This window comes from Vanacampus margaritifer, chromosome 8 (genome assembly GCF_051991255.1).
Source record: "Vanacampus margaritifer isolate UIUO_Vmar chromosome 8, RoL_Vmar_1.0, whole genome shotgun sequence".
Classification (NCBI taxonomy): domain Eukaryota; kingdom Metazoa; phylum Chordata; class Actinopteri; order Syngnathiformes; family Syngnathidae; genus Vanacampus; species Vanacampus margaritifer.
This window is the reverse complement of record NC_135439.1, coordinates 24,570,517-24,642,605: the sequence shown is the minus strand read 5'-3', so window position 1 is coordinate 24,642,605 and position 72,089 is coordinate 24,570,517. Positions and strand designations below refer to the sequence as shown.

Below are 72,089 nucleotides of genomic sequence, written 5' to 3'. Positions count from 1 at the left end.
ACAGAATATTGTGTTCTATTGCTTTAAAACCATGGAACCTATCAAAAGAAAGATTAAAGTCTCTTCTTTCATCAGGAATAAGAAGTATATTTGTATCTGTTTCCGTTTTGCAATTAGCATTAGAATATAGAAAAATGTCATCATTATTTACAAATTTGTTGAAAACACTGTGAAAAGAGCTTGTTGTAACATGGCCCTGGTTGATCGCTTATACTATGCTGCCACCTGCTGACCATTTTTTGTAATAACTACTATTGCTTTAACTCTTTGACTGCCAAAAACGTTAAATAACGTTTAGTAAAATCCTATGGAGGAGTGCCAAAGACGTTAAAAGACGTTTGTTTCCAAACAGAGGTGAAACTAACCATTTTCTATTGTTGATTACTGAAAAACGGAATAAGGTAGAAACAAACTTTTTTTTCTGATGGAAGATGAGAGTCCAATCTTTCATTTGGTAATATGTGTGTTTCCATAGTCCAAACACATAATTTTCTGTGGACCTTGAAAGATCAGTCAAAATGCTTAAATCGGCTGGCACCCACGGCATCCCTTTTCTGAAATGTCTGGCAGTCAAAGAGTTAAATTAAGCGACCTCTTCAGGTCATCTGCATCAAAGTATTTTGTAGGCTCTAGCATAAAAAACATTTTAAAACAACAACGTATAAATACATTTTATTAAAAAACGTATTTATATGTTTTTGGGTTTGAATGGGTTAAATTAAACTGGACGATTTCCCATAGCGGGTGACATCATCAGGTGTGCTTTGGCACAGTGATTAAGCAAGGCTGTAGATGGCGGTATAAGGGCTCACTGAAGACGTCCAGGAAGGTGAAGGCAACCAATAGGTGTGCACTCCAGTTGAAGCAGGTGGTGAATGCGAATGCTCTTCCTCGCACAGAAGCGGGAAATATCTCACTGAGGAGGAGCCAGGTCACTGCAACAAACAAAGAACACTTTCTCTTTCCATGATTACAAGATACACTTGGGTACAGAAGTATATGGACAATCAAAGAGTATTTAGGATTTCGATATTTTGATCCTTGCGACTTTAGCTTTATTTTGAGAGGTTTCACAAAAATATGGCATCAACCATTTTGTAAACGCAGCCATTGTATGCACTGTGCCTCCATTTTAAGCTGCTCTTACTTACTAGACTATGGTTGTGGCAGTATAGTTTTTGTTTGATGAAATCAGAGGATGATTAAGCCATACAATACCATTGTCCTGAGACAAGAGAAACCAATGGTGGTCGGACTGCGCATAGTCCCTGTCTAGTGAAGATAATGGCGCATGACTTTGGAGAAGCTCAGAAGTGTTCCGTGAACATTAACAACCACTGTCTAAGCTGCATAGGTTTTGTTTCTTCTTTCCAGACATTAAGTTTTGAAGAACTGTCATTTTAGCTCTAACATATGTGGAGATACTATGCATAAAATGGCTGCAAGTCATGCATGATAAATGTCTTATTTTTGTTAAACTGCTGAAAGTCTACATTTTCTTTATCAAAACCATTCTAGTGGAATGAAAAAACTAAATCTTAAAAACTCTGTTATTGCTAAAATACTTCTAGACTAAACTATAAATGAATGCTACATTATATAGGCTGTATTTTATACAGTATATTTTCAGGCTATCAGCTTCGAAAGAACAATGGATTCATGTTGATAATAAGCATGTACCTTGCGATAGAACTGATTTCTTTGCTTTGACTTAAGTGCAAAAAAATTGATAACATAATGTACAAGCGCCGTATGGTGGCAGTTAACTCAACTTGTTTCATAACAAGCAGCGGTTTAGCATAGTAAACAGAACTTCCCCAAAAAAACGCTTCAAGCTATTTTAATGGCACTCCCAGTTAAAGTTTACTGTCTGTTAAGTTTAATGTCCCATTGGGAATGAATGGAGGTTAAATACAGTTTGGTTGAAAATGTTGAATTTTGGGGAAAAAGGAAACTTTTGGAATGAGAAAAATAATAGCCTGCGTGGCCTGAATTTTTGGAATATGGTAAAATTAGAATGCTTTGAATCAGATGAATTATGTGGAAGTAGAAGCATGTCAAAATAATGGATGAAAGAATAATAGGAACTAGACAAAGTGCAATTTCTGTAGAAATTGCGTGGGAATGCTGAAAGCTGAATGCTAATAGCTAAATGCTAAGATTTGAATGCATGCGGAATGCTTACGAAGTAAATTGAAAGATAAATTATGTGAAAACGATAAATTATTAATTGTAGTTGAATGATAAATTAATAAAAAGAAAACTTGAACTGCGGATCTGTCTAAGGTGGGATTTGAAGCATTGCTTCCTGCTTACCGGTCAATTTTTTTTTAAGTCTGTACCAATGAAAATGAATGGGGAAAAGTTAATATTTAATATTAAATTGTGCGAAAACTGTAAGTAATGTGGAATCAGCCAATGTACTGTTTTCCCAGGAAGGCGTGGATTTTTGAAGCTAGTGAACAGTGTAAATGTATTATGTGGGAGGTTTTGAATGGCAAAAAAGTGTGGAGAATAAAAAGTACCTGAAATAATAATAAAGGTTAGAAACAACAATGCTGTCAGCAATCCCACAATAACATATGAATACTTTCAGCATTCACAAAACAATGCATAGAGCAGGTATACACTGTCTATTCTCAATAAAGTCAAGATGAATATACAAACTTGGTCCAAATCCAATGGAGTATGCAGTGACAACTGCCATCATGCACATGAGAATGATCCAGTTGAAAACTTTTTCACGAATGCTGGGAGAAAATTCCATAGCAGGTTGAAGTGTTTTTTCCGTTTTGTGTCCGGCAACTAGTGCACTAGCAGCTTGGAGTTCCTGGTTCTCATTAGGAGTTGAATTAAGAGGTGTGTAATTTCCAATGGTAAAATGAAATTGACTCGTCTTGTTGCCAATAGAATCCTCTGAATGGCAAGGCGCCACCGCACCATTTAACGAATGTCCACTGAGTAGTCCAATGCATATCAGACAAGTGGCCATGACACAGCATCCGCTGATGAGCAAAGGCCTCCTGCCCACTTTGTCAGAATACACCATGGAGGTGAGCGTGGCCACCACTTTGACCATTCCAATGCCAACAGATGCAAGTACTGCAGAGTTGTCGGTCTGAAATCCTGCTGAGTGAAATATGGTGGAGGCATAAAAGAGAATGTTTGGCTGGCCTGTGAACTGCTGAAAAAGCACCAGTCCCACTCCAATGATGGTGCGAGTCCTCATGTTGTCTTTACGCTGGAACAGGTACATGATATTATACTGCACCTTCTTGTCTTCGTTGCTGCCATTAGAGCAAGCGTCATCTTCGGTTTCCATGGCAGCCATAAGGGCTGTTTCGGAATGGCTACATTGCACCTCAGTGTTTGACGGGAGAAACCATATAGAGGCCAGTTGAATCAAGGTTGGTACTACAGCTAATCCAAACATCCACTTCCAGCCACTTTGCAAATCAAACAAAATGTAGTTTATCGTATAAGATACAAGGATGCCTACAGTAATCCCAGCTTCGTACAGTGTTACCAAAAATCCCCTCCGCCCAGGGGTTACCATCTCCGACACGAGGATGCAGCAGGACATGGAGGATTGACACATGGCGAAGCCCACCGTGAACCTTCCAAACAAAAGGCTTTGGTAGGAGCTGATAAGCAGGATGAGACTTCCACTCAGCATTAGGACAATACTGAGCAGGATGGACTTTCTGCAGCCATAACGGTCGATCAAGCCTCCTCCCAACAAAGAGGCCAGCAGGGCCCCGATCAACAAGGAGCTGACCAGCGCCTCTTGCTGGATGCAGCTGAGTCCGAACTCGGCCTTGAGCTGCAGCAAAGCTCCAGAGATGATGCCAAGTTCGTAACCAAAAACCAGACCTCCCAGTGACGACACAACACTGGCCAGCTGGAGGGAAGAGCAACCTAAGATGATGGAGACATGCAGAAAGAACGTCAACATTCTCAAGGACACTCTTTTCATAATACATACATTTACACATAACAGTTGGCTGGTGAATTAGATTATGTAAATATTTAACTTATTTGCTCCCAAAAATCGTTTTCAGAAACGGGATGTCGCCAGTGCCAGCCGATTTAAGCATTTTGACTGATCTTTCAAGGTCCACAGAAAATGTTGTGTTTGGACTATGGAAACACACATACTACCAAAGAAGAAAGATTGAACTCTCATCTTTCATCAGAAAAAAAAAAAGTTTGTTTCTACCTTATTCTGTTCTTCAGTAATCAACAATAGAAAATGGTTACTTTCACCGAAATTCTCTCTTTTGAAACAAAAAACGGAGAAAAAGAGCTTTTTGTGAAACGATGTTTTTCTTTTTGTAACTTTCCCATGCGTGCAAGGAGACGCAGCAGGATTTGCACAACAGATTAGTTTCACTTGCGATGGCTCCTTTCGCGTGCAGACGTTACACTTTCTTGACGGCCTTTTTTTCCGGGGAATAGCAAGTAGCAGACTGTACCCACTCCTCCGATGAATATGCATTGGACTCGGGGCACTCTTCGTCGTCCGATTGAACGTCCGCCTGAGCGTGCTCGGTTGTGTGCCGCGTTTTCCGGTGTTAGCATCGCTAGCCGGTGAACCTTTATGACGTCGTCATAGCCGCCGCGTCAACGCTTGCAACTTCAGCGTCAACCTCGGAGTCACCATCATCATCATCGATGATGATCATCGTCGTCATCAATGTGCTCTTTAGCGTTGGTCGATGCTTTTCGTCTTTGAAAAAAACTGCTCGACCGTGAGCTGCTTGCAACCGGTCGCCATGTTTTCTTCCCTTCCCCAGCCATTGTCCCCTCTAGCCGGTGAGGCTTTATGACGTGATCATAGCCGCCGCGTCAACGCTTCCAACTTCGGCGTCAACCTCGGAGTCACCATCATCATCATCGTCGTCATCAATGTGCTCTTTAGCATTGGTCGATGCTTTTCGTCTTTGAAAAAAATGCTCAAGCGTGAGCTGCTTGCAACTGGTCGCCATTATGGCTTCCTCAGCCATTGTCCCCTCAACACTCTAGCTCCGCCTCACGTCTTCTACTGACGCCTACCCAATCTTGTCAAAAGAGAGTCATTGCTGCCATCTAGGGGCCAAAAATAGTCATTAGGCTAACTAGATCTGCTTGAAACTTTCACAGCAGCTGGCCAAGGCTTTCCTCCACCCGTTTCAAATATATATATATATATATATTGGATGACGTCTTTTAACGTCATTGGCGGCCCTCCGTAGGTTTTTACTTGACGTCTTTTAACGTCCATGGCAGTCAAAGAGTTAAATATTGGCATGGTCCCAAAAATGTATTTATATATATTTTTTAATGTTCTTTTATGCTAGAGCAGGGCTTTGATGCAGCCTCTGACCAGAAGAGGTCACTTAGAAAAACAGCCAGCAGGTGGGAGCAGGGTATAAGAGGTCAGCCAGCGCCATGTTGCAACAAGCTCTTTTCCGCAGTGTTTTGAACAAGTTTGTGAATAATGATAAAACTTAGCTATATTCTGATGCTAATTGCTGCAAAATGGAAACAGATACAAATATACTTTTTTTTTCCTGATGAAAGAAGAGACTCTAATCTTTTATTTTGCTCGGTATTTTAAAGCAATAGAACAGAATATTCTTTGGACCTGGCAAAATCAGTCAAAATCCAGACAAACAGCCAAGAGCGAGTTGAGAAAATGAGAAATGGGTAAATTGATACAATGGCTGTGAAGCAACAATATGTGAAAGCTTTTTGTTCAGTATTTTTCTACCATGTTGTTGGTTCAAAACAACAACAGAAAAATCCAAAAGGGTTAGGGTTAGATTCTGTTTGAAGCCGTTCCACAGAATGCTTGATCTCCTCTGTCTATTGACAGCTATGCAAATTCAAGAGACAGATATTAAAATGAAGCCAGCAACTGTCCCCACTTCATCCCATGTATAATACAGTGGTGACAAGTGAGGGCCCGCTAAGCCTTTCACACAATTAGCAGCGCTGACCTAAATTTACAAACTAAATTCTAATATTTCTTATACAAAATTTTATTAATTTATTCCCAACATTATGTTGTATTTACAAAATATTTTCCTTGCTTCACTACTTCCCGCACATCGCTAGCATTGGGCCAAAACTTTGTATCTCCAAAATGGTCACTTTTCAGGAGACTCCCAAAACGGCATCTTTTTGCAACTATTAATATTGCATCGTCAAAGAGAGCAACCCATTTTCAACACTTTAGATTGGTCAAAAATTTGTAAAAATGACACCCACGCATGTGGAATGACCAATAATATTTCTGAAAAACTATTTAATTTACCAAATTTCGACATATGAGGTTTCTGTCATGTTCTGGGGGGGGGGGGGGGGTTGTTTGTTATGGGTGCTCTTGTTATTAATATCTTGTGTTCCTGGTTTCTTCCCTCGTCTCGTTATGTCTAACCATGTCCACCAGTGTGTTTCTTCCCTTCCTCAGGTGTGTCTCATTAGTGTTGGTGTATGTAGTCTGTTTTTTCCAGTTAGGGTGGGTGCATTGTCTATGTTATGTGTGGAAGTTCGTGTGTCAAGTCATCGCCACAGCCAAGTCATCGCGGAACGAAAATAGGCAAAGGATTATTATTATTTTGGTGGAAGAGTCTTAAGCCGAGAATGCATCATTATCGCGCATGAAGGTAAAATATTTTTTATTCTAAATAATTTTTAGCCAATCAGCGCCAAAACCCAATAGGGAGTTTATTGGTCTAGCGGAGTACCTACCCTCAAGTAGGACTTCCGCTCGTCCCCATAAGTTCCTGTAAATGTGGCTCGGTTGGGAAGGCTCCTGCAGTGGAGACGCGCACATATGGGGCTGGCCCCGTAAATTTATCCTGCGGTGGAAACGGGCCTATTGTCACAGCCAAGTCGTCCACGTTACAGCCAAATCGACCTGGTCACAGCTAAGTCATCCTCGTCACAGCCAAGTTGTCCTCGTCACAGCCAAGTCGTCTTCGTCACAGCCAAGTCGTCCTCGTCACAACCAAGAAGCCATAGCCCCAGCAAGTCAAGTCAAGGCAAATCAAGTCCTGTCACATCATGCTTGTTCCAGTCATGGCGACCAGTCTACTCACATCCCGTCCATTCATGACGACCAGTCTACTCACATCCCGTCCAATCATGACGACCAGTCTACCCATGTCCCGTCCTGTCATGGCGACCAGTCCAGTCACGCCCTGTTCAGTCATGATGACCAGTCCAGTCACGCCCCGTATGGCAACCAGTCCAGTCATGGTTGTCTGCTCTCTTTTCTCCCTATGGTTAGTTAAAGTACCACGCATTGCACTTGATTCCTGTTCCACTGCCTTGTTCCACTTGGCTCAGATTATATTAAACATGACAAAATAACACTATTTAAAAACAAAACTTACTTAGCCATGGTAGAAGAGCCATGGTAGAAGTCACATAAATAATGTCCAAAAGCATATCGATGTGACAACAGGCAAGTGTGGCTATTGTTTACAAATAGGACTCAACTTAACTCTCCAGCGTAAACCCCCGTGATCTTGTGGACACTGACAGCTCATGCAACGCACGCAGTGTGAATTGTGGCCGTACGTAAAACGCACCGGGGCCGTTTCGCAGTCAGTGTGAATTGGGCATCATGACAGTTTCTGCCCAATGCCAGCAAATATGTAAATAATTGTTAAGATTTTTTTTTTGTGCAATCATTTTTCAGCATCTTTAATCTGCCCGAAGCCTTCAGACTCAGTAGTGCTGGCCGATGTAACTTGCATTCCAAATAGGATTGTTCTTTTTTTTAATCGATCCGATTTTAAATTTGCCTCTCAGAGCCTGCTAGCTGGTCCACAATAATGTCAGTGGGTTTTTTTCCCCCTCTGATTGGTTAGTCAGAAAAATCCAAGTCCCCACTGAAGGGCCAGGTGCCAAATGTCTGCCATTGCTTAACATGTGATCCACATGAAATATCTTAGCTTTGCATTGATTTGATGGTAATGCATAAAGAATTATCAATCAATTAGGAATTATGCAATTTAACTTTTAAATGAAAAGAGACATTGCTTACCCATTGCCAACCCGTTAAAAGTGCTGTACAGCCATATTGCTTAGGTTCTTCTTAGGCCCAAGGAGACGTTTGTTCTCTGTGAAACAAATGCAAAACATCAATCGACGTTCCACTAGAAGGAAATCTCCAGTACTTGCTCTCCTGGACTGGCACCCACAGGGAGACAGATTCCTGCTCATCTGAGCCTCTAGAGCCTGCAAGAGTGTGGGGGCAGCAAGGTCACCATGACAACCCCCTTGTTGATTGCTGTGATTTCATTACTGGCTCCACTTGAGATAAGCACAACAAAATGCAAGCACATCTACATTCACTTAGCTTGCTTGCATTTGAGTCAATACTAACACACAAATCAAATCTGTCCTTTGTTTACAATACCTGATAGTGTTCGACATGTGAAAATCACATGCTTTTGTGGTGATGCCTGGATAAGGCTGCAACGCCAATATTACACTACTTTGTTTTTCTCTTTCGTAGAATCAAAGGACAAATATTTTGATTGTCAGTAACTAATTCAAAACTGGGCACATTTTACAGTGCCGTGCCATTTGTGTAATACAAGCTGTTGAGACTTCTCATTTGCAAAACCCATTGAAAAGCAAAATGTGAAATACATTTTGCAATTTTTTGTACAGCTTCCTGCCAGAAAATAAAGAGATCCCAAATACAAAATACAAACAAACATGCAGTTGTTATGAAATTACAAAACATCTAACAGGTGTAATCAGGCTCCAATAGTCATCCCTTTCAATAGCGATAGCTACATTTTTAACCTGGATTTAAAAGCATTTTAAATGAGCCCCATGAAATATAGTAAACAAATCTAGTACAGTAATACGTCACATTATTATTATTATTATGATTATTATTATTATTATTTCAAATTAATCGATAGTCATTCAATAGCAAGCCCTATCTTTTTGGTTTATATATTAAATTAATTGATTTATGTATAAAAAAAAAAGAAAAGAAAGAAAGAAGCAAAGCTTGTATCATACAACTACGATAAAACTCATTGTAGCAGCATTATCCGTCTCACATGGAATTTATTGATTAATTTGTCAGGTCACGGTCAAAACCACATAATAGCTTTAAATTAAAGCTATTAAATTTGTGACGTGACGGGTTCTTCTACTCGCTAGAAGTGGATAGGCTCACTTTGTCAAAGGATAAACATTCTCAGCTAAAACATTTTTCCCATAAAACACACAAATCAAGCGCGCACGCGTGCGCACACGCACACACTGCAGCGACAAGTTAAACTTTAGGGTATGGTCCTTATCTTTTCCAAGTACTGTACATCGTGAGAGGAAAATAACTTACAAGAGTTTCCTCCTCGTGCTCCAGTAAAGTTTACGCTACGTGGCAGCAGGCGCGTGAAGTTGCAGCAAAAGGCGACAATGGCCGTTCGGGAAAATCAATAGCGTAACGTCACTCCTGTCACACTTCATGTGTGTGCATGTGTTCCAAATGTATTTAAATAGTTGTCTTGTTTTCCGACTCCCTTCACAAAGCGTTGGAGATGGATGTTGTTTGTCCTCACAGTGCGTTGTTAGTTCACTCCTGGAATTCGATATGCCTTCTTCTTCAACTCAGACTGACAAACGATCTGTTATTTTATTTAAAAGATACTTATGCCGTGTTTGGGCAGAGAGCGTTTCCTACACCCACGTATGGTATCATTTGCCATGGCGTTAACCCATAAAAACCCAGACTCGATTTTCATTGAAGGCAAACGACGAACACGTTTTGAAAAGTTTGTTTTAAAATACTGCCACCCAGTGGCAGCTGGTGGAGTATTCTACAGGGGCAGTGCTACCGTACGCGTACAGTATGCACCGTAACAACAACAACAATAATAATAAGGGGGGGGGGCTTCGCATAGTAGGCGGGGTACACCCTGAACTGGTTGCCAGCCAATCGCAGGGCACACAGAGACGAACAACCATCTACACTCACAGTCACAGTCACACCTATGGACAATTGGGAGTGTTCACTTAACCTGCCATGCATGTCTTTGGAATGTGGGAGGAAACCAGAGTAACTGCAGAAAACCCACGCAAGCACGGGGAGAACATGCAAACTCCACCCAGGAAGGCTGAAGCCTGGACTTGATCTCACGTCTTCTGCACTGGAAGGCGGTCGGCTAACCAGTCACCCACCGTGCCGCTCATTGTTATCAATAATAATAATATTATTAATAATAATATTATTGTTAATAATAATGTACACGATGCAATTTTGAGAGAAATTGTTTGTGAATGTTAATGGTTAAACTTGCTGAAACATGATGTGTGGAGTAATTTGAGATGACAATCATGACACTGAATGAATGAATGAATGAATGAATGAATGAATGAATGCAGATGGCAGGGACACACAGTTTATAGTGGCAGCCATCTTGAAGAAGGCGATCCGCAATGGTACCGCTCCTCACCTTCATTTATATATAGGTATAGAGCAGACATGGGCAAACCCCGGCCCGCGGGCCAAATACGGCCCGTTATGCGTTTCAATCCGGCCCGCCGAACTTATCCAATAGAGCTAGAAAAAAAATCTTTTTTTTTTTGTTCAGCTCAGTGGGCGAGTGGTTAGAGTGTCTGCCCTGAGACTGGGAGGTCGTGGGTTCAATTCCCGGCCGGGTCATACCAAAGACTATAAAAATGGGACTGATTGTCACTCTGCTTGACACTCAGCATTAAGGGTTGGAATTGGGAGGTTAGATCACCACATGATTCCTGAGCGCGGCGCTGTTGCTGCTCACCGCTCCCTCAGGGGATGGGTCAAATGCGGAGAACAAATTTCGCCCCACTTAGATGGGCGTGACAATCAGTGGATCTTATCTTATCTTATCTTATTGGATTTGGATTTGGGCATTTACAGCAGGAGACGGCACGGTTTTGTGTTGAACACAGCAATAATGTCCTGATAGTCCAGAGAATCGGTCAATTATTTTTTGAAAGAAAGCAGGGACAAAGAGTTCAGTCTATCAGTCAACATTGTGGCACTGTTGCGTGTTTTGATCCTTTTGACAGCTGAAGATAGTCTTTCTACATGTTGTCATGGGTGAGGTGAGGAGCGCGCATGCAGGAGACATTGTTGATATTTGTGAATACATCCCCGGGGCGTGCGTCGAGCACTTCTATGAGCGTTTCCTCGTTGGCCTTTGGCTTCTTTTTGAGCTGCTGCACAAACACCGTGTGCTATCCGTCCCCCACAGAGATAGAAAAGTGGTCAGAGACGGATTGGATGTACGCGCTTTGTCCTCAGCGTGTGACAGGCAGCAGCGGCTATCATGCAGCCGCATGTGTCACACGTACTGTGGGCCCGGGTTAAAAATGGGTGGGCCAATGGAAAAAAATTCTTTAACTTTACGCCTTGAATTGAAATCTATTAATAATAGATGCAGTCACCAGGTTTGACAGATCACAGTGTATGTGCTATTATAATCTATTTACATTTCTCCTCCCACTTTGCCAAATAGTGTGTAAATGCCGCATCTTGCATATTCATTGAGGCAAACGTACTACCTGGATTAGGGCTATTTTATAATAATCATAATAATAATAATAATACATTTCATTTAAAAACAGCACCTTTCAGAACACCCAAGGTCACTTTACAAAGCATAAAAACACAGCAAAAGTTGAGCTAAAACAATAAAAATGAAGCTATTGGAAAAGCTGTTTTAAATAAGTGGATTTTGCACATTTGAAAAACGCAGTCCTTAGTGTACACTATAAGTAAATTGGGTTGTACATTTATCTGTGTGTTTTTACTGTGCTATGAGGTCCAAATGCTCCTGGTCCGGCCCATCTGTCAAAATTTCAAACCCATTGTGGCCCGCAAGTCAAAAAGTTTGCCCACCCCTGGTATAGAGACTTTTGTGCATGAGCACACTTACAACAATAATAATAATAATAATAATTATAATAATAATAATAAATACATCATAACTTGAAATTTTAAGTGATTTTCAAGCGGTTTATTTTGTTGAAAATGTCAGACGTGATGCAATACTAAATAATCAGTCGTGTTGAAAATGGTCTTCACTCTGAAAAACAGACACCAGTTAAATGTAGGAGACTAGCATGTATCATAAATATATAATATGCAACCATATATTATTATACATGTAAAATATTATGTAAAACTTTTCAAGTTTACATTGAAAATGTTAAAATTTTTGGGGAAAAATAATAGTTGGAGTGATGGCTTAAATGAACTTAACATAAAGTTGGAATGTTTTGACTACAGTATGTCTCAATATAGGATATGTATTTTATAATATATATTTTAGAGGTGAAAATGTGCAATACTTGGTCAGAAAAAAACATCTATAGCCTACTGCATATACGGTGCCTTGAGGAAGTGTTAGCCCCCTTGAACTTTTTTACCTTTTGCCATATCTCAGGCTTCAAATATAAATATACAAAATTTGATTTTGTGTGTGTGTGGAAAATCAACACCAAATGGGACACAATTGTGAAGTGTATTAACATTCATATGATATTTTAAATTTTTATTATTTAAAAAAAAATTTTTTTTTACAAATGAAAAAAAGGACATACAACCCCACCTCCCAACTAATACTGTAGTTGTCCTATGGAGGGACGGTCGGGTCTTAGTAGGTTAGCTTTGGTCTGACACTCCCTACATTTCAATATGATTGATCGTACACCGTAAGATCTTTAAAGCTTGTGAAATATTTTTATATCCTAATGCTGCTTCAAATTTCTCCATAACTTTATCCCGGACGTGCCTGGTGTGTTCCTTAGTCTTCATGATGCAGTTTGCTCACCAATATCCTTTTAACAGATCTCTGAGACCATCACAGAGCAGATGCATTTACATCGAGACTAGATTACACACAGGTGGAGTTTATTTATTATCATAAGTAATTTAGGTCAACATTGGGAAAAATATTTTTACATATATGTAATAAAGTAATATTTAAAGTAATCCATAAAAGTACCCATACCTCATAGCTCTTCTGTTTTAAAGCTGTTATAAAGCTGTTTGCAACCTTGATTAGGAAAAGGGTGCCCTGTCCGGTTTGACAATCATGAACTATGAATGTTATTTAAACAGCAAAGTAAATAAGGAAGATGGAATGATGAACTAGTTGAGCTGTTTAGTCTTTGCCTTTTACTTGTCTGACGTGTGCTTACTGTAGTTGTAGATTACAACTGTTATTTGAAACAACTGGTAATTGAATCACTCCTGGCCCTCATGGACAAGTGGTATAGAAAATAGATGGATGAAGTGTTTATTCATTTACACAGTCACATGCACAGACAGATCGTGATGCTCCAGCACCAGCCCTTTTGTTGTGGAATATAAATAAATAAATAAAAAAGTGCACTTTCTAGCTCATTTCCCCGTATATTCATCAATATTAAAATAAAAGTAATAATAAAATAAAATTCACAATGTCTCTCCAAATAAAGTTCTGGAAATTCAGTAGACGTTGTCAAGAATACAAATAGTCTGTTTGACAGCTGTATTACTGTAGGTAGGTACCGACCCATATTGGAGTCATGGGAAATGAAAAATCTTCGGACAAAAGTAAACAATAGAACATGAAGTATTACCGTTTCCAAAATATCCCCTGGAAACAAGACTGGAAGATTTGATGTAAGACAAATTCGGCAAAATAGTAATTTTCCTCTTATTTTGTTTGTAAAGGTAACATCTTATCAGTAAAATATGACACCTATTTCCACACCAGTAGGTGGCGGTAATGCGTAACGTGATTTGCCATAATAACCGAGAAGAAGCAGACCCGAAAAAAAAACATGGCAAGTAACAGCGGAGTAGAGCCACCCGACTTTCTTAGAACAGCAGAGTTATTAACTCTTTTACTGCCAAAGACGTTAAATGACATTCTGCAAAAACCTACGGAGGAGCGCCAAAGACGTTAAAAGACGTCCTCCCATTTTTTTTTTTGAAACGGGTGCAGGAAAGCCTTGGCCAGCTGTGGTGAAAGTTTCAAGCAGATCGAGTTAGCCTAATGACTATTTTTGGCCCCTAGATGGCAGCAATGACTCTCTTTTGACAAGATTGGGTGGGCGTCAGTAGTAAAAGGCAAGGCGGGGTGAGAGCGTCGAGGAGGAGATGAGAATTGAGGAGAAAGAAAAAATGGCGACCGATGGCAAGAAGCAGCTCACGCGTGATCGTTTTTTTCAAAAAGGAGAAGCATCAACTAGTGCTAAAGTGCACGTTTATGACGACGGTGATGATGATGGTGACAACAAGGTTGACGCCGAAGCTGCAGCGTTGACGCGGCGGCAGCTTCGATCACGTCCTAAGGCCTCAGAGCCTAGCGGTGCTAGCGCTGGAAAACGTCGTGCACGACCGAACACTTCTGCACGCGAGGACGTTAAATCGGCCGAAGGTGATGATGATGGTGACAACGAGGTTGATGCCGAAGTTGCAGCGTTGACGCGGCGGCAGCTTCAACCACGTTTTAAGGCCTCAGAGGCTAGCGGTGCTAGCGCCAGAAAACGTCGTGCACGACCGAGCACTTCTCCGCACGAGGTCGTTGAATCGGACAACGACGAAGAGTACCCTGAGTCCGATGGATATTCTTCGGAGGAGTGGGTACAATCTGACCACGGAGAAAGTGATTCGGACAGTATTTTATCCGCAGAAGACTGCGAAGCTAAGCACAAACTTGCTATGAGATACTTTTCCGGCATGCTGCTAGCACCTCGTGTAACGTGAATGTGCAATTCATAGATCGTGGATCGTGCTCACAGCGACGTCCCGCTGCAAAGACGACAAAGAGAGGTATATAAAAAAAAGTGTTTTCAATACACCGCAACAACAAAAGAAAACGGTCTTTCGATATTATTGTAATTATATATATTTCTTTCAGCTGCAGCTCAGAGTGCCGCTCCTCAGAGTGAGCAAAATAAAGGTCCATCGACCAGTGGATCCCAGAAAAAAGGTAAACATATATATTTATATATATATATATTGCATCACACTGATCTAAAATTAATGTTATATGATATTGAAATGTATATTTGCAGATCCCAAAAATTCTGGCTGGCATGAAGCAGGCTGGCAGCCAAACGCATTCCCCTTTACTGCGGCGCCAGGACCGAGAGGTGCCGCAGCAGAGCTGAATTCGACCCGGCCAGTTGACTTCCTGCAACTCTTCATCACGGACGAGCTTCTGCAGCACATTGCTGATCAGACAAACTTATATGCACGTCAGTCTATGCAAAAACGGGCTGAAAGTCTGCCACACTGCAGGAGTCATGCTTGGAAGCCAGTGTCTGTGTCCGAACTCAAAACTTTTTTTGCACTGCAATTTCTTACTGGGTATATAAACAAGCCCAGTATAGAAATGTATTGGACTCAGGACGAAATAGAGACGACACCATTTTTCAGTCGCGCGATGCCTCGAAACCGCTTCCAGCTCATCTGGAGTTTCCTGCACTTCAACAACGAGACACACAGTTCAGACGACAAACTATTTAAAATTCGTCCTGTGTTCAATCACGTTGTCAGCAAGTTCAAGGAACTGTTTCAACCAGACAGGAATGTCTGTATTGATGAGGGAATGATGAGTTTCCAGGGACGTCTTTCGTTCTATGTGTACAACCCCCAAAAGCCGATCAAATATGGGATCAAGTCGTACATTTTGTGTGACTCCCAAACCGGGTATTGTTTTAATATGCAACCATATGTCGGTATCAGTTGTTCTCTCCCTGATACAGTGTTCAACTTACTGGATTGTCTGCCAGGAAATGGGTACACACTATTTATGGACAATTTTTATAATTCTATTGCTTTGTGTGAACGTCTCCTGGCAGCACGTACCAATGTTTGTGGAACGCTGAGGAAAAACAGGGGTGAACCCAGTGAGATCACATGCCTAACCAACACTGGCCTTGGGGTGGGGGGGAAACTGGTAAGGCACAACACGAATGTTTTGATTGTGGCATGGCAGGACAAACGTTTGTTGAGGCTGGTGACAACGTTTCATAAAGATGAAATGCGGACAGTGGAGGTGCCTTTCCAAAAACCCATTTGTGTTGTGGACTACAATTCCAAGATGAATGGAGTGGACAAGATGGATCAAAACATCTTGTACCACCCATTCACACGTAAAACTTTGAAGTGGCACAAAAAGTTTGTTGCATATATGTTCCAGATATGCATGTTCAATGCATACATATTGCACAAAGCAAAAAATCCTGGGAAGCGTCAACACTTTTTGGAGTTCATCCAGCAGGTGGTGAGAGGGTGGCTGTTGCCACAAGACCAGGAGGAAGTTGGGATGGAAGGACATGAGGAAGCCAGACAAAACACCAGGTCACCACATAATGATCCTGAAAGCCGACTTGATGGCAACATGGCCAAACACACGCTGCAACACATTCCTGCTACTCCCCGAAAAAAAAAGCCAGCAAGAAAGTGTAGGGTCTGCACACGAAAGGGCATTCGCAGTGAAACAAACCTGTGGTGCAAATCCTGCTGCATCCCCACCCAGGGGAGTGTTTCACTGTATACCACACAAAAAGAAAAATTGTGTAGTTCAAACTCCACACAATTGTAAATAGTCACACATGCACACCTTTGTAAATACTTTGTCAAATTGTTACGCTGTTCTGTAAATAAACTGTTATTTTGCAAACTAAAAACACTTTTTCATTGTTGGTGGTGGTGTATTACAGAAGTAAAGCACTATTTAGATGTTTGTGGCATCATTTATGGACAAAAAGAAGTGTAGAATTCACTAGAGTGCATGAAATAACATCATTTCACAAAAAGCTATTTTTCTCAGTTTTTTCTTTCAGCATTGTTTGTTTCCAGCATTTCGGTGAAACTAACCTATTTTCTATTGTTGATTGCTGAAGAACGGAATAAGGTAGAAACAAACTTTTTTTCTGATGAAAGATGAGAGTCCAATCTTTCATTTGGTAGTATGTGTGTTTCCATAGTCCAAACACAACATTTTCCGTGGACCTTGAAAGATCAGTCAAAATGCTTAAATCGGCTAGCACTGGGGACAACCCGTTTTTGAAAACGTCTGGCAGTCAGAGTTAAAGCAAGGCGCAGAAGCGCGAGTGTACCGGACTGTGTTTCTTGGGAGGCCGACAATTGCGAAAGAAAGGTTCCCGAAACGTTACAGAAACCTAGTGTTGGACGAAAAACTGACACATCGTCGGACTGTGCAGGAGGTTTGTTCTATTCTGCGCTGTTGGAGAACAGGCAAGTACAGAAGTTAAGCTTACGAAGATAACAGATTAATGTCAAGTGTTTGGGTTGAATAAATTCAGACGTTGTCAGTACCAGATGTGATCAGGCTGCCAGATTGTATCGGGGTCGCCTACCAATGACGTTACGCTACAGGATTGGCTGGAAATTTTCCGGCTGACGTCAAATATTGTAAAATAAAGTATATATTTTAAATAACAAATGTATGGACTGCTATTGCAAAATGTAAATAAACATAAGAATATAAAAGCAAGATATATTGAATAAATTAAATAGATTGAATGAATGATACACAAATTAACTGGGATGTGACAAATATTGTCAGATTGCTAATGTGTTATTATTATATTTAAGACTGTTTTTGTGATGTATTATGATTTGTGAACAGCTAAAAAAAGAAACCAAACCAAAGTGAATACATTTCACTCGCGCGTTTCGTTAGCGCCGTTATACTGACGTCATTGGCAAGCCCGAAGACGCTTCACTCTATTTTATTATTGGGGCTCCGGAGTGAGTTAGCTTCCCCGCCTGGGAGACCATATATGTGTGTAAGTGCACCAAACAAAACAACAACCCTCTATTCTATTATTTCTTCAATCTTAAAGTATCCTGCTTTTATATTCTTAGGTTTATTTTTGTTTTACAATTTCAGTCCATACATTTTGTTATTTAAATGACATCTTTAATATTTTCTTTCCAATGTTTTGGTATCAACCAGATAATTTCCAGCCAATCCTGTATCGTGACGTCATCGGTAGGCGACCCCGATACAATCTGACAGCCTGATCACATCTGGTACCAACAACAGCATTTCACAAGGTACAAAATGAAAATTGCATGTGACAAATGGCTCCCAACTCGTATCGTATACTTGACTCACCTGAATTATATTTTCAACAAAAAACGAAAAAACACACGTTTCATGTTATGTTCATTATCACACCTGTGTAGTATTTTTTATATATATATTTTTTTACAAATCTTGGTTAAGTTTTAGGGAGCAACTTCACAGCCAGTTTATTTTTAAAATCTCTTTTTAGGTGTATCGACCCCTGTAGTTTACTTTGTGGACTACAAATTCCACTGCATTTTCTTGGAGGAAATCGTGGTTTCTTCGACAGTGCGTGACCACATTGCTTCCGCTCATCTTACTGGTTCCTCCTGTCCTGTTGTGGAGCTGGAGCATCTGGTCAAGAAGATGGGCCACATCCTGGCCAAAATGCACAATGAGGATGTCATCCATGGCGACTTGGCCACCTCCAACATGCTGCTGTGTCCACCAGGGGATAGCGAGTCCGACCTGGTCCTCATCGACTTTGGTTTAAGTTACATCTCGGCTCTGCCAGAGGATAACGGGGTAGATTTGTATGTGCTGGAGAAAGCTTTCCTCAGTACTCATCCCAACACAGAAGCACTGTTTGAGACACTACTGAAGAGCTACACAACCTCATCCAAAAAATCAGAAGCAGTCATTAAAAAGCTTGATGAAGTTGTTTGAGGGGGACAAAACGGTCAATTGTGGGATGAAACATAACTAAAAAAAGAGGATTTTTCTCATCGGTTTATCAGTGGGCGTTAATATTTTTTTTAAACTGAATTATGTTAAACAATTCTGGCAAGAATTTGCTCGATTGTTTGGAGTTCATTCAATTCACCCTATGGCATTATTCTGCTCAAAACGTCAACATTAAAGGTTTTTTGACTGCCTGTTTAGTGTGCGATGCTGTTTGAATTTTTTAAAACTTTTTCCTTGGCATCTGCACCTCCTGCACTATTTGGTGTGCGTTGCCTTTCCTTTCCCCCCCCCAAAACAGATCAGAACATTCTGAGTGATTGCCATAATATTCCATTCATTTTCCGAAATGCTTATTCTCACTCGGGTCGTGAGCTTATTAAAAAAAATAATAATAATAATCACAATTATGGATAATTTGGTAATTTTATCATTCAAGGGATTTTCCATGTAAAATGATTTGCGGTTCAGATAATGAATGGATGGAAATAGAACTAGATGCAGTGTTATTTTGTTCTGAATATCTATAACATTTTCATGGTGCATTATATATATATATATATATATATATATATATATATATACAGTACAGGCCAAAAGTTTGGACACGCCTCATGCAATGCATTTTCATGAATTTTACATTGTAGATTCTCACTGAAGGCATCAAAACTATGAACACATGGCGTTATATACTTAAAAAAAAGGTGAAATAATTAAAAAAGTTTTATATTCTAGTTTCTTCAAAATAGTCACCCTTTGCTCTGATTATTTTTTTTGCACACTCTTGGCATTCCCTCAATGAGCTTCAAGAGTAGTCACTGAAAGAGGCTAATTATGTGTCCTCTTTTGCGTGTTCCAAAAACTTGAAGACAGATTTCTTGTAAGAAAAACTCCTTGCAAGGATGATTTATTTCAGAGAATTCTCCGGTCACGGCAACACTCAACATCACGTAACAGGTGGAATTAAAGGGTGCGCGTGTGCCCCCTCCCTTGGGGAAGAGGGCTTCTTATAGTATCAAGTTTTGAAAGTAAAACGCCTTTACTCCTCCTCTCATGATTAAGTAAATATATTATATAACAGAAGAAACAGATTGAAAAACTGAATTCTCAGTTGCAGCTGTGTTCATCTCTAGACAAAATATACTCTCAGGGTACTTTTCCCAAAACAGAATCTAGAGTGGCCGTGAGTGATGATGCGAACAGAGTCAGTGGTCTGTGTGTGTGTGTGCTCTCCCGAAGAATATGTTCTCACAAACAGAATGCGTTTTCGCACAGAACACTGAGAAGGAATTTTTAGACGAAAACAAGGTTAAGGTCAAATTATACTGTGTTCAACACTATTCCACCTGCTCTACACATCCATAAAACATTTCAACATGGTTAATATATAAAATAAAGAATTAAAAATGTTAATAATGTCTAACATCACCTGAAAGGGGGCAGCACGGTGGCTGACTGGTTAGCACGTCCGCCTCCCAGTGCAGAGGACGTGAGATCGAGTCCGGGCTTCGGCCTTCCTGGGTGGAGTTTGCATGTTCTCCCCGTGCTTGCGTGGGTTTTCACCGGGTACTCCGGTTTCCTCCCACATTCCAAAAACATGCATGGCAGGTTAATTGAACTCTCCAAATTGTCCCTAGGTGTGAATGTGAGTGTGGTTGTTCGTCTCTGTGTGCCCTGCAATTGGCTGGCAACCAGTTTAGGGTGTACCCCGCCTACTGCCCGAAGCCAGCTGGGATAGGCTCCAGCACCCCCGCGACCCTAGTGAGGAAAAGCGGCCAAGAAAATGGATGGATGGATGGATCACCTGAAAGGGTTTTCCAACTGTATAAGGACTTCCCAGAGTGTGTGCAACATTAGAGCAAAGGGTGGCTATTTTGAGTTTTAAGTTATTGCACTTTTTTTTTTTAAGTATATAACTCTACATGTGTTCATTCTTAGTTTTGACACCTTCAGTGAGAATCTACAACGTAAATATAAAAATGAGAATAAAGCAAAAACATTGAATGAGATGTGTGTCCAAACTTTTGCCTGTACATATATACACATATATATATATATATATATATATATATATATATAATTATTTTTTTAAATCAACTATCAACTAAATGCTTCAACAACAAACATGATTCAGTAGTGTATTTGCATTAGCAGCACAAACCCCAACATGGGTAACAATGCTTTAATGTTAAGTTTGTGAACGATACCATACTAATTACGTATTAATTTTCAGTAGAACAAGCCACATTTTTATGTAACTGTAGTGTCCTCCTTAAATTAGTTTGTGTATTTTTTAAAATCCGCTTTAAAGAAAAAAACAATCTAAAACATTTCGAAACCCATCAAATCAAGCAAGTTTTATAAATATTTGGCAAGAACAGCATTTGATATTCATAAACGTGTGTAGGCGCAGTCATTTACTACGATTATCTTTATTATATGTACAAATAAGTCTTATTTATCAACAGTTGTAAGGCATAGAAGAGAGACAGTAGACTGAACTAAGCAAAGGGGGATGTTTCAATGGGAGACAGCCTTCATATTAATGCAATCATAAAATGTGTCCTGGAATGAATGTGACCAATTTAGCTTATTTTGGATCTCCATCTTCAGGTATATTCAAAATGTAAACAAGCCCCAGACAGGAATTATTTTTCACAACACGACTGATACAACAAGGGAGATGCAACAGTTTTGTGAAGGAGTGTCCAGTCCAGAAATCATTCAAAGTCTCTGTTGGTGATAACCATGGGAGCCACCAAGGTCCAGATGTATAGGGCCAAACACAACCAGCTGGAGGTGATCTTCACCCACACTGCTGGCCACTTCTTGGTTACGGTGTAGTCTGCATTTGGACTAGGAGGATAATAACATAACGACATTAAAGAAATTGAAAAATGCACTAGAGTGGATAACGTGCATTTGAGCAACTGATGAAATGTTTGCAAGAAAAGAATAAATAAAAAATAATGTTAACACTTTAGAAAATGTTTGTTTGATTTTTAACATTGTGTTCACATGTTTTTAACATATTTCAAAACTACAAAATGAAGTGCAAAAAACATTTACCCAAAGAAAAATGAACTTTTATTAAGGTACAGAAAGTAATGTTTTTTTCTGGCAACCATTCATCATCACTGCCGCTGTCATCATCCCCAGTTCCCCACTTGAGTCAGATGGTCAACTATCCTGTAGGTTTTGCTAGAATGCTCTGCACCTGACCACTACAAATTATAAGGACCAAGAGCCTCGTGTATGAAGGGTGCGTATGCACAAAAACGTGGCGTATGCACCTTTCCACTCACGTCTAGATGTGTCAAGAGTGAAATGAGTGTGGGAATGTGCGGTTCTTCACGGCAACTCCTTGGCTGGCGTATACAAGTTGCTGTAACCTTAATTTCCTATCCAACAATTAATTAAGGCCAACAAGTTTCACATTTCATTTTTTAAGAGGACGTTATGCCAACATGCTCCAACAGACATAAAAGATTTGTTTGACTTATTTCAGATGACTTCAGTCTCCACTCTCCGGCCAATGTCTTTCCACGAGTGGACCTTTTTCTTTGTTCAGACGAGTGTATGTGATATGTAATTGTGTTGATTGTGTATGTATGTTGTGCGTGTATGAGTGCACAAGGTCATTAAATTCAGGGGCATTACAGTATGAAAGCCACGCAAGTCTTAGTACATGAGTTCCCAGGATCCTTACTTTCGTATGAGGACTAAAATCCATATTATAATATTGCTATAATAAAAAATAAATGATGATTTAAAGCAAAAAATAAAAATACTACAGATTAAGTATTTTCAAAAGCAACAAAGTTACAGCAATACTAAGTTGTAGTCACAATACAGCTAATGATGTCCAAAGTCAAATTTAGTGGACTTATGATCAATCGCCATGTCCTCAAATTACAAAATCAATACGGATATTTCAACAATTATATTAGTTCTTAGTTTTTGATGTCCCAATATTTTTTTTTTTTACTTGCAAGGGCCTTCTGGAATAGAAGGAATAGACACTTAATCATTCATTCATTGCACGTCACATCTGAACTTCTGTTGGCCATCTTGTTGTTGGTCTTTTTTTTGCACTTACAAACGTTGACCATATAATATATATAGGGTTCGTACACCTTTCCCATGGCCAAATTCAAGCACTTTTTAAGGACTTTCAAGATAAATTTTCCAGTTTTTCCAGTACCCTTGAGCTACTGGCGTGCTGTCTTTTCTGCGCCTGCCTGTCTCCCTCCTCGCCTACTAGCTTTGTTGCTGCAGCGTGTCAGCTCTCGCTAATAAATTTAATGAGAATACTCTAGTGGACCGAATCAAATATGCTGTACCAAAATGTATTAACACACTCACGTATATTACACCCTTAGTGTTTACCTTACATCATATGCGCTAAAAAGCTGATCTTATATTTTTAGTTGAGTGAAGTTCTTCTCAACATTATAATTTATCACAGAAAAATGCTTACTTTTTTCCTTTCATAGCCTATAATAACAGTGCGTAATTAACATGTAATCTAGCGCTGATAGACATCTCGCAGTTTAGATCTGGCATGTACCAAAAGGTTAGCAAACAAATCCTAGCTAACGTTAGTTAACTTTGTAGGGCTAGTAATTCTGTGGCTTACTTTGTATGACTCGAGAGAGATGACTCCGATTGTAAAAAGCTGAATTTCCTTTTTACATACCGTGCAGCAGGCTACAAGTGGATTTGGTGCATGTTTTATCTAAAGTTTGTATTGTTCATTTTCTCGCCAATGTTCATTAAAACGAAAACCTCCCGGCATGTTGGACCGAGGCACCACTGTCTTCTTGGGGGCGACAATGTCACCGGATGCACGACAACAACCCAACGTAAAGGCGCGTGCAAAGCCAACACATCAAGTTGCTTTCATTTTTTAGGAAACGTATTTTATTTTTTTCCATTTTATATTTAGCCTATGTTAAGTCGAGTATTTCAGTATTCGAATACTCAACTCTATGCTATAGAGTACTCGAGTAGTCATTTTAAAATATATTTTTGCTTGGATAAAGATTATTTTTAAGTTCACAACAAAAAATAACACATTTTCACTTAAAGAAAAAACAATTGGTTCCTTTTTTCTTAAATTAGTTTATTTTTTCAAATTGTATTGTAATTTACATTATATGCGAGGGTAGTGCATTAATGAATTTGGACCAGCTGAACAGTAATAAGGCAAACAAGGAATCTTATTCCTTCGCGTTACAGGTTCAAATATACTGTATATGGTGCACAAAATATTTTTGCATGGTCCTCAAATGAGCACCAGAGGTGATTGTTTGGTGATAATTTTTGTTGTTGTTTGGTACTTTTTTGTTTCGCCAGAGTCAGCACCACCTGTGGTCTTCATACTAGCAACGTTCTTATATCCAGCACAGTGGAGGGAAGGGAGGAATTTGTCCTGATTTAGGAGTCCAAAGAACAGCTAATAGTGTTTTATTTTTTGTTCATAATATCAGCATAGTTTAAAAATAAAGGGAAAAAATGGACACTGTAGACATGTTTTCGTATTAATCTTGATTAAGCAGTGAATAAATATTTTTTGCAGACGTCAATTTGATGTGACTGATTAATTTTTTTTTATCAGTTATCTGTTTTTATCTAAACTTTTAGAACAAACTATACCAGGTTTACACAAGTGGCAATGCAATTTACTGCCTTTATAAAACAAAAATACATTAAATTCATATTTAGCACATTTGAGTTAGCCTACCATGTTGGTGTGGACCTTAATTGGCAACCGTTTGAGTATATGCACATGGCAGCTTTAGCACAGTACTCTGAGCAGTGTCCGGTGCGCCATCTTTTTGCATAACGCAGGACTTTCGCGTGGCAATGTACTTTGATGGGCTATCGAAGCCGCGGTCGTCCCCTCGGTGTCGTCCCGACGTTCAGCGGCAAGGCCACAGCGGCCACCGCTTGAAATCTAGCAACCGACCGTTTCCACAAGAGAAAACAAAGTCAAGCCAGCCACATAAGATTTGTTCATTTGTGACGCAGTGGCAATTTCAAAATTAAAGCATCATATGTAATACTTTATGGACATCGATGACTTGGGAGTCTTTGATTCTGAAATTAACCCGAGGAAGCAATTATAGTGGCTGCTAGCTTGAATTTGACTTTGAGAGGCTGCTCTGCCCGCAGATTGTTGAAATAAACGAGTACTTGAGGCAGGAAAAAGCCTAATAATAATTATTATTTTTTTTTAACCTTATTTACTCAGGACTCGTTTAACCCCTAATTGAGTCAGACATGATGAACACTTTCAAGCGTTTACAAGCATTTCACCCAAAATTCAAGCATTTTTCAAACCTTGAAAACACAACAATAAAATCCAAGCATTTTAAGCACCCGTACGAACCCTATATATAATATGGATGGCAGTGCATGTCAAGATTACACTAGTGTCCATTGGAGTGGCTAATGGCCAACTATGGCAAAAATATTCATTTATATGGGAGAAAACAAAATTTCAATAGCTGTCCACTATAGCAGAAGTCCCCAACCCTGGTCCTCAGGGACCGGTATGCAGCCTGTTTTCCATGTCTCCCACAGCCAACACAGGTGGAGATCGTTATCAGCCTTCTCCAGAGATTGCTGATTAGCTGATGATATGAATCACCTGTGTTGGCTGTGGGAGGCATGGAAAACAGGCTGGATACCGGTCCCTGAGGACCAGGGTTGGGGACCTCTGCACTATAGTAACCACTATCCGTGAAAGGGTTAATTGGTGTTTATAAAACTGGGTAAACATAACTCAAATATCAACATTTTTTAGAGGGGAGTTGAGGTTAAGTGCAAAAAAAATCTTGAGACTTGGATTTTTTTTTGTAAAGATAGTTTGTCCTTGCATCAGTCTAGTATATGATGGATTGATTGATTGTACCAAAGCAGCACATTTAAAACTAGAACAATGACTTCATATGTGATGGTCATCGGCTCATCATGTGACAGTTTAGTTGGGCACGTAAAGCGGATTTAATGTGACAGGCTATTTGCACCTTCTTTGGTTGGCATCAGCCAATTGCAGTTAAAGAAAATAGATCGTATGGATGGTAGAATAAAATCCATCTACAGTATATTCGTATCAGGTAAGAATGAAAAAAAAAAGGTTTTGGGGGGCAAAACCCCTTTATTTTATTATTAGTTTAGAGGCAGTATTTTGTGGAAGATTCAAAGTATTGTGAAATAAAGAGAACTCGCAAACGACTTTGTCTTTCTTTCTTCTAACAGCAATATCAAAGTAGGTCTTCAAATGTGATGGCAGTACTGACCTGTACCAGTTTGTGAGGGTCATCATGATGTAAAGAGACGCCAGGAAGAGCATGAAATGAAAAAATGAGTAGCTGTATTCGACCAACTCTCCTTCACTGTCCGCCACCCGTCTCCTTCCAGTCTCCCCCTCCATTGATTCCTGACTACCACCTTTAGCCAGGATGTCCGAGTCTTTCGTGGCAATGGTCAGTTTGCTCATCTGGCTGGCGCTGGATGAGCGAAGGCTGGGGGAAATGCAACACAAACACTGATTTAACAGGTTGTTATACCACTTTCATTTAAAGGTAAACTGGCTAACATTTGAGATCAAACACATTTAACTTGCTCCCAAAAATGTATAAACATGTTCTATTTTATATTGCCATGGTCCCCAAAAACTTATTTATAGGCGTTTTTTAAAAACGTTTTTTTTAATGCTAGAGCGAAGGCTTTGATGCAGCCTTTGACATCAAGAGGTCGCTTAAAGCATAGGTAGTTATTAAAAAATAAAAATAAAGATCAGACTGACAAACATGTTAAATACAACACAAATTCAATTACTGCTAAAATAAACATGACAAGGATTAACATCCTTATAACTTCATTAAAACAACACTAAGGAACTTTCAGTTTACGTTGATTATGGCGACACCATATGAACAAAAGCGGTATTATGTCTGAAGTTAAGACCACATTTCCTATGAGGACAAGCGCATTGTGTTGTTTTTTAGCTCACTCGAGCGAGTGAAATCCGGGCCAATGTTGATCCTTGACTGTCCTTTCATCTAGGGTAGCGGTAGCTTTTGACGTATGCCATAAAGCAGTCAGCACATTTGTAGTTTTTTTGTGTGGCAGTGTTCCTACCATCCTTAGTGCCAGTAAAAATGATACAGGCCTCAGGCCATGGCATAGGTACCATTCAACTAGTTTTAAGTCTTTGTTTCATCAGAAGAGTTAAGAAAATATTTTATTAAGGTCAAAAAGTTCCTTAGTGCTACTTTAACTGAATCACACAATGCATTCTGGGAACAATATATAAGCAAAATAGGTAGATATAACACGTCCGGAACTCATACAGGCAAAGTGTTGCCACGTTCCATTTGCATTACAGTTGAGCCCCATCTGTACATGCTTAGAAGTAAGAACTCCAGAAATATGGTCTACATATATAGAATATTTTAACCTAATTCTGGTTATTTAATTCTGCCTGTTAGCGAGAGCCACCACATCGTGATAACTTACATTGATGTCTCTGCATTTGGCAGTTTGTTACTAATGGTTGTGTTTTTATAGTCAGGAACCCAGTTGCTGCCAACAGGATCGAACAGATTCACCTCCAATGGGCACTAAAGGCTAATATTCGGATTCACTGCATGCCAGGGGACTAACGCTACAGGTGCTGTCCCCCCTGGCTGGGCGTGGGCGGGTCTGCCCCTCTGTTGGCTGCTGGGTGGCGGGTGCGTCTTGGTCGTTCCCTGGGTCTCGTGGTGGGTGCTGTGTTGCGGGGCTCTCCCTGGTGTCCAGGGCGGCGCCGCCCCGGGGCCTGTGGGCCGCCGGGGTGCCCCGTGGTTCCCTCTCCCCTCCCCCTTCCTCCCCCTTGCTTCCTCTCCCTCTTCACCTCTCCCCGCCCGTCCTCCACCTCCCTGTCCCTTCTCCCTCGTCGCCCTTCCTCCTCCTCTCCCCCTCTCTCTGCGGCCCTGCTGCTGCCTCCTGCCCTTCCTGTCGTCTCCTTCCCCCGTCCCCTCCCCCTCCCCTGTCCGCCCTCCCCCCCCTCCCCTAGGCCGGGGGTTCCGTCCGTGGCCCGGGTCTCGGCGCTCCGGGGGCCGGGGGAGTGGTGTTGTGCCCGCCCCGCTCCGGAGCGGGGGTTGTGGGCCGGTGGGGTGCCTGGTGGGCCTGCAGTGCCCCGTCCTGCTGCGTTGGGTTGGGGGCGCGGGCCGCGTTGGGGTGGGGGGCGCTCCTGCTCCGGGGTTTGCTCTCCGGCCGGTGGCCCCTGCAGGGCCCGGGGGTCGTCCTTTGGCGCGGCCGCGGCCTGGGGGGCCCTGAGGTGTTGCGCTTGCTCTGTCCTGGCGGGGGTCGACGGCTCCCCTCTTTGGTGGAGATTTTCATGCATGCTAGATCCACCACACCAGCATCTATTGAGACTCAGACAACTTGTTTCTCCCTCAGGTCATTGATTCGGTGGAGGCTGGTGTCTGTGGATCTCACTCTGCTTCGTCTGTCCTTTCTACCTTTCCTCAGTTTCTCCTTTGGGCCCTTGAGGTTTCCCTGATGTTGGAGTTTGGATGTCTTTGGGGTTGGTGAAGGTTAGTGGCTCGGTGGGTGGTGTCTGGTCGGTGCTGGGCTTCGCTTTTCTTTCTTTTCTTTGGTCCCCCTTTGGGTCTCCTGGCGGCCCCACGACTCTGGCTGGATTTTGAAGTGTTCGGTTTAGGTGAACGGTATGGGAATTCTTATTTATTTTTTTTCGCACGCACGCACGCACAAAAAAAAAAAAAAAAAAAAAAAAAAAAAAAAAAAAAAGGGAGAACAATGATGATGACATTTCAAATGATCAATACTGAGATCTCCCAAAAAAAAAAAAAAAAAAAAAGTAAGAACTCCAAAAGGGTTTTTTGTGAAGGGCAGAGCTTCTAACTATGGGCTTCAGGGGAACCATTTTTTTGGAGAGAAAAAAATCTTCAAGGGTTCTTTTGAGGCCAAGCGTTCCTGTTAGAACCGTTTCAACACAGAAAACTCTTTTTGGAAGAAGGGTTCTTCAAGGGCTGTTAAAGATATGGGTATTACTATGTGAATTGGTGCCCTAGGCAAAAGTGTAGATTGTAACCACCCCCCCAGACAACAAGTAATACAAATAAATAGCATAAGTACAGTGCAATACAACTGTTTAGTGCAATTTGTGCTGCCATTATTAACTACAAAATGTTTTCAAACTATGTACAATATATCTGTGTAAGATAAATAAAAAGTAATAAAAATAATGAGGTCATTTTGTTAACAATTGACGGGAAACTTTGAAAAATAATGCTATTTTGATTTTTATAGACAATTCTGATTGACTGACATACATGCCTCCACCCTGGGCCTGTTTTTCCTCCTTTCGCCACTTTCCTAATGCAGTACCTGAGGGCTTGGACCTTCTCACTGTAAAGGTTTTTGATGTATAGACAACAACATAAGCGAGCCATCCATCTATCAATAGCCCCAACACTCTTGAGATGATGCGCGAACCCTCCCCCTACCTTTTGTCAGTAAGGTGGGGCTTTAGGACCCAGATGCGGGAAGGCAGAGCAAGGAGGCCAAGGTGTAGTCCAAGAAAAAGGTTTTAATTTCTAATCAAAAAAGCTATCTTCAAAGTTCAAAATAATTGAACTAACAAAACAACTTAGGCAAATCTAACAGCATGACATGGTTCCTGACAAGGCAAAAAAGGACAGCGTGACGTGGAAAAAGACTTACAACAGCAACAATGAACCGAAACAGACAGGGGGGAGACAGCCGACTAAATAGACCAACACTAATGACATAACAAGACACACCTGGCTGAGGGCACTGATTGGATGACACATGAGGGTAATGGGGACACAGGTGGAAACAATCAGGAGTCAGGGTTGACACACACACACCACACGAGGAAGGGCAAGTGACCAGAAACGAGGAGTCAATTTTCAAACTAAAACAGGAAATGACAAGACAAGGGGAACACACAAGGAAAACAGAAGCTAAACGTGACAGGAACTAAACATGACAGAACCCCTCCGTCGAGGGACGGCTTCCAGACGTCCCTTTTAAAAAGTTCAAAAACAGGGCGGGCGGAGGGGGCGCGGAGGCGGGAACCTGGCACATCCATCAGGACCAGTCCGGGGGACGTCCCAGACGCCAGATGAGGGGAGCCCGGCGACGCCGGTCTGGAGGGCGCCACACCGGAACAGGACGGCCGTGGAATGTACTCCTCCTGTCCTCCCCCATGGAAGAAGCGAAGAGACCCCGCACGAGAGCGGCCGAAGCCAGGAGGCCAGCGGCTGCAGTGGCGAGGACGCCCAGGGTCCTGAGGCTGTCGTGGAGGCGGCCGACAAGGCACGAGGACTTGAGGCTGCCGTGGAGGCGGCCGACGTGGCTCGGGGACCCGGGGCTGCCGCGGAGGCGGCACGGGGACTATGTCTTGACGTGGCGTAACGGGGGGCTATGAGGTGCACACGATGGGGGCCGGAGTGGTGAACACGGCGGAGGCCCAGGTGAGGAGGGGTGACATGACCCGGTGTCAAAATAATCCGTAAACGAAAACATGTGGGGAACTAAGCTGGTGAAAAAGTCCAATTCGGAGTCAGAATCGGAACTGTAATCCGGAAGTGCATTAACGGAAAAGGGACCTTCCTTTTCATCATCGGAGAAGTCAAGAGTCTAAAAAACATTGGGGCGACAAAATGGTGTCGTAGGGCAGGGAATTGAGTGTGTTTTGCTGATCGCGTGAAAGGGGAAGAGAGGACAAATACCAAGAAAAGGAGCCTACTTGGATGGATTGGATGGCAGGCTGACGGTGCTTCCGTGTCAACCGACGGCGAGCCGGTCGCCTACGGGAGCTTCCCGCTGGGTCTGATCCTGGTCGGTTCATTCTGTCAGTAAGGTGGGGCTTTAGGACCCAGATGCGGGAAGGCAGAGCAAGGAGGCCGAGGTGTAGTCCAAGAAAAAAGGTTTTAATTTCTAATCAAAAAAGCTATCTTCAAAGTACAAAATAATTGAACTAACAAAACAGGAATCTAAACATGGCTAAACAACTTAGGCAAATCTAACAGCATGACATGGTTCCTGACAAGGCAAAAAGGACAGCATGACGTGGAGAAAGACTTACAACAACAGCAACAATGAACCGACACAGACAGGGGGGAGACAGCCGACTAAATAGACCAACACTAATGACATAACAAGTCACACCTGGCTGAGGGCACTGATTGGATGACACATGAGGGTAATGGGGACACAGGTGGAAACAATCAGGAGTCAGGGTTGACACACACACCACACGAGGAAGGGCAAGTGACCAGAAACGAGAGGAGTCAATTTTCAAACTAAAACAGGAAATGACAAGACAAGGGGAACACACACAAGGAAAACAGAAGCTAAACGTGACAGGAACTAAACATGACTAGAAATAAACATGACACCTTTAACTGTAAACAGCAGCAGCAGGTCAGATTCAGGGTGCCAGGTCATGATCTATTTATTTGGACTAGAAGTCATAAAAAACATAATTATTATATAAAATATATATGCTGTATAATATAACATATATAAATGATGTAATGTAATAATGTAAAATAAATAAAATATATATGCTCTATAACATTTTGTAGCATCCTCGGTTGAAATAAAGGTGGTCTCTCCAACTGATGGTTCACAACTTTTATTAAACCTTCCTTTGTGTGAACACACTGTAAGAGCTACAATACAAATAAACAAAAATTGCCATTAACTCTTTGACTGCCAGACATTTTCAGAAACGGGATGTCGCCAGTGCCAGCCGATTTAAGCATTTTGACTGATCTTTCAAGGTCCACAGAAAATGTTGTGTTTGGACTATGGAAACACACATACTACCAAATGAAAGATTGAACTCTCATCTTTCATCAGAAAAAAGCTTGTTTCTACCTTATTCCGTTCTTCAGTAATCAACAATAGAAAATGGTTAGTTTCACTGAAATGCTCTGTTTTGAAACAAAAAGCGCAGAAAAAGAGCTTTTTGTGAAACAATGTTATTTCATGCACTCTAGTGAATTGTACACTTCTTTTTGTCCATGAATGATGCCACAAACACCTAAATAGTGCTTTACTTCTGTAAAACGCTATCACCAACAATGAAAAAGTGTTTTTTGGTTGCAAAATCCGTTTATTTCCATTCAACAGTGTAACAATTTGTCAAAACAATTTCGCAAACTATTTACAAATGTGTGCAACTGTGGTACTATTTACAATTATGTGAATTTTTCAAATACAGTTTTTCTTTTTGTAACGCTCCCATGCGTGCAAGGAGACGCAGCAGGATTTGCACAACAGATTAGTTTCACTTGCGATGGCTCCTTTCGCGTGCAGACGTTACACTTTCTTGACGGCCTTTTTTTCCGGGGAATAGCAAGTAGCAGACTGTACCCACTCCTCCGATGAATATGCATTGGACTCGGGGCACTCTTTGTCGTCCGATTGAACGTCCGCCTGAGCGTGCTCGGTTGTGCTCCGCGTTTTCCGGTGTTAGCATCGCTAGCCGGTGAACCTTTATGACGTCGTCATAGCCGCCGCGTCAACGCTTGCAACTTCAGCGTCAACCTCGGAGTCACCATCATCATCATCATCATCTTCACCGATTTGTTCACTTTTGGAAATTGGGGAGTTATTATATTATGTTATACTATTTCCTCTTGAGTGTGTATGCCGGCTGTGGCCCAGGAGGTAGAGCTGGTTGTTCAGTAACCAGAAGGTCTGCTGTTCAATTCTCACTCTCTCCAAGTTGTATTGTTGAGACCTTGGACAAGAAATTTTACACACGTTGCATCCAGACAACTCACACTGGTGTACGGATGGTGTGAATGTTTGGTGGTGATTGTGTTGCCCAGGGGAAAAGGTGGATTTATTGTGTGGGACCTGTGAGCTGGCTGCCATTTTGGTTGCCCTGTGGGAGTTGAATGCCGGTTTTGCTATTTACACACTCCGCCCTCTTCAAAACAGGTGCGACACATCAGTGGTGATTACTATTCACACACGTGATCACCTGCGTAGGAATTTGTATTACAAGTGATCAAATAATCGAGATGAGTTAAATCTTGAGTCTAGTATGACTCTAGGACCCTTATGGAGAAAGTTAAGACTTTTTTTATGTTAACATTTGCTTCTTTTTTTTGTCGACATGAGTTAGAGGGTTTGGACAAAAAAGACAAGTGCCACTGGCTTCAACAAGTGGGTTAGGGTGAGTATTGAAGCTCATTTTCCAGTAATTTATTTTTACTGAAAAGTATTTCAACTTTATTGATAGTAATTAGTGTGAAAACCTTATGGGGTTCCTTCACTTTCACCTGATTTTGGGCCAGTGGAGGCTCTTGTTATCGGAGTTAGAGGACATGCATATTTAGTCTGTTCTGCTATTACCATTATGATGTGCTGATGAATAAATTAAATAAATGCATACTCGGACTGCTCTCATTTGACCATGCATGGCTTTACTTTATTTTTTATAAATGGCTTCAACTGGTGCACTATGTATGCCTTGTATTGGTGCTACTAACTGTCTTCTTTTTTTTTGCCCTCCCTTTCTGTCGCAATTGCTGGAGATGATATGAATCCACCTGCTGAGGACAGCCTCGTGTGCATGGCTAGCTGTCATATTGCTGATTCCACTGGACCTGTGCTCACTTCTGTTCTGCCCTCTCTCCGGGACTTACATAATACCTTTTTCTTAGACCAGAGGTGGGCATCGAGGGCCGCAGTCCTGCAGGTTTTGCGTGTTGCCCTTCTCCAACACAGCTGATATATGATCAGCTCATCAGCAAGCTCTGCATAAGCCTGATAACGATCCTGTTGATTGGAATCAGCTTGTGTTGGAAGTGAGAAACCTACAAAACCTGCAGGGCTCCGGCCCTCGAGGACCGAGATTGCCCACCTCTGTCTTAGACGGTGTGCTATCCTTATTCACCATTGTCCGAAGATTTATAGATAATAAAAACAAAATCCTCGTTAAAAAATTGTTGGAATGTTTCTCAGCGTCTATAATGATGACCATAATAAGCAATCATTTTGATCTGTAGAATAAAATGTGGTTCTTGGAAAAAAAACACTTGTGTAAAACAAAACCCTTGTGCAGGTTCTAGATAAAACCCTTGAAATATAACAGGGTTCTCAGTATAACTTACTGTGTTAGTTCTAGATAAAACCCTTGCAATATAAAAGGGTTCTCAGTGGAATTCACTGTAAAGGTTCTAGATGAAACTTTTCAAACACACAGGGTTTTCAGTGGAATTTCCTGTGAGAGATCTAGATGAAACCCCTTAAAGGGTTCTTTGTTAAACCTCTCATACAGGGTTCTGGGTGGAACCTTTCACAGATGTTTTTTTGTATAACCCTTTATGTTCTCGGTAGAACCCTTCATAAATGGTTCTAACAGGAACCAAAAAAGGGTTCTCCTAGGAGGACAAGCTGGGGAACCAAAAAAGGTTCTAACAAGCACTTTTACTTCTAAGAGTGTAGTTCAGGGCTGGCCCACAACTTGCGAAAATCTGCTTATAATTGATCAACAGCAAATGTTTTTAGGCTATATACCATGATTATACTGATCCGGCCCACTTGATAATATATTTTCCTCCATGTGTCCCCTGAGCTAATATGAGTTTGACACCTCTGCTCTAAATCACCTATTAGGTTGTTGGGCCAACCTCAGCAACAACAAACCAAATCAGGTGTTTTCTTTGGCAATCTGTCACATCTCTGTGGAGATATATCTTCCTTGCAGAATTGCTTTAATTCAGCAACACTGGAGGGGTTTCAAACTTGAACGGCCTTTATAAGGTCATGCAATAGCATTTCACTAAGTCTGGATTTCAACTCGGCCACGCCAAAACCTTTTTTTTTTTAAAAAAAAAGAAGACATTCACAAGTTGATATCTCAGTTCTTAATCAGAACCCAAATGCAGCTCATCTTGAGGTCACAAACTGCTGCCAAACATTCTCTATGAATTTTCTGGTAAGGAGCAGAATTCATCAATCACGGCAACAAGTCATCCAAGTCCTGAAGTTGTAAATCAGCCACAGACTACCACACTAGCACCACGTCTTGACTGTTGGTATGTTCTTACTAGAGGCTTGCCTTTCAATAATTTAAATTTGGCAATCCTTCAGATGAGCTTTAGCCTTTATGATCTTTTTGCTAGCAGTGGTTTTCACCTTGGAACTCTGCCAGGATGTCATTTTTGCCCAGTCTCTTCCTTAACTGAGGTGAAAGAGGCCAGCAGTTCTTTTAGATATTGTTCTGGGTTCCTTTGTGACCTCCTGGATAAAGCAACACCGTGCTCGGGAAAATGTATGTAGGCTGGCCACTGCTGGGAAGGTTCACCAATGTTCACAATTTTCCAACTTGCGGTTAATCTCACTCACTGTGATTTGATTTTGTTCTAAAGCTTTAAGGAATGTTTTTTTGGTAATATGTACAGTTTGATTTGGGTGATTTATTGATTGAACAGGTGTGTGGTCAGTGAAAATGAACTGAAAATTTTGATTAGCCAAGTGGTGTTTTTTATTCATCTCAATGACTGTTTTTTTCTCTCTCTCTCTAGTGAACAAGAACAGTGAGTGAACAAGAACAGTGAACTGATTGTATAATACAAAAATATGAAAAATAACAAACCATTCAACTAACTAGCACATGTAGGGCCGTATGCAAGTGCACAACCTTTGAAGATACATTTCTTACACCTGCAGCACACAGTATGTGTTTTACAGTCCTCCTTTTGAAGTGGCAGTGGGAGCTGAATCATCAGGTTGATCAGGAGCTCCTGCGCTCTGAATAGCTCTCACAACTGCTGCTGAGGCTTCTGTTACCTCTAAATGGAACCAGTTGCTCATCCACTGTTACATCAGGCTCTGCATTGAAGAGGTAGGGCAGCCACTTCACCCACTTGTCCCAGACCTCTTTTATGGCTGCAAGTTTGTCCATCACACGTCTTGCTGGTCTTGACTCACGTTTATAAAATCGTAGCAGTCTAGAGTAGGTGTGAAAGAGTTTGAGTGGCATTGTGGCTCGGAAAATTGGCCTCCCACTCTGTGCATCCATAGACTAGCAGCAGCCTCACCTTAGGACCTGTATACACCTGCTAAGATTAGTAGTCCTAAATAGGCCTGCAGGTCAGTTTCATCCATATTTTTCCAGCTGTCTCCACATTTGCAAAAACCTTCCAAATTTGTCATCTCTAGAATATTTTTTTCTATTCATAGGCATGAGAAACGGCATACCTTGTGGGTCCTGGGATCATCTTTATGCCGTTTTCTTCTGCATGGATTCCGTGTTGGTCATATGGTGCTGAGGACAATGTTATTTTGCCATTTTTTGAAAGGAAAGTCTCTCTCTTTCAGCTTCAGGGTTTTCTTCTATTCAAGATGATTCATCGTGCTCTGGGTGCATCTTCTTCTTTTTGTGATACATCCTCCACTTCCTCTTCTCAATCCAGAGATGTCTTGCTGGACATCTGGAAAAAATCAGCTCTACAGTCTCTTGAATGCAAGCACTGGGCCCACACATTGCAAACAGCAACCAGAAACAGCGCTGATGTGTGAAATCCTGCCTCCTCCGTGGCTTATACATCATTGATCCAAGACTGATCAAAGGCGCAGTCCGCGAGAAGACCACCTCATTTGTCTGGTTTACGTCTGCTACTAATTGATCTGAGAATTAACTAAAATATTGTAACATTCTGTGTTGTGGAAATAACTATGTGACCTCAAGTTCAACTCTTTTTGCCTCACGGGTCATTTTGACCCGAAGACCACCTCTGTAACTTTTTTGTCTGCAGCTTACATGGAAATGTGAATAAAAGCAACATTTCACTTTTCCTACTGTTGGGGCCAATCTAGGAAAAGTCATAAAATTTCAAGTTTAAAAAATATTGTTTAGGGGATTTTTGTGTATGTTTTTAACAAAGTGGCGGTTCATTTTGACCCAAGGACAACAGGAGGGAACATTAAAGTGGAGAATAAGAATTTTGGACGGGGGAAAATATTTTTTTCATGGCACTGTATATACGTTGTTCATTGAGTCTGTTACGTTCTATTGTAAATGAAAAATCTTTTTTTTCATTTGTTTTTGTTAACAGAACACAAGTTCAAGAAATTTTTTTAAATTATTGTATGGTATTCTTTTTATGTTTTATTTGTCAATCGCTGTCTGGTCTTTCTGTGTGGAGTTTGGATGTTGAACTGTGTAAATTGTAATTAGACTTGCTGAAATAACATGTAAATTTAATGTAAGAGTAATTGATTGAAAATGCTTTCTGTTGTGCCTTCTGAAGTTTTATTACTTTTTTCAAATGATATAATGAAAACAGACAGAATTTACATGATTTGTTTCGATGTAATTTGGGTACAAAGATAAATCATAATTCATCTATTCTTTTGGCACGTACCTGGAGTAGATGATGCATAAGACAAATAAAGCAAGTCCCACAATGCTCTGTGCATCCCACCACTGTAGATAAGGCGCTGAGGGTATGGGTTCCTCTGTGCCACTCATCACCGTCACAGCCGTCTGGTTTTCGTCCCCAAAAGGAGTCAGAGTGGGCGCTGCAATCTGTTGGACAATATTCAGCAGGCCTGGGTTGCATGCACTGTCTGGAGACAAAGATGAGTAACATTGTCTCTTCATCTATTTTTGAAAACAGTAATACAGATCAAACCCTAACAAAATAAACATCAGAATATTTTGATGGAATAATGTCGCCTTAGTGATGTTCTGTTTGTACAAATCACTAGGTGGCAAATCCAGGTCCGGAAAGTAAAAACCCTGCCACAGCTTTGCTTTAGCCCCTGATGCTAGTTAGCTAGCTAGTTAGCTCCCTAGGAGGTAAACGAGGACCATGGGAGCTAGCTAGGGAGCTAGATAGCTAGCACGACAAGTCGACAACTGAAAGAATTAGCGATGTTCTCAGTCTTTTCAGCAAGCACATACTAGAGTGCAATCATAGGTTTTTAGCAAAAAAAATAAATACAAATACACACTTACACTAATATGAGTAACAGAGGTTAAAGGGACAATTGTTCACACAGTCATGTGAAAAAAAATCAGGACACCCTGTCTAAGAGAAAACTAGTGGATTTACTGATGTTTTGGGTCATTGTCATGTTGTAGGGTCCAATTCAGTTTCAGCTTTAATTTTTGTACAGATGGCTTCACGTTTTTCAAACACCATCTACACAGTAGAATTCATGGAGAACTCTGATGGTGAGCTGTCCATGTCCTGCAATGGGGTAGATGCCACGGGCTTCCGACTTCTGGGTTTTGCACATCAGCGCCTTTTCCGGCCACTTCTGGCCACAATCCAACACTCGCACCCCCACCCCTGCGCCTCCCAATCGTCTCAGCTCTCTGAAATGCTTCGGACAACTGAGACAGACACACTACACACTCACACCCGTCGACGGGAATGCACAATCGAGGGGCACAAAGGCGGAAGCGCAAGTACTGGGACACGGCCTACACGTCGCAAACCGGAACCGGAAACAAAGCTGATGGATGAAAACCCGGAAGTCGTAAGTCCCGCCTCCTCCGTGGCATATATCCCATAGCAAAGCATCCCCAAACCATGACGTTTCCTCCTCCATGCTTCATATTGGTAGGCCTATGATTAGGTCCTTTTTTTCTGCAATGCTGTATTTGGTCTATGCCAAACATTTATATTATTTCAAGTATTTAATTTTTCAAATATTATTTTAGTAGTCCACATTCTCTCTGGCAAACTTCGTCTGGCCTTGCTGCTGTTATTAGAAAGCAAAGGTTTCCTTTGGGTCATCATGTAGTTACAATTAGAGATGGGCGGGCGGGTAAAGCATGAAGGTTTTCCTTCATAATTGTTCGGAAATTGATTTGGAGCTTTGTTGCTTCAGTTAAAGAAGGACATCTAGTGGACGAAAGAGGTCAAAGCAAACCTATGTCACTAAAAAGTGAAACATTCACTCACTCTTATATTTCAGCAATCATCGTGAAATAAATGATATTGATTAATGTATTATGACTGTTTGCGTTAATTCAAATAGAAAATGTTGCAATAAAAAAGTTTTTCCCATAAATAAAATTAAACATTAGTAGACTTGTGCATCTTTATTATAACGGGAGTATGGGAGAACAGAAACAACAAAAGAACACAGTGATGCATCTATAAGCTTTAATTAAAAAATAAAGTTTTCTCCACAATGAAAGGTTTTAGGCAGTTTTTCTTCACGCTCACTATTTATTTTTGGGAGAAAATATCATTCACATATCACTGATTATGCTGGAAGACATATTTGCAAACAACTTTCCACAAAACGTATTTGACGCTGTAAGATCCAAATGATCGGGTGGCGAGGGTTGGGGAGATTCCTGGGCATACGTAATCATTTGTCCATGGGTGGGCGGAGGGGAAGAAATATGGAAATTAGAGTAAAGAAACAAGAAAATGTGGTAATTTTTGGCTTTTTTTGGTGGGCATTTTAATGGTAAAAATGTTGAATTTACAGTAAGTGGAAATTTCTGGCATTGGTAGGTAAAAGCTGAACAGTTGAATTGAAAGTTAGAATGGTTTGAATCAGTGAATAAATGTAGAAATCAGAGCAGAAAAACAAGTAAACATGGTAATTTTGGGCTTTTTTGTGGGTATTTTATTGGTGAAAGTGTTGAATTTATGATAAGTGGGATTTTTTGGCAATGGTAGGAAAAAGCTGAACAGTTGGAAGCTAGAATGGTTTGAATCACTGAATAAATGTAGAAATCAGAGTAGAAAAACAAGTAAAAATGGTCATTTTGGGCTTTTTGTGGGTATTTTAATGGCGAAAGTGTTGAATTTATGGTAAATGGAAGTTTCTAGAATCAGTCTGTGAAAGCTGAACAGTTTAAAGTTGGAAAGATTTGAATCGGTGAAGAAATGTGTCATGTTTGGGTTCTGTTTTCCTTGTGTGTCTCCCTTGGTCTTGTTAAGTGTAATCCTGCCCTTCCTCGTGTGAACCAATCAGTGCCCTCAGCCACTTGTTTCTTGTTGTGTCATGAGCGTCTGTGTATTTAGTCTCCTGTCTCCCCTCTGTCTGTGTTGGTTCACTGTCTTTTCCTCATGTCATGCTGCCCGTTTTTGCCTTGTTGTCACACCAAACCGACAGAAGGGTGCGGTTTGGTGGAGGACCCAAATGCAGGGAGCAAAAGCAGCCAGGCAAGGATGCAGTTAAAAAAGGGGATTTAATCAAGAAAAAGGCAAACAAGGTACTTGGCGAAACAACAAAATCAACAATATCCAAAAACAGGAACACTGCGAAGTAAGGAAATTATGTCGACAGGACATGGCATGGAATGGCATGGCATGGGTGTGACAACAAGGCAAAAACGGGCAGCATGACATGAGGAAAAGACAGTGAACCAACACAGACAGAGGGGAGACAGGAGACTAAACACACAGATGCTAATGACACAACAAGACACACCTGGGAAAAGACACAAGTGGCTGAGGGCACTGATTGGTTCAAACGAGGAAGGGCAGGATTACACTTAACAAGACCAAGGGAGAGACACAAGGAAAACAGAACCCAAACATGACAAAATGTAGAAATTAAGAGTAAAGAAACAAGAAAACGTGGTAATTTGGGGCTTTTTTTTGTGGTTATTTTATGGTAAAAATGTTGCATTTATGTTAAGTAGGAATTTCTGGCATTGGTAGGTAGGTTAAAGCTGAACAGTTGAAAGTTAGAATTGTTTTGAATCAGTGAATAAACGTATAAAAACAAGAAAACTTGGTCATTTTTGGCCTTTTTGTGGGTATTTTAAAGGTGAAAATGTTGATTTGATGGTATGTGGGAATTTCTTGGATGTTTAAAATCATCTCCAAGGTGAATTGAATGAGTGAAATGTTTTGAATGTCACTTTGAAATGATGTAAATGTGAAATGTTGAATCTGCCAGAGGAAATGCATGGGGGGAAAAAAGGTACAAAATCGGGAATTGTGGGTAAGGCGTGAATATTTGGAATAAACGTATAAAAACAAGAAAACGTGGTAATTTGGGGCTTTTTTTTGTGGTTATTTTATGGTAAAAAATGTTGCATTTATGTTAAGTAGGAATTTCTGGCATTGGTAGAGGAAATGCATGGAGGGAAAAAAAGGTACAAAATCGGGAATTGTGGGTAAGGCGTGAATATTTGGAATAAAAAAAATGGATGGGTGCGTCGCGTGAATATTTGGAATATGTTAAAATTGGAATGAGAAGAATAATAGTACCGTACATTCCGACACAAAATCTTCGTTTGCAACACGCTGGTCATGTGGTGATCCCCAAAGCTAAAAAGAAGCCCGCGAGTTCAAGAGCGTTTTCGATTCAGGCTCCAGTGCTCTGGAATGTGGAATGAGATTAGAGCCGCTACCTCGGTAGAAACGTTTAAATCTCACCTAATTTAATTTAAAATCTAGACAAAATTTTATACGCTTGTATTTGGCTGCATTATGTTGGCCTGGTGACTGCCGCTGCTCTTTTTACTCCCGGGTTGGAGAACGAACTGGATGCTGCTTTATAGATTTTACACTAATTGACGGAGACAAGATCTGAGGAAGACTATCACCTTGGAGCTGCCATGGAGATTTGTGCACCGACCAACCGGGCCTGGTTTGGATGAGGACCCATTTCCTTGACGGTGTCTTCTTTATTCAACTCATTGACTCCCAGCCATTTTTACTGAAGCAACCCCCTTCAATCCCTGCTGTTTTACTGGATTTTGACAGATTTTGCAAGGTCCACAGAATATTGTGTTCAATTGCTAAAAAAAAAACATGGAAGCAACCAAAAGAAAGATTAGAGTCTCTTCTTTCATCAGGAAAAAAGTACATTTGTATCTGTTTCCGTTTTGCAGCAATTTGCATTAGAATATATAGAAGTCATTATTCACAAATCTGTTGAAAACACTGGGAATAAATAAGAGCTTGTTGCAACATTGCCCTGGCTGACCTCTTATACTCTGCTGCCAACTGCTTGTCATTTTCTCCCCTTTTTTTTTTTACTGAGAGAGCTCAGTATTGTTTATTCGGTAATCTTACCGATTCGACATGTCATCATCATTGCTCTCTTTTTTTTCTTCTCTTTTTTTTTTGTATGTGCGTGAGTATGTGCATGTGAGAGGTTGTGTGTGCACAAATGTGTGCGTGTGAGTGTGTGCTCATTAATTCATCTAAAACCTATTAAAAATCCCATAATGTTCACCTAAACCGAATACTTCAGAATCTAGCTGTCAGGAGACCGGAGGAAGGATCAAGGAAAGGAAAAGAAAAGTGAAAGTGTGTTTGAATTTTAGTAGATGCTGGTGTGGTGGATCTGGCATGCATGAAAACCTCCACCAAAGAGGGGAGCCGTCGACCAAGGCCAGGACAGAGCACGCACAACCCCCCAGGCAGTGGCAGCGCCAAGGCACAACCCCCGGGCTCCGCGGGGGCCACCGACTGGAGAGGAAACCCAGGAGTGCCCCCCACCCCAACACAGCTCCCGCTCCCCCCGACCCACAGCCGCCACCGACCACAACCCAGCCCCCGCTGCCCCCAGGCCCCTAAACCCCCAGACACCCCCCCATTTTGGGTTTGAATGAGTTAAATGGACGTTCGCACTATTCTACTTAATACTGTTTAGCATTCCATGCTGTGTAAATTGTTGCCCATTTGGCATCCATTGCAGCCTGTTTCTTATTTTTCCCCTGAAGGGGCTTTTCCTTGCCCTCTTGTAGTTAGATCAGGGGATGTCATTAACATTTGTCAACTGTGGGCATGTGAAGACCTTTTGAGACTGATTATGGGCTATATAAATAAACTTGACTTGCAATGGAAGCTACAGTGGCTTTAGAAAAGTATACATTGTCACGCCGCAGTAAGCGGGCCTGTGTTACTCTTATTTTGGTCTATCCATTTCTGGTTTTATTTTGAAAGAACTAACCACCACTCTCACTCCAGGTCACTTCCCCTCCTCCTGCCATGTTCAATCCCGGTTCCTGATTGCTTCCACCTGTCTCCAATTATCCACCTAATAAATAGACTGCATCAGTCATCTACCAGTGCTGAAGTGTCACACGCTGTGCATGGAAGTGTTTTCACAGCTTTTTATTCACAGTCCTTGTTTGCCTTGCCTTGCAAACCCATGCAACTAGGCCGAGCCCAACATACCGGAGGAATGACAACGCCGCCGCCGGGAAGGCCGGTGCTACTACTGTGTAGAGATGGGACAATGAAGCCTTGTGAAGCTTTTGAGGCTTTTGGCTGATTGATTTGGAAAAAGAGTCGAAGTTTCAAAGCCCCATAAGATAGACGTACCGGTGACATCTGGTGGTCAGCTAGAGTCATAGCAGCTATAATCTTCAAAGTGATTCGCCTGATTGATTTATATTCCAACATAACACCAGTACATTCAGTCTTACATTTGTGTCTGTCTAATGATCATCAGGTACACATGGAAGTGTTGCAATATTTTGACACTGTACCAGTACTATGGTTCAATGTGATGTCCTGTTACTCATTCGATTTTTATAAACACACAGCTGACACCGCGCCAAAAGGTTTGAATCAGTTACGTAATTTCCGGTATCTCATTAGCGCGCATAAAGCCACATACGTCATCAGCACATGATCACGGAGGTTTCATCGGGGCTTTTGATACATTGTTTCGAGCAGTCTGTCTAACTCGGCTGACACATGCTCCGAAGTCTCAGTGTCAAACGTCCCATCTCTACTACTGCGTTGAATCCGGTCATCTAGTGGTCACCTTCCCCACCAAATGAGCCTCTCCGGTGAGTTGTAGGTTTCCCAGAACAAGCCAAAGTTCGAAAACTCATGCCTGTCACGATTATTCTCCATGCCGTCACCACAGATCTGTCAGCCCTCATCGACTCAGGAGCCGACGAAAGTCTCATGGACTGGGGACTGGTGAAACGGTTACAAGCTGCTACTGAGCTGCTGAACACGCCAATCCAAGCCAGGGCACTCAACAGCAGGGTATTATTTGACATTTCCCATATCACAGAGCCTCTCGAAGTGCACATAGGACAACACACAGAATGCCTTCGATTCTATGTTTTTCGATCCCCGTCTCACACCCTGGTTCTACGACATCCTTGGTTGTGTTTGCACAACCCACACAGACTGGCGCTCTGGGCACATCATGACTTGGGGAGAGGACTGTGTGTATCATGGACTGAACCAGCCGGCGGCACGTGCACCCTCGGCTGCAGTGAACCATGTGTCTCTTGCTTCCACCACAGCTGACGAGTATCCGGACCTGAATACAGTCCCCTCCTGCTATCATCACCTTCGTGACGTCCTCAGCAAAACTAAGACCATGGCTCTTCCTCCACATCCAACCTATGACTGCTCTATCGACCTGATCCCAGGGTCTACTATTTCCAAGGGTAGATTGCACTCAGTCTCGGGGCCTGAACGCAAAGCCCTGAACGACTGCATTGACGTATCCTTGAAAATCGGACCCATATGGCCGTTCTCGTCTCCGGCGGGGGCTGGATTCTTCTTTGTAGGCAAGAAGGACGACTACCTCTGACCATGTGTCGACTACAGCCCACTGAATGATATCACCATCAAGAATTGCTACCCCTGCCCGATGTCATCTGTATTCGAGCAACTGCAACAAGCCAAAGTCTTCACAAAGCTGGACCCTCCGAAATGCCTACCCTCTCGTCCTGATTAAAGAGGGAGACGAGTTTCAACACTCCCCGAGGCCAATACAAGTATCTAGTCATGCCTTTTGGGCTCACCAACGCTCCTGCAGTTTTCCAGGCCATGATAAATGACGTACAAAAGGATTTCATTGATTACTTCGTGTATGTATACATGGATGACATTTTGACTCCCCAGACCTGGCGACCCACCGGCAGCACGTGGCACAAGTCTTTCAACGGTTACTAGACCACAAGCTGTATATGAAGGCTGAGAAGAGTATCTTCCACATGAACACTATCTCCTTCTTGGGTTTCGTAGTATCGCCAGGAAGGGTAGAGATAGGGACTGGCCCACGCCAGAATCAAGGCCAACGGTTCCTGGGTTTCGCCAATTTTTACCATCGCTTCATCCGGAACTTCAGCTCCATCGCTGCCCCATTACATGCCTTGACCTCTCCACAAGTGCGATTCCGCTGGAGCCCGGAGGTTGATACCGCTTTCAATGCTCTCAAGCAACGATTCACTGAGGCCCTGATACTCAAGGTTCCAGACCCCAAACGACAGTTTGTGGTGGAGGTGGATGCCTCCAACTTCGGAATCGGGGCCATCCTATCCCAACACTGCCAGGAGGATGGCAAGGTCTATCCCTGCGCATTTCTGTCCAGGCAGCTCAAGGTCGAGTGCAACTACTGCGTCGGCGACCGTGAACTCCTGGTGGTAAGTAGTACTTGAGGAGTGGAGGCACTGGCTCGAGGGGGCAGAACAACCCTTCGTGATTTGGACCGATCACCGAAACTTTGAGAACCTACGCAAGGCCAAACGACTCAACCCCCGACAAGCCAGGTGGTCCCTTTTTTTTTCTTTCTTTCTTTTTTTTTTTTTTACCAATTCTCGTTCTCTCTGACCAACAGGCCGGGGCGCCAGAACACTAAGGCAGATGTCCTGTCATGTATCCATGACCCCGAGCCAGCTGAGACTGAAGCAGAACCCATTCTTCCTTGGAACTGTGTGGTGGGAGCCGTAGGATGGCAAGTTGAGGACTACGTTAAGGAGGCTGTCAAGAACTCTAACCCTCCCAAGAATTGCCCACCACGTCATCTCTATGTACCGGAGGGGCTGCAGCCGCAGGTAATCCACTGGGGTTCGCAGGACTTTGTTCTTCATTGCCCGGAGATTCTGGTGGCCGGCCATAGAGGCATCGGTATGTGGAAGCTTGCCCAGTCTGTGCCCGGAACAAGGCGTCCACCCGACCGCGGATAGGTCTCCTCCAGCCTCTCCCCATTCCTTCCAGACCCTGGGCCGACATTTACCTGGACTTTGTTACCGGACTTCCAGCCTCCCTTGGTAAAACCACTATTCTTACAGTTGTAGACAGATTCTCGAAAATGGCACGCTGCAGTAAGCGTGAAATTTTGACTGACTGTGTGGATAGCATTTCCGCGGACACATTGCTTATCTGCAGGAAATTCAGCCCTGGTTGAGGAATGGCAGGCAGGATGAGAACCCGAAAGAGTCAACTGAAAGATGACGTCTTGGTGCTTTTGCTTTAAAAAACTGCCACCTATGGTGATTATACTGCGAGGCACCGGACTTCCAGCCTCCCTTGGTAAAACCACTATTCTTACAGTTGTAGACCGATTCTCGAAAATGGCACACTGCAGTAAGCGTGAAATTTCTGTCACCATTTCTAGTTTTATTTTGAAAACTAACCACCACTCTCGTTCGAGGTCACTTGTCCTTCCTCCTGCCATGATCAATCCCGGTTCCTGATTGCTTTCACCTGTCTCAAATTATCCACCTAATAGACTGCATCAGCCACCTCCCACTGCTGAAGTGTCACATGCATGGAAGCGTTCTCACAGCTCTTGATCCACAGTCCTTGTTGTCTTGCCTTGCCTTGCTCCTGTGCCTTTTTCCCCTCCTGAGTAGAGCGCGTTTAGTTACTCCCTGCGCCTGGGTCCTCCCTTCCTCGTTGTGTCATACATAGCCCTGGCAGGATTTTGGGATATAAAAAACGAGACCAAAATAAATCTTTCTCACTTTTGCCCACACAACTTCACTTGGAGTTAAACAGAGGCACTTGAAATGCTGACATGCTTACCAGTAGCCACATATTATTTTCAATCCGTCTTGTATTTAATTTTGCACCAAATCTTATACAGGAATGCACAAACATTTTTACCTGTGTTTTGAGTCACTCCAGCATACAAGACCCAAAAGGAAGAGGGGTGAGGCTGATTGGCAAGGTGGAAGTACATGTACAATTCTCCCAAGGACTCGCAAATAAATGCCCATCAGATATCAAAAAACTTGAATTCTAGAATTCAAGACACTTTTTTATTTTTATTTGAAAGGGAAAAACATTGGCTGCAACAAAATGAGCATTTTTTAGTAGTAGCTTAAATATGCCTCAGTTAACTACTGAATATAAAGATATGTTAGAAGCGCCACTTACTATAAACGAGTTGTACAGTGCTCTAGATAGTATGCCTAATGGCAAGGCACCTGGCCCAGATGGTTATCCGGCTATATTTTTTAAGCACTACTGGTTAATGCTTGCTCCGCTATTCTTAAGAGTAGTAACAGAAATTAAAACTAATGGTTACATACGTCCACACATGAATACAGCAGCAATTAAACTTTTATTAAAGCCAGAAAAAGACCCCACCCTTCCATCAAGTTACCGTCCGATTTCACTAATTAACACTGATATCAAAATTATTACTAAGGCTTTCACATCTAGATTAGAAACAGTAATCTCGACAATTATTCATAACGACCAAACAGGCTTTATTAAAGATCGCCACTCTACTAATAATATTAGGAGGCTCTTTAACCTTATTAGCATGTCACAGCGGCATGATAAGAAGGCAGTTATTATATCGTTGGATGCAGAAAAAGCTTTTGACAAAGTTAACTGGTCCTTCCTCTTTGCTGTTTTAAATAAATTTGGCTTTGGGAAATCATTTATCCACTGGGTGTCAGTATTATATGATTCTCCCAAAGCTACAGTTACTACTAACGGGATTATATCTAAGAGCTTTATTTTACAGAGAGGCACAAGACAGGGATGCCCACTATCCCCTTTATTATTTGCAATATTTATCGAGCCACTTGCAATAGCCATACGCCAGGAAAGAAGGATTCAAGGAATTCACTCTGGGGTAACAGAACATAAAATTAATCTATATGCCGATGATATTTTACTTTATCTAGAAAACCCGGCAATTTCGTTAGGGGAAGTATTTAACTTAATAACTAAATTCTCACAGTTGTCAGATTATTCTATTAACTGGACAAAATCAACACTTCTACCTATTACAGAAAATTCATGGAACCCTGCAAGCCAGGACCCACATTACTCATTTCCTATAGGTAATTTAAAATACTTAGGCATAAAAATCTCACCTAAATTAACTGATTTAATTCATTTAAATTTTTCTCCACTTCTGGATAACATTCATAGTGACTTGGAACGCTGGAATAATCTTCCTATTTCTTTAATAGGACGAATAGCCACCGTTAAAATGAAAGTTTTACCTAAAATAAACTATTTTTTCTCAATGATTCCATTTAAACCTACGGCTAAATGGTTCCAGTTGTTGGACTCAGCCGTTACAAAATTTTACTGGAAAAAAAAAAAAGCAAAGATTAGTCTATCTACTCTTCAGAAAAGTAAATCCAAAGGTGGCCTAGAGGCACCAAATTTTATGTACTACTATATAGCTAACCAGCTACAATATATCGTTCTATGGGCACAACCCAACAGAGATACTAACTGTTGGCTGGAACTAGAACAGAAGGATTGTAATAACCTCAGACTTCTAGATTTACTCTTTATTACAACATCGATTAAGCGACATAATTGTTTTAAAAACCCAATGATCTCCGCCACCCTGACTGCTTGGTGGAAGGCATTAGAAATTACAAAAGCCCAAGTGGAGCCCTGTGGGCTTTCTCCCCTATGGCATAACCCTGACTTTCGAATTAACAACCAAACGTTTTATTTAGGTGTGTGGGAGCAGAAAGGAATCACACATCTTCACCATCTCTTCTCAGATAATATGTTTATATCATATACATCTTTGCTCCAAAAATACAAAATAACAAACGGAAATTTTTTACATTATCTGCAAGTTAAAAATATGATAAAGAAACAAATTCCAACACTTCAGGGTACGCTCCAACCGCCTGGCTTAGCTAAAGATATTACCAAGCTTTCTCCGACAACAACAAAAAAACTTTCAAAAATATACAAGTTACTTTCATATACGGATAAAATGTCTTTACCCATCTTAAAATGGGAGACAGACTTGTCTATAGCTCCGGAATCTGACTTTTGGATTCAAGTTTGTGAAAATGCATTTAAAATGACAAAACACACAAATTTACAACTTATCCAATACAAAATAATCCATAGAACATACATTACTCAATATATGATGAAGAAAATGGGCCTCTCCGACTCCGACATTTGTCTCCAGTGTTTACAAAACACTACAGACACTTATTTTCATGCTTTATGGTTATGCACCCCGGTTATGTATTTCTGGACTAAAGTCTTAGAAAAACTTTCCGCTATCTTGGACTATAGGATACCTTTATGTGTGCACCCCCCCCCCCCCCCCATTAATTTATTTTAATGCACCACATACACTCATTGACATGCCTGGGGGGCGGATGGATCGGAGCAGGGGAAGATATCATTTCCCTCTGCTCCGGTTCACCTGCCCCCAATTTTAATGCACCACACACACACACTTATGTATATACACTGGGTGGGGTCACACACACGGTTTAGGGGTAGAGTTCGCCAGTCGGCGAGCTGGCGAACTTAGTAACAGGGTTAGTTTTTCACTTAGATCATTGGGGTGACGACCGGGGCCTCTCCCCGCTGGGCCTGGGGTTCGGGGATGCCGCCCGTCCTCCGGTGCCCCCATCTCCCCTTCTGCCCCTGGTGTTCCGTCCCTCCGCGTGGTGGGGTGGGCGCGGGTGCCCTCTCCGCTCCGCTGCCCGGCCCCCTCTTCGGCGCGGATGCCTGGGTGCGGTGTGTCCCCGGGGTCTGGGGTCGGGGGCTGGGGGGCTGTCGGTTGGTGGGGGTGGGGGCGGGGGCGGCTTGGTTGGTGGGGGGGTGGTGGTGGGGGTGCCGGGGTGGGGGGGTGCTGGGGTGGGGAGGGTGTCTGGGGATTTGGGGACCTGGGGGCGGTTGGGGCTGGGTTGGGGTGGGTGGCGGGGGTGGGGGGGGCGGGGGGGTCGCGGGGGGAGCGGGGGTTGTGGGCCGGTGGGGTGCCTGGTGGGCCTGCAGTGCCCCGTCCTGCTGCGTTGGGTTGGGGGCGCGGGCCGCGTTGGGGTGGGGGGCGCTCCTGCTCCGGGGTTTGCTCTCCGGCCGGTGGCCCCTGCGGGGCCCGGGGGTCGTCCTTTGGCGCGGCCGCGGCCTGGGGGGCCCTGAGGTGTTGCGCTTGCTCTGTCCTGGCGGGGGTCGACGGCTCCCCTCTTTGGTGGAGATTTTCATGCATGCTAGATCCACCACACCAGCATCTATCGAGACTCAGACACAACTTGTTTCTCCCTCAGGTCATTGATTCGGTGGAGGCTGGTGTCTGTGGATCTCACTCTGCTTCGTCTGTCCTTTCTACCTTTCCTCAGTTTCTCCTTTGGGCCCTTGAGGTTTCCCTGATTTGTTGGAGTTTGGATGTCTTTGGGGTTGGTGAAGGTTAGTGGCCCGGTGGGTGGTGTCTGGTCGGTGCTGGGCTTCGCTTTTCTTTCTTTTCTTTGGTCCCCCTTTGGGTCTCCTGGCGGCCCCACGACTCTGGCTGGATTTTGAAGTGTTCGGTTTAGGTGAACGGTATGGGAATTCTTATTTATTTTTATTTTTTTTCGCACGCACGCACGCACGCACGCACGCACGCACACACACACGCACGCACACACGCACACACGCACAAACACACATAAAAAAAAAAAAAAAAAAAAAAAAAAAGGGAGTAGTAACAAGTTACATTTACTCCGTTACATTTACTTGAGCAACTTTTTGGGAAAAAAAGTACTTCTAAGAGTAGTTTTATTACGCAGTCCTTTTTTTTTTACTTTTGAGTTGATGTGGGAAGAAGTAATGCTATTCTTATTCCGCTATATTGGGCTACTCTAAGTCGTTATCCGTCGCCCCATTCATACATTAGATTTACCGTATTATCATGTAAGCGCTCCACTTGACTGACTGTGTGGATAGCATTTCCGCGGACACATTGCTTATCTGCAGGAAATGCAGCCCTGGCTGAGGAATGGCAGGCATGATGAGAACCCGAAAGAGTCAACTGAAAGATGACGTCTTGGTGCTTTTGCTTTAAAAAACTGCCACCGATGGTGATTATACTGGGAGGCAGGGCAGAGCGAGTTACGCCACAATTTGTGAATGGATTGTGTGTGCTTGGGCTAATGTGTCTGCTTGCTCCGTTGTTCGAGCTCAAAAAGTTATTTTTATTTTATGATTTGAAGTTGCCAGCATTTGCACATAATTGTATGTTTTTGTCTGTCTGATGACATTGTTTTTTAAAAATAAATAAGACTTTGCTCAAGCAGTTACTCAGTGCTTGAGTATTATTTTCAGCAAATCCTTTTTTTTTTTACTTATACTTGAGTGATTTTTTTTACATGACTATTTTTACTTTTACTTGAGTAATATTATTTTGAAGTAACGTTATTCTATTTGAGTACAATTTTTGGCTACTCTACCCACCTCTGTCTCCTAATCTTCTAATGTAGGGGTTTGGAGATTTTGAGTCTTATAAATGAATATAAATGTCAATTATATTGATAAATAAAAAAAGAATATCTAAACCCCAGCCCTAATTTAGGAACCTAACTTCTTGCCAGCAATCATTCTTACCTGGCTCGTTGCTCATGGCAGACCAGGTTAGAAATGTGGCGTACAGGGTGATGATGGAGGATTGAAGAAGACCAGAGCGAGGCTGATACTCCTAAGAAAGCCGACAAAAAATAAAATAAAATAAACGTTTGCATGTGAAGCTGGTCTCTTGCATGAACACATCAGGTATAACGACATATAATTAAATTAACAGACTCTGAAATGAGTTAACATAACTTGTAAAACAGAATCACTCCTTCCAAAATAGTGGTAATCAAGTTATTGGTGCACTAAAATTTCAGAGCATTTTAAGTAGGGCTACTGATTAGTGATGGGAAAATTAAGTGAAATTGATTAAATTTCCATTGCATCTTTAAACCAACAGTGCCATTTAGATGAGTAAAAAAAGCAACAAACAAAAACAAAAAACATCACAAATGCTTCATGAAGGAAGCTTCATTTGTCCATCCCTAGATAACGGCTCTGAAATCAGGCAGGGTTTAAAAATGTATTCACGACTGTGCATGTACCTGTACTTTATTCAGCACAGAGATGACAGAGGCCCCAATGCAAAGTAACATGTTGAAGCTAATGAAGAACTTGTTGATGGCGCAATCATTAGGTGTAGTGTAGAAGACATAGAACAGTATACAAGCGATGAATGATAGTAGGTAGTTCACGATTGAGACCAACGCCAAACCTGTAAGAGGACAAGACTTATGATTTATGTATTTGAGAAATTGTTGTTTGTCAACATTTACACAGTTAAATTACCTCATAATCACTAACCTGTATACCAGATCATTGAGCCATCACTCTCCATTCTGTCCAGCCAGGACTCATTCCACGAATGAGCAAAGTCAACCAGCAGGACCAGCTGGATTACAATGAAGAAGAAGGCTCCAGCTGAGCCCACAGCAAACCAAGCTAAAATAGTAAAGCCATACTATAAAACAAGCCTCCAAAAAACATATTTGAAAGTCTTATTATCATTAAGCATATTTAGAACTTACCATATGTAAAATTACCATCTGGAATGTAAAAGGAACTAGCTGTAACTAGCACCAGGCCAAGAACCTTAAAGAACCAAAATCTGCAGGGGAAAAAAAGGTCATGTCAGATTGAAGAACAGCATCCTCTTTAACCACAACAAATATTGTGAAAACATTCTATATATTACATTGGTCTGCATAAAAAATAAACAAAAATGACAAATATTTTCTAGAGCATTCATTTTGGCCCATATGCTCTAGTTTTTCCTGTTACACACTATGTGCTTTTTTTTTTTTAAATACAACGAAACACTGCACACGACTAACTTTTGGTATATATATATTTTTAATCATTTGTCCTTTCAGCCGGTGTCTTTGAAACAGGTGAACGTATCAGTTATCAGCTAAAGGTAAGATTCTCCTCTACGGGTTGTAGCCTCACCAAGGGTCAGTGTACATTCTGTTATATGCATCCTAGACTTAGCGGTTTAGTTAGTACCCCCTTCAGACCCGTACATGGCCCCAGTGGACATGACATATTTGCATGTCTAAAGAAATAAAACGCATAATTTGGATTATGTCAACACTTCTGGCTCATGATTGGATCTTAACTAACCAATCACAATCACAAGTTGATTTGCATGATGTTCATGTTAAAAATGCTGCATATAAGCTTGGTAAGTTTACACGTTACAAATTATCCTGGCGTCCACTATATTAACTAAAAACAGAGATAACCCCCCCCCCCCCCAAAAAAAAAAATTCCATGTTGCCCTTATGTAACCCCCCCCCCCCCCCCACACACACAAACACACCAAAAAAAATTCCATGTTGTTCTTATGTACGGGAGAGGATTAGGGACAGTGAAGAGGGAAAAAAAGTTTGACAGGATTCTCACTTTAAAGTCAGACTTCTGACTTAGTGCTACATACTATGTGATGTGGGGTATGACTGGGTCTAGATCAACCAGGGCGATGTCATTGCATATCAACTTTAATTTGACTGCACTTGTAAGCGGTCAAACTAGGGTTTTTTCATGATTCGGAGTTGATTGCAATCATGTATTTTTCACAAAAAGAATTCCTTGGTTAAAAAAAGGCCACACCCACTCTTATGTTCAAAATTCAATCAATTCAATCTCTGGGTCTTCTCACCACCATCATGACCATGCAGCGATTATTTGGTTTGCCGTAATGGCTTACGAGAAATTTAGACGGTACTGAGGGGAGTTGTAATTTCCTCAGCAACCTCGGAGGCACCACGTTGACTTTGCTTGTTTGTAGGAGCAAAATAAATGATAACAATCCTCTTATCAAGTATTCATAATCTGAAGTTACTACTTTAGTTAATCATGGAGTTCTTTACTACTAATCCACTCAGTAAACACAAATGATTCAGCAGAAATTGAATTTCTAGACAACAAATTTATTTAGTAAACATACATTTATCAGTCACAGCCTAACCTATTAATGAAACGGAATAAAAATACGAATCAAAGATAAAATGAAAACTTGCAACCAAACTAAGATAAAAGAAGGTAGATGAAAAAGGTAGATGGGGATAAAGATGGAAGCGTTTGACCTGTCAACTATTTTATGTTTGAATAAAAGCGTTGCACAAGTAGTATATGATCATCAGATTGCAATGGAGGCGCAACTCACGAATGGGTTCAGTCGCACGGGAGAGAGAGAAACTCGAGCGTCGATCCTTGGTTGAATGCTGGAATGCTGCAGCAGGTCTCCGGCTGCTGGTCAGGTGCACGCGCGGCGTGGAGGCAGTGGCCGGTCCTTGGCTGGCGTACATCCAGCTGGAATGCTGCCCGGGAGTCTCTGGTTGCTGGTCAGTGATGCACGCGAGGTCTGCAGGTCCTTGTGTGAGCGCTGCGGGGGCGCCTCGGACTCACGGCTGGCGTGCGTTTTGGGGATGCGCAGTGTGTTTGTGAGTCCTTGCTTGATGCGCGTTTTGGGGACGCGCGTTGTGACTCAAGTCCGGGGCTCAAAGGAAGAAGCCGTGTGGTCACCCTCAACGACCACGTCTCTCGTGATGATCAGGAAAAGTTCATGGGGCCAGACGTGAGGTGGAGTGAGGGTGGAGGAATTGCAGGAACGAGAGAGTCCTTGAGCAGTTAAGGGTGCAGAGTTCAGGAAAAGAGCGTGAGGAAAAGAGCGTGAGGAAAAGAGTTGCAGGAAAGAGCGTCAGGAAAAGAGAGAGAAGTTTGCGCGCTAGCTTTTAAAAGCTGTGTCACCAGGGGGGGTCGGGCCGTAGCCCACAGGGGCGGAGTCACACCCCCTCCGTGCACATGAAGCAAGCTTTTGGGACAGTATTTAATAATTTTGAATCAGAATTGGCAAGCCAAATGTTTCATTTATCATTCTGAATACATTTCAAACATTACCACGATCATAAAGTTATTGATTCCGCTAAGTTTACTAATTAGCTAAACTTTTCAGAAATTACACACATCATTCATTTGAGATAGACATACAGATTGTGTACAAAGATAAACAACAGGAGTTACTTGATGTCAGTCAAGTACATAGAGTCCGTGTATGTCCCGAATTATGTAGACTTCAGATTAATTAGGAGCGGCAGGATTCTTGAGGATAATCGATAGTAACCGTTGGAGGGCACTGTTGTACTGTTGTTGAAAGTGTATGCACTTTCCATGGGGCATTGTTTCACAAAAAAAACACATGGCTAATTCCTGTGGACAGGCCAGACCATAAAAGATGGTCTGAGGACTGCTTATCAGACAGGATTTCAGGTCTGTCGGAGCTGTGGTATGCGTTTTCTGGGGGTTATAAACCGAAGTCCAGTCCCTGCTGGATGGAAACTCAAAGAGTCCTTTTGAACTGAAAACAGAGTTAAGACATGCATACACATTCCCCAGGGGGAAATGTTTAAAAAGGCAAATAAAATGAGGTGACTTGACAATATTCGGTACAACCACAATTCTTGCATGAAATTCCTATACCGATTCTACATGCTGAGATGCCATTCCTCTTGCAGCACCACAACACTGGTTGTTACAATCTCCATTGCAGTTGTAGTTTGTGAACGGCAGTAGCATGTATGTATTCCTTAAATCAACCTGCACAGATCTACAGAACCCGTCCAAAGGAAGCGAGAAAGAGATACAGCGTGCCAGATAATTTGATTGCAGCTAGACTGAAGGCAAGCTTGCGGAAGACGGCACAGAGTCGCGGGGATGACTGGGGCACTGAAGTTGTTGGACGTCTAGGGTTAGGGTTAAGGCTGCATAACTACACAGAATAAATTATATAGTCAATTTGACTATTTAGAGTGGGACCAAATAGACTCAGTTTTAGAGTAATATTTACACTTGGAAGAGGGTGAAATAAAGAATTGGAAAAAATAAAAGTGACTCAATGGTAGAGGAACAAACTCACAACCTTCAGCTTGGGAGACGGCCAGCCAATCTACTCCGAGCCACGCAGCTCCTGCTTTCTATTACTATACTGCTTGTGTCCGCTGCAGCTGAATTCATGATTCCTTGGAATCTTCCTCCAAGAGACCAAAAACCATGTCTTTGGTCTCTTGGAAATAAGCAAACGGTAGGAGTGGCATAGCTCAGGTGGTAATGTGGCAGTCTCCCAAGCTGAAGGTCGTGAGTTCGTTCCTCAACCCTTGACTTTTTTTTTATTATTATTTTTAGTTTACTCTCTTACTAGTGTAATTCTTAGCCTACTCTAAAACTGAGTGTATTTGGCCCCTCTCTAAAATTAAAATTTACTCTGTTAAATAGAGTCAAATTTACTCTATAGAATTTACTGTGTAATTTTGAAACAGGTGGCCATTACTCCAAAACTGAACATAGGGGGAAAAGGAAGAGAGGACAAAAGAAAATTGACAAGGAACGAGAGTTTTTTTTATTAGTTAGACTCAGAACTCAAGCATGGGGTGATGACTTTTGACCAAGTCCACAAAAAGCCACAGCAGTTTGATCCATCACCAGATAAGAGCCTTTGTTATTCAAGGTATTGGCTAAAGAAGAAACTCCAAGATAAATTACGTGACACCTCATTTTTCACATCACACGAGAGAAAGATAGATGTACTCTGCCTCAAAGATGGCACAGACTACATTCTGCTAGAGCATCATGCCAATCTTGAGCATGGAGATGAGAAGACACAGATCATAAAGACTGCACTATAGATGATATGCAATGACATCGCCCTGGTCGATCTAGACCCAGATATACCCCACATCACACAGTAACTCTTACATCCAGAGTCAACAGGTTCTTGTTTCTGAGAGTCTGCAGATGGGCCTTGCCATACAACTTGATCATAGATTTGGGTCAAAATGGATGCTCAACAACATATTTTGAACATAAGAGTGGGTGTGCCTTTTTTTAACCAAGGAGATATCTTTGTCAAAAATGCAATCAACTCTGAATCATGAAAAAACCCTAGTTTGACGTCTTACAATTATCTGGCACTCTGTATCTCTTTCTCGCTTCCTCTGGACGGGTTCTGTAGATCTGTGCAAGTTGATGGGCAAAGAATGCATACATTCTTGTACAGAAGATGAACGGAGAGAGCAGGAAAGGTGGGCAAGGCTGTGTTCCCACAAAGGGATGATTTTTGCAAAAAATACATTATTGCAATCAACTGAGAATCATGAAAAAAACCCTAGTTTGACCCCTCATAAGTTACCCAAGGCCAAACAGAACATTTTTTATTTTTCAAAAAGCAGCATTCAGTACCTCAACTTTGAGCATTTGTTACAAAAAAAAAAACATTTAGGATTTGAACTTAAACTTTTTGATACATTTTACTACACACCTTTACAAATACATTAGCAAAGAAATTGATTGGTAAGGATTTAGTTTATACAGATTTTCATATATTTCCCTTACTACAATGGACCATCAGTTTGCTTATTGGGGTCACAGATCCACAGAAGACACCATTGCTACACTACTCCACAATACCCATCCTAATCTAGAAAGTAGAAAATAAGAACTCATATGGCAGACTGCTTTGTGTGAACTACAATTCAGCATTTTGTGCAATAATTCCTTCAAAACTGCTTACTAAACTCAACCATAGTTTTCATCCTGGACTTCCTGACTATCAATAGGTGGTTAAGATGGGCTCCATTTTCTCTACTCCCCTGACACTGAACATGGGCGCTCCTCAACGGTGGGTCTGGAAGCTCCTACTGTATTCTCTATACAGCCACAATTGGGTGTATAGGGTGGATTTTAATTTAGTGGTCAAGTTTGCAGATGACACAACTGTGGTTGTCTTGATCACTGATGGTCTCTCTATTATTGTTTAGTGTAAAGATTAAGATAAGAATTGCTTTCCTTGTTCATCATTGAGAAGTGGCAGCTTGAGTAGAGTCAAGTCCTATTTGCCAGTATGACACTAGCACAAAAAAGCAGGCTGCAAAGAGGCTAAAAGTCACAAGTTGTATTGTCAGTCTCTAGTATGTCTATTAAAGCATACTCACCCATTGTGGACAGCAGCACGGGGGTCTTTGGTGTTCTTGACATTAACCAAAAGAATGGAAAACCAAACGAACCACATACTCATTCCAAAGCAGACACGGTAGACTGCCTTGTACCCCATAAATATTTCACAGTTGAAATCAGCTTGTATGCCAGGTAGAGAAGAGTCTGCCCCACCTGCACAGAAGCCTGGTATCTAAACAAACGACAGGTAAGCAACGTTTAACTTTGTAAAGGAAAAGAAACATCCAACAAAGGAACTATCAACATCAGTAGCAAAGACATTGAAATAATTCAATAACAAGGTTTCAAATCTGCAGTAAGAAACCATTGTCATTTTTGTTGCATCCATAGGAACCACATATGAGAAGAGCACATGTGGTAAATACAAATCATCATTTGAGAACATGCATCTTCACAAACACAAGTCAAAGCCAAGCCAATTGACATCCAAGCTAAACACTCAAAACTGGAAGGACATTGAAGATTTTGTTGTGCAGCAAAATTTGTCCACTAGTCTAGTTTGCAAGATGATCATTTAAAAAAACAGTTTGCTGTTATAATTTCCCATTAAGGCTATTTTAAAAGAACTTGCTTTAAGTGTACTTTCATCGCTTTGAAAGTACCGTCACAATCATGATGGCACCGAGGTAGTCTAAAAACCTCGTATTTCTGGGATTGCCATTAAGGAGACAACATGTACGTTTATAACCAACCAAGACTGAACAGGTTAAGTTGAACGTTAACTGATATTGTAACACTGAATAGTACAAAATTGAACATAATAAGGCCAGTAAACTAAGGCTATAGCAAGTTTTTGTTTTTTAAATTGTCAATTATCTGAAATGTACGACGGCGTATTAGGGCCACCTATAAATATATTTTTTTAGAGGGTGGGGGCAATATTCCAAGAAAAAAACTCATACATTTGTGACTTTATAAAGATGCAAATTTGCTAGTTTATAAAGTGAGGTGAAGAAAAAAGCCTCAGAAACTTACGAGAAATACACGTAGCGTACTACTCGAATGTTTGTGCCAATACTTTTCGGTCGGGTTTTAAAAAAAGGAGATAGTAATGGCTTTAACAAGATGATGTTAAGCATTCGCTCTTTGAAGGGTTGGGTACTGCCACTTTGCAAAGATCCATACCCGGAGGATCAAGCAATTAAGTTAATTTGTTAAAATGTATATTTACTTGTACATTGATGTTTCCAGAATTATTTACACATTCATAAATGTTGGTATTTTTTTTGTACAAATAGATAAATTAATGTGTCAAATCTGCTGCTCTCAGTCATTCACTTGCATTTACCTACATTATGCTAGCTTTTGATTGGTCAGTGTTAGTCAGCTGATAGGGGATCAGGAAGTGTTTTCGCTCTAGCTGCTGCGTATGACGAGTAAAATTTAAATTAAGAATTAATCCGTCTCCAATCCTGCCTTTTCATTTTATAAACAGCGTCCCATTAACCACCAATGAATCCTCACAGACTATTGCTATGCTACGTGTATTTGCCGTAAGTTTCTGAGTTTTTTTCCTTGCAATTTTGCCACTTTGTAAACTCGCAAATGTGCGAGTTTCTTTTTTCCTGTGAATATTAACCACCCACCCCAAAAAAAAACTAAAACTAAAACTATACGTGGCCCGAATACATCGTCGTACAAATTAACCCCTCTTTGAGCTGTCCCTTTTTTTCTGGAGGGGTTTGTGTGTCTCAATGATCTTTTGAACTAAATTGTCGGTGCATGGCTTTATGCCCCAGGTCGAATCACCCATGACAAACAGTTCCTACGTGAGGGACCAGAAAAAAGTATGGCTCAGATAACCCCTTATGATGGAAAGGCCAAGGTAGCCTTAGTATCACATCTCTGCTTTTTGCAGACGGTGTGATTCTCTTGACTTCATTAAGCTGTCATCTTAGACCCTGTCCCGAGTGGCAGAGTTCAAATGGCTTGAAGTCTTGTGGGGAGAATGGAGTGGAGGATCAATAGAGGGATGTCTGAATTGGTCGGAGGGGGTGGTTTATAAAATTGAACGTACCAGTGAAAACCAGCATGCAGTGATCCAATTTTCAGAGGTGGGCACTTCCGTCTCTCCGTCAGCTTCATTGTTGACGGATGTACACGTTTTCGGCAAGTGCTTTATGAAGCAAAACTTTGAAAAAATACACACTGAAAAAGTCTGTATAGACCTGGATCGACGGACAAAAAACCTGCTTCAATTGGTGCTTAGTTTTTTCTAGGCTTTGCATCAAAAAGCAATCACCGAAAATGTGGGCATACATCAACGACGGGACTGACGGAGAGAAGCAAGTGCCGACCTCTGCCGATTTTTCTGGTCAGAAGGTGCACCAGGAGCTGAAATTCACTGCAGGCTGTTAGCACAATGTGGGAACTTTAGATCTAAAACATGGCAGAAATAGGTTCTATTGGCAAACAGCTTTCACACACACTCTTACCCGTATAAGCAGCTTCTCCGCCCCTGGTGACAGCATGATGCAGGACAAGATGGTCCCCAGGAGCAGGATCCAAGCATACATGATCCTGGTCACTGTGGAATTCCTGCACAAACACGGCGACTAGAGGACATGTTGTACTTTTAGTGACCATGCTTCCACATCACCAGAGAAAATTTGTTTTCAATAAGGTTGGGGGGAAATATTTGTATGATTTTATTAGAATAAATGTACATAAGTTATCCCCCACATTTACATAGTATTGCAAAACATGACTGGGCAGAAACTGGATACACACATACAAGATAGCGGCTGCAACACTTTGTGGATGAACTGTTGAACATTGACTGTTGAAACCTTCAGCGCCGAAGACACGTCTGTACTATTATCTGCATAATGACTCATATCCTTGAAGATTGCTGCTGTGATTCCCCCTACCTTTAGAGCAGCAACATCTGTGTAAACTAGGGAAAATCCTATTAAGAAGAGAGGACCCGGCGGAATGTGCTCAAAACAGGTAGGAGATTGTAATCTGTGCACACCTCTGTCCATTCTCCTCGCGAATAAAAATAATCTAAATCTCTTATCTTCTTTCCTTGTCTGTTGTTTATTAAATGTTCTAGGTTAACTGAACCTGACAGATTTAAACTAGGGTTGCACGATAATGCTATTTTCAACTGATACCGACAAACCAGTAATTTAGAAAGTGCCGATATCGATAACTGATAAGCTGATAATTGTTTGCAAAATTAACTTGAATACAAATATGTTTTCAAGTCCTACTTATATGTCTAACATGTTAAATACATTGAAAGATTGTGTAAAGCACAATGAAGCTTAATTTTATTGGTATCTCTGCTTCAAAGACAACCAGTAACTTATTTTGAGTTTGCCAGAACAAAACAATCATGTTTTAAAAATGCAACAAAAAACTGTGAGGGTAACATTTTGGGGACGCGCAGTAAAGACAGCCCACACTGGAAACTGCCATGTCGCCATGAAGCATCTTCTGTGAATACAAGCTTGTGTGCATTATGACGTCAGAAATATGGGACACTACCATAGGAGAGGGGAGGCGATGAGGAGTTGAGCACAACTCGAGCCACAACCACAACAGATTATTATTGATTATTATCGGCGGATTTCTTTATTATCTGGTTTATCTGTATGACGTCAAATTGGTTGATAATTGCCGATAATTATCGGCCACCAATATTATCGTGCAGCCCTAATTTAAACATCATAGAGCTCATGGATGAAACATAACACGACTGTCAAAATTTAAGTGTTAACTCTGGAGATTAATTGCAATTCTTAAAAGCGCTTAAAAAGTCAAATCAGCTTCATTTACTTGTGGAATTCCTGCACAAACACGACAACTTGAAGACATGTTGTACTTTTAGTGACCATGCTTCCACCGGACAATACTTCATTTCAGTAAGGTTGGGGGGAAATATTTCAATGTTTTAAATATCATAGACATAATGAATAGAACTTAATGGCATAATTAAAGTGTTAACTCTGGAGATTAATTATTTATTATTTAAAGAGTAAAAAAAATAAAACATATGTGGCGGCCTTTAACGTCCATTCACATTTGGAGCCAAACTTTGTAAGGAGTCACTGGCGGGAAGATGGATAAACACAGACTATAGTTCATTTTACTTTACTTGCTTGACGCTTGTTGGAAAATTTTTAAAATAATTTGCACACTTCACAAAGGCAATTTCAAACAGCAGGTTAAAAATAGGTTACAAAATAGTAGGTTAGTTATACATATTTATATATATAAGATGCCTTTGACAGTTTTGTTCCAATATTTGTATTTTACAGGAAAAACTAATAGAACAGTGTTTAAGTGTATACTTTCTATTTGATGATTTTATATCTATTCCAATATTTTACTCAAGTGATTGTTTGTTACCAGCTTTGTCGAACATAGTAGTATACTATATATTTCTCTCTCTCGCTCTAGTGTTGGGCTGAAACGTCGTAAGTCACAATTTGGCAAATTTCATATTTTAAAAATCGATACTTTCGGTATCGGTACTCGCCCATCCCTAGTTTTTACTAAACCATTTTTGTTCACACTAGCATTTGATCTTACAAAAACAGCCAAAATTGACATTGAGATTTTCAACGTAGTGGGGGTTGCAAGGTATTTGCGTTGCGGTGATTTGTCCACTGCATGTGCCACATACATGCATCTGCACACTAATTGACAACTATAATTTGGAAGATTAGTAATGAACTGCAGACTGCATAAATTAAGTTGCACTATAATTGCACTATAATTCATGTTGTCTTTGTGGTGGCTCATGAGTGTTTTGCAGTTCAGTCTTTTTTTTAGATTTGGGGCGAAAGATGCTTCCAAAACCCTGTGCAAAAATCATTGTATTAAGATTCTTGATACTGAGGATATTTTGATCAAACACACAGAATGAGAATGAGAATAAAGCCCATTTCTAACCTTTACTCTGAATTTTTATTGGTTTGTTTTCTTACCTTTTATTTTTCATTCAAGTATAGATAGAAGTATGATGTGTGATATTAGAGTTTCAACTAAAATGAAAGGAAAGGTTTATAAAACTGTGGTGAGACCAGCGATGTTGTTTGGTCTGGAGACAGTGCCACTGAGGAAAAGACAAGAGGCAGAACTGGAGGCGGCAGAGATGAAGATGCTGAGGTTCTCTTTGGGAGTGACCAGGATGGATAGAATCAGGAATAAGTACATCAGAGGGACAGCACATTAGAGGCTTTGGAGATAAAGTCAGAGAGGCTAGACTGAGATGGTTTGGACATGTCCAGAGGAGAGATAGTGTCAAGTTATTTGATTTAAGTGCAGTTTCTCCAACTTGAAAGAGAGACAAGCATTCACTTAAAAGATTCCAACTGGGATTCACTCAATGACAAGTTTTCCTGTTCTTCCTTTTATTTTTTCAAGGCATTGATCATTAGGTGACCATTAGGTGAAAAACCGGCTGTGTCTTCAACTTTTGGAAGCTTGCCCTGCACGCTGATCACTCCACAGCTGTCAGTGATACTTAAGAGTGCAAGACGGTGCTGCTAGCTAGCGCTATGCTAACTGTAGGGCTTATTTTAACGTGACATGAAGACATTTAACATTTTCAATTTGATGTTTTACTGTTTTTGAATTTACTTATAGGCATATCAATGTGATATAATCATGAGTGTTTAAAAGAATACAGTGGGATGGTGATTTGGTGGACTTTATTTGATCTTCGTACCCTCAATGCTGTTGGAAGGGGAATGTGCATGATGTGTCAGAGTCTCTTAGGGGCTGAAGGTTTGGGGTCAGATCAATATTGCATCTGTTCCCTCAATCAAGAAGGGGAACTGTATAAAGATGTCTGTTTACCATCAACATTATACCTTTGTTCAATCTAGAAGATGACATGTCAGTCCTTTGTTCAATCAAGAGCCGGGAGGAGGATCCTTTTATCCTTTGGTTATAAATGAGTGGATGTTCTGTAAATTGTCACACTCTTGGGGGGTCTACGTCGCTTTCAGATGTGGATGTCCTAACGGTGTCTTTAGAAGCTTCTAAATAAATTCTTGCAAGAAAACTTCTTCATCAGATCCTGAATACAATTATTTGGACACGCAAAGATTACACTTAATATAGTAGGTAATAATTCCTTCAGACACCAACGATGCCACTCCTTAAATGCTCCGGGCGCAACAGGTGGTCTGCTCCTGTCAAACTGAAAATTATCTTACAAGATTTATTTACTTTCTACATTTTCTCCGTTCTTTTTTTGTATAATTTTAATTCCTAATTTTATTCATATCAAATAAGCTTAATATTATGTTAATATACTTTAACTGTTCATTTTTATTTATTTGAATCTCTATCATTCTCTATAAAATGAAAAGAATGTTTGAGACCACTGGTTTGACTTCACAGATAGTGAGTATATTGGCAGAAGGATGCTGAGTTTCCAAATGCCAGACAGAAGGTCTAGAGGAAGACCAAAGAGGAGGTTTATGGATGTAGTTAAGGAGGACATGAAGGTAGTTGGTGTGAGAGCAGAGGATGCAAAGGACAGGGTTGGATGGAGGCAACTGATTCGTTGTGGCGACCCCCTAAAGGGAAAAGCCAAAAGGAAAAAAAGAAGAATACAGTACAATTAAGATGCAACACGGTCTTGGTGTCTTCCCATTGACCAGGGTGGGTAGAGCAGCCAAAAATTGTACTCAAGTAAGAGTAACTGCTTGACAATGAAGTCTGATTTATTTTTAAAAACAATGTCATCAGACAGTCAAAACCATAAAATTGTGTGGAAATGCTGGCATCTTCAAATCATAAAAAAATAATAATAATAACTTTTTTAGCTCAATTAACAGTGCAAGCAGACACGTTAGCCCAAGTGTCCAGATATTTTTATTTTAGCCCTCCGAAAAGGCTCAGCAGGACACACAATGTTATGGCACGTGTTTGTCTTTGTTTGTTTATTTAACGTAAGACCACAGGTCATAAACCTGGAACAAAACAAATAAAAATAATATCACAACGATATAATGTTAATATTACATGTATCATTATACAAATACATGTACTGTATACATTTTGTTATTTATTGTTGAAATGTATGTTCTATGTTGTTTCATTTGATTACAAATAACATCTATTCTTTATTACGACAAAGCTGATGCACATTGCACAATAATCGCTATTGAATGTAATCAACTACATAACCCGTAATGCTTTTCAAGGTTGGCTCATGCGCACAACGGCTCTCATCTGCCCATCACCGAGTGAAACAAACGTGCGACGGTTTACCCAAGCTTCACATTGAACTCTTCTTAGTGTAAGCACTGCACGCAATAGTCAAGGTCTCGTAGAGATTAATTTGTCCATTAACCAAAAGTCTTAACACCAAGCCTGCACAATTCATTCACAAATTGTGGTGTAACGAGCTTGGCGCTGCCTCCCAGTCTAACGACCATAGGTGGCAGTTTCTTAAAGCGAAAGCACCAAGACGTCATCTTTCAGTTGACTCTTTCGGGTTGTCATGCCTGCCGGTCTTCAACCAGGGCCGCATTCCCTGTATATAAGCAATGTGTCTGCAGAAATGCTCCCACACAGTCAGTCAAGTGGAGCGCTTACGTGCAAATATGGTAAATCTAATACATGAATGGGGCGGCGGGTAACCACTCAAGTGAGCCCAATGTAGCAAAGTAAGAGTAGCGTTTCTTCTTCACACATCTACATAAGTAAAAGTAAAGAGTATTGTGTGGTGAAACTACTCTTAAAAGTTTTTTTTTTTCAAAAAGTTACTCAAGTAAATGTTACGGAGTAATTGTAACTCGTTACTACCCACCTCTGCCATTGTCTCAAGAGATAGAGGTTAGAGATTCACAACAACTGAATACCCTCGCCAGCCGGACAGGGTCGGCTTAGCTGTTTATAGGTTAGACCATGCTGTGTTCCAGTTACCTAACAAGAAGCCAGTGCATGACCAGACAAGACTCTCTACTCATGTGCCAAACTGAACCACTGAATTTATTCATGTCCAATTAACAGAAATATGTATTTCATTTTGTGTGAACCTTCCAAAGAACACAGGAAGGAAGGGCTCGCCTCATATTAACAATTACAGTTCAGTCAAAGTTTTGAAATCAACTGAAAATTAGTAGTTTTCTTTATTGAACATAACAAATTATTTGGGGGCAGCCAACCAAAGTGCCATAAATCAATCCTCTAACAGCCACAGGCAAACAAGTCAGTGTTAACCTTGAGCAAGGCACCTAATTTCCATACTTGAGCCGCAAGACTTCAACGGCTGGCCGGTCTTTTGTGGCCACACAGTGCTCCGGCTCAGACAAAAGGGGTGCGGCAACCACATGGGTTTCACTGAACCGGGCATTTTACGTCGGCATTGGAAAATTAGCCAGCAAAATACCTAATATTTCATAAAAAATACATTGGCATGGTGTCAAAGGTAAGATTTAATCATTATATGTCTACAGTTAAGTGTAGAAGGCCTTAAAATCCCTTTAAACAAATCAAAAATGCGATTCATCAGTTTAAATTGGCAATCATCAAACCATAACAAAAAACATTTTGAAATACATTTGTGTTTCAGTTGAAGAAAGTGTCAACATTTAAAAATATGTGTATACTTAATGCGTAGGCTATACCAAGTTTTTATGGATCAGTTGAAAATGACATGAGTGAAGGGGGCATCGTCCCCTACTAGGTGGGGTAAAGTGTTTGGTTTTGTAAACAAAAATAAATAAGTAAAAAAAGTTGTAGTCTAGTGTAATTTATTTACCCTTCGGGTACGTTTATTTTGGCATAGGCTACTTCTTGTGTACGTATTATATTTTCAAGAAAATTTTTATTTTTCTTAACTCTTTCACTGCCACTGACGTTTAAAGACGTCAAGTAAAAACCTACGCTTCACTGCCAATGACGTCAAAAGACGTCATCCAATGATTTTTTTTTTTTTTTTGAAACGGGTGCTGGGAAGGCTTGCGGAGCTCTCCTGAAAGTTTTAAGCAGGTTTTTTGAGCCTAATGACTATTTTTGGCCCCTAGAGGGCAGCGATGACTCTCTTTTGACAAGATCGGGTGGGCGTCAGTAGAGGCGGAGCTAGAGCGTTGAGCAGGAGATCAGAATGGAAAACAAAGGAAAAATGGCGGCCGGTCGCGAGGAGCTAACGCCAGAGCCGTTTTTTTCAAAGACCAAAAGCATCGCTAAAAAAGCACATTGTTGATGACATGATCATCATCGATGATGAAGATGATGGTGACTCCGTGGTTGGAAAGCATTGACGCGGCAGTAGAAGACGTTAGATGGAGCTAGATGGAGGAGGGAACGGGCAATGGCGAGCGTTTGCAAGCAGCTCTACACTTACAAGACGAAAGGCATCGACCAACGCTAAAATAGTGCATTGATGACGACGGTGATCATCCTCGATGATGATGAAGGTGAATCCGAGCTTGACGGCGAAATTGGAACCGCTGACGCGGCGGCTATTACGGTGTCGTAACGCGGAGCGCAACCGAGCAATCACAGGCGGACGTTCGATCGGACGACGGAGAGTGCCCCGAGTCCAATGCATATTCATCGGAGGAGTGTGTACAGTCTGCTACTTGCTTTTTATTCCCCGGAAAAAAAGGCCGTCAAGAAAGTGTAACGTTTGCACGCAAAACGGACCAATGTGAAAGTGAAAGTAAACTGTTGTACGAGTCCTGGCGTCTCCTTGCACGCAGGAGAGCGTTACAAAAGGAAAAACTGTATTTGAAACATCCACATAATTGTAAGTAGTACCACAGTTGCACACATTTGTAAATAGTTTGCGAAATTGTTTTGTCAAATTGTTACACTGTTGAATGGAAATAAACGTATTTTGCAATCAAAAAACACTTTTTCATTGTTGGTGAAAGCGTTTTACAGAAGTAAAGCACTATTTAGGTGTTTGTGGCATCATTCATGGACAAAAAGAAGTGTACAATTCACTAGAGTGCATGAAATAACATCGTTTCACAAAAAGCTCTTTTTCTCCGTTTTTTGTTTCAAAAGAGAGAATTTCGGTGAAAGTAACCATTTTCTATTGTTGATTACTGAAGAACGGAATAAGGTAGAAACAAACTTTTTTCTGATGAAAGCCGAGAGTCCAATCTTTCATTTGGTAGTATGTGTGTTTCCATAGTCTAAACACAACATTTTCTGTGGACCTTGAAAGATCACTCAAAATGCTTCAATCGGCTGGCAGTGGGGACAACCCGTTTCTGAAAACGTCTGGCAGTGAAAGAGTTAAGAGGGGCATCTCACCCCACTGTCCCCTATTTATTTTTGGTAACATTGCATATGAAATGCACAGCCCTTTTTATTAGGGGTTTGTCAGTGGAGCACGGTAATGTAATGTTTTTAAGCTTGGCGTGGTCATGCACAAAGACAAAGCAGAGTTAAGCCATTTAAGCACGCGTAAGCAGTAAGCACATGCCTGGCGCACGTTATGAGAAACCCTTTATGAGCTCAAGGCGTTGCTTGCAACGTTACAAATATTCTACTTTTAACTTTTGGTGGATTGAGCATATTACACATCTCTGACACGAGAACAACAACGTAAATTCCGCGGAGGGCTAAACGATTCAAATATGTGAATGGAGTGCGGCTTAGCAGGAGCTGCGAAGGAAATGCGCAGCAGCATTTAGCTACCTGTTGCTTTTCAGTCACATCAATTTCTTCATTCAAAGCAAAGTCTTTCTGATACATGTGTGTTACTTACGGCCGCAAAAATAGACCCCATGACTACCAGCTCTCGGCGTGGCGGTATTAAGCATATACAAATGTGCAATTCCCTTTTTCCGACGTTTCCTCGATTCTGCGCCTCCAGGAGATGCTACAACTGTTTCTCCCTGGTGTCAGACTGCAAACGCGTCATCATCGTCATAAACATGTGACGTCACCGGCTCGTTGACTTGAAAGAACTGCCCCGTTAACCCGAAAAGTGATGTGTGTTGGTTTTACATTTAATTAGAAACGTTATTGTCGGTTGTTGTTGTTTTTATGTAAGTCGCATTTCTTTACACATTGATATGATCCATTCACAGACGAAATCGTCTTTTTCACGTGCTGTCTGTGTGAAGACTTACATGCTGTTATTTTCCCGTAAATGATTAGTGAGACAAAATAAATATGTTATATGTTTCGAACCATTTAGTTTAATGCTACTGGTAAATATTCTGCACAGTGACACGGTATTTACTTCAAGTACGATACCAAGATCTTTTGTGACAACTTCAGTGCTGTTTAAGTGCGAATTCTGAGAAAGCATATATTTCACATGACAACTTAAGTGCCGTTTAAGTGCGAATTCTGAGAAAGCATTTATTTCACACTGTAAATATGGATATTTTGTATGTTTAGAAAGCAGATGTAATGCAAATTAAGAAGACAATTTGTCCCAGTTTATCTTCTGCATGTATGTTTTTATTTGATCGACATTATTATATTTACTGTTACTCTTTGTATACTCCACCCACTGCACTCTCACTTTAGCTAATAGATGGGACTGTATTCTCATATATGGATTCCTGATAGGGGTTTGAATCAAAATATAGAAATACTGTGTTTTCTTGATTAACGGTGTATAAAAACGTTTAATATATTTTTTCTTCTTATAGTGAATGTTATTCATCTTGGAAAAGAAATTTATAAATACAAATGATGACACTGTTTGCCTAGGGAAGCTGATGTTAAGAAGACAAACTGTCACATTTTATCTTCTGCAGGAGCAAATATATTCTGGAAGACAATTAATTGAGCATCTTTATTGATCCTTATGCACGCAAGAAAGCAAGCCATTTCCAACACTTTAGATCAACATGGTCAATTCATAAAAATGATACCCACACATATGGACTGACCAAAAGTATGGATTTTGGAAAAACAATAATACATTTGCCAAATTGTAACTGACGAAGTTTTGGACCAACGTTAGTGACATGTAAGTAGTGTTGACATTTAACTGTTTCAATTTATATTTTAACTGTTTCAATTTAAATTAAACTGTTTCAATTTAGTTATACATGTGTAGAGTAGAATGATCATATGGTAACCCATTCACCAGATGTTTAGGAAAGGATGTGATAAGGATTGCTTTTGATCTCATCTTTCTTTGAAGTCTTCTCTTTGTTCCTGGAACAGTAAAAGGGGACCGAAAGGTTCCTGTTTATTTTAGCGGGGCAACGTTGAGCGGTTGAGCGCTCTGCTTCTCAACTCATCCTGCCATAAAAATGTATAGGGACCAGAATCTCTCTACATCAAAGACTCTGGTCAGGAAGTACTGTTTTTTTGTAGAGGTTCAAAGGAGAGCATAGGCGGGGCTGAATCTAAAAGAACTGTGTATAAAGATGCCACAAGATTGTCACACACACACACACTCCGGAGACAGACCACATTTTTTCAGTGGGTTCCTGTGCGTGTCTTGAAAAGCTTTTGGAAATAAAAAACTTGCAAGAAACTTCTTCATCGATCTCATTTATAATTTATTTGAACAACGCAAATGATTACAAAATCCATGTAATCATTACAAAGTGGTGACCCTGACGATTCTTTGACTTGTTCCGGCTGTGGCGTTTATGGACGGATGGAATTTCTGGCGCCATATTAATTGAACGGTAAGTGGAGACATTTATCCACGTAGAGAAATTCTATCTGTTTGGGATCGCTACAGCTGGCGTTGTAAAATTGTAAATTGTTTATGAGATCTGAGTGAACAAGTATTGGTGGAGTTTAAAATCGTTTTTTTGGTTACAAAGGGACGCGAAGTCCTTGATTTTGGATTTTCCTACGACATTTGAACTATAGTACGTGGTGACGGTCATTGTTTACGGAAGTACCGTCACGTTGGATTCGGCGCTGCTGTGATTGAGACAGCATGAACAGATTGAAGTGAACGGCTATGTTTGTTTCTGTTGTTTGTGATTTTTGTTGTGTTTAGCCGCTTCGCGAAGTAATCGGTAGATCTGGATATAACTTATTATTCGACGAAGTAACGGTGTATTTTATTTTGTGAGGTCCATGCACTTTGGAGATATTTGTGTTCGTCTGTAGTTATTTTATTTTTTGGAGGAGTGATGTGCAACGTTGCTGAATAAGTTTGATTTGTTGAATTGTGATACCATAAGTGAGACGTCACTGATTTAATAATTATTAGATACGACTTGAATATAATCAATATACATTATGGAGGACATTTTTGACCGTGACACCGAGTGGTTCGACCTGGATGTTTTTCCGGTTCATACTCGGAACATGTTGTTGGTTATACAAGTTGCAAACGCTTCCGAGGTCGCTTTAGGAGTTTTACCTGCGGGGCGGAGACGGCAGTTGAAAATTCAGGTAGTGAATGATTGGATGCGCGTGTGTTCGGAAAAAGGATAGATGCCGTCACTACAATCTACGGTGTGTCTAATTTCGTTGATGAAATCGGTTGAACTTGCTTGTGCGAAGAAAAGGCGAGCGTTGGATAAGCAGGTAAAAGAAACTTCTCTTTTTTGTCTTTGAATGGGAGAAGAGTCAGACAGAACTTAAAGAAAGTGGATCAGATGATGGTTTATGCTAGAATGTTAGCGTTGGGTAGCTCTGTGAAAGTTGCCCAGATGGCGGTGTTAAGTGATTTTGAGAACAAAGAGGCTGATGCTAAGCTAGCGGCTCCGCCGGCGTACGAGTTGCCACGCGCGGGAGATGAGTTGTCCCCTATAAACCCGTTTACTGAATCTCCATATAGTACTGCTGTTCAGATGCTGCACAATTTGCAGGCACCTGTATTAACTGTAAATTCAGGTCATCTCGATGTTCAGTGGAATGGGGGCGATCTTGATAAGACGCTACCGCGCGACTCTGTTTTGAAAGCTGCGGGTGCGTTAGCTGCAGGCGTCGCCACATCTGTTAAGCAATTGGGACAGAAATTGGATAAAGTGTTGGCTATGAGAGATGACCCGCAGGAAAAATTGAACCAAGCGAGAGCTCTTGGCTTAGAATTGAATAGACATGCGGAAATTCCACAGTTAGCTCGTAGTAAATGGCGTTATATTCTTTCTCGTTTTGAGAGGGCGGCGGAAGATGAATTGATGGAACAAAACCGTGTATTAAGGGCTGAAAGGGATGAATTGTTTCGACAACGTAACCATGATATGACTGATGTAGCTTCTAATCAAATTGAAGACATACAGAGGAAGCTGGCACAGTTAACATGTGCTGTGGAAAATGTTTCAAGACCACGTGACATTACTATGACTGACAGATTACCAGACGGTACTCCGACACGACCTGTGACTCGTTCCCAAGTAGG

General features: G+C 41.3%; 3 protein-coding genes across 5 annotated transcripts in view; 1 reads left to right on the top strand and 2 right to left on the bottom strand.

Moving 5' to 3' along the window:
• slc2a10 (solute carrier family 2 member 10) overlaps positions 1–9,851 on the bottom strand; it is a 12,047-nt gene extending 2,196 nt beyond the window's left edge. Inside the window, exons 1-4 of the mRNA XM_077574310.1 lie at positions 9,359–9,851; positions 8,039–8,114; positions 2,668–3,918; positions 813–935 (exon numbers count right to left, since the gene is read on the bottom strand). Of these exons, the coding sequence (XP_077430436.1) occupies positions 813–935; positions 2,668–3,918; positions 8,039–8,042 (1,378 nt within the window). The 5' untranslated portion in view covers positions 8,043–8,114; positions 9,359–9,851. The remainder of the gene's footprint in view (positions 1–812; positions 936–2,667; positions 3,919–8,038; positions 8,115–9,358) is intronic.
• A 3,982-nt stretch (positions 9,852–13,833) lies between these two features.
• LOC144057072 (EKC/KEOPS complex subunit TP53RK-like) lies at positions 13,834–18,767 on the top strand. Its single transcript, XM_077574311.1, has 4 exons — positions 13,834–13,883; positions 16,016–16,019; positions 17,095–17,263; positions 18,310–18,767. The coding sequence occupies exons 1-4, from the start codon at positions 13,834–13,836 to the stop codon at positions 18,765–18,767; spliced, it is 681 nt and encodes a 226-aa protein (XP_077430437.1).
• A 2,428-nt stretch (positions 18,768–21,195) lies between these two features.
• Positions 21,196–68,665, bottom strand: serinc3 (serine incorporator 3). Of its 3 annotated transcripts, none has more exons than XM_077572486.1 (10): positions 68,520–68,665; positions 60,262–60,381; positions 57,805–57,998; positions 52,345–52,424; positions 52,121–52,258; positions 51,862–52,031; positions 51,353–51,443; positions 37,217–37,421; positions 26,090–26,314; positions 21,196–21,638 (listed from the first exon to the last, which is right to left on the bottom strand). In XM_077572486.1, exons 1-10 carry the CDS (start codon positions 68,538–68,540, stop codon positions 21,503–21,505), a joined length of 1,380 nt encoding a protein of 459 aa, XP_077428612.1. In that variant the 5' UTR covers positions 68,541–68,665; the 3' UTR covers positions 21,196–21,502. The 3 variants fall into 3 exon arrangements, 1 of the variants encoding a protein (XP_077428612.1); XR_013294995.1 differs by lacking the exon at positions 21,196–21,638 and adding an exon at positions 36,051–36,283 and having other exon boundaries at positions 26,168–26,314; XR_013294994.1 differs by lacking the exons at positions 21,196–21,638; positions 26,090–26,314 and adding exons at positions 33,613–35,800; positions 36,051–36,283.
• Between the last annotated feature and the right edge of the window lie 3,424 nt (positions 68,666–72,089).

Bases quoted from the DNA above. Each gene is read 5' to 3' on its own strand.
- serinc3 (XM_077572486.1), bottom strand. From the start codon at position 68,540: ATGGGGTCTATTTTTGCGGCC. The intron at 57,999-60,261 runs GTAAGAGTGTGT...TCGTTTGTTTAG, and splicing joins CGGAGAAGCTGCTTATACGG to ATACCAGGCTTCTGTGCAGG. The intron at 26,315-37,216 runs GTACGTGCCAAA...CATTTCCCCCAG, and splicing joins TTATGCATCATCTACTCCAG to CCTTCGCTCATCCAGCGCCA.
- LOC144057072 (XM_077574311.1), top strand. From the start codon at position 13,834: ATGGCAAGTAACAGCGGAGTAGAGCCACCCGACTTTCTTAGAACAGCA. The intron at 17,264-18,309 runs GCAAGTACAGAA...ATCTCTTTTTAG, and splicing joins TCTGCGCTGTTGGAGAACAG to GTGTATCGACCCCTGTAGTT.